The 72089-nt window shown below is 40.9% G+C and overlaps 4 non-coding genes across 4 annotated transcripts; 3 read left to right on the plus strand and 1 right to left on the minus strand.

Annotated features, from left to right (window-relative positions):
• The first annotated feature begins 17566 nt into the window (after positions 1–17566).
• Positions 17567–17670, plus strand: LOC130959618 (small nucleolar RNA R71). Its single transcript, XR_009078690.1, has one exon. It is a non-coding gene; the product is annotated as a small nucleolar RNA R71 (small nucleolar RNA).
• Positions 17671–21662: 3992 nt separating this feature from the next.
• On the minus strand, positions 21663–21766 carry LOC130958889 (small nucleolar RNA R71). Its single transcript, XR_009077992.1, has one exon. It is a non-coding gene; the product is annotated as a small nucleolar RNA R71 (small nucleolar RNA).
• A 22864-nt stretch (positions 21767–44630) lies between these two features.
• On the plus strand, positions 44631–44738 carry LOC130959076 (small nucleolar RNA R71). Its single transcript, XR_009078171.1, has one exon. It is a non-coding gene; the product is annotated as a small nucleolar RNA R71 (small nucleolar RNA).
• A 5662-nt stretch (positions 44739–50400) lies between these two features.
• Positions 50401–50508, plus strand: LOC130958882 (small nucleolar RNA R71). The gene has a single exon (XR_009077985.1). It is a non-coding gene; the product is annotated as a small nucleolar RNA R71 (small nucleolar RNA).
• The last annotated feature ends 21581 nt before the right edge of the window (positions 50509–72089 follow it).

Raw genomic sequence — 72089 nt, forward strand, 5'->3', positions numbered from 1 at the left:
ATTACAATTGAACTCTTGAGTATTCCAACTCAAGGTTCTCCTTTTAATCAACTCCCAATCAAGTTGGGCAACTACTCCATTATCATAAATATAGACTTCACAAAATTAAGAGGGAAAATAAAAAGAGACATTATAAATAACAATTAAAGAGATCAATTAAAAATAAAAATAGTCTTGTATTAATGAACTCTAAAAATAATCCAATGTCAACTCTGGACAAATTAAGAATATGGAAGAGTAAATGAAAAGTAGGTAAACAAACTAGAATGACCAGTTCCGGAGGTAGATCTAAAAACTAGAAATTATGCGGAATGAATGTTCTCCCCTGTCTCTGCATGTTCCCTAGATCTAATCAATGTTTCTGGGCTTAAAACTAGGTTAAAACGCGGCCCAGAATCTATGCTAGCGACTTCTGTAATTCTGCAGATCGCGTACGTCACGCGACCGCGTCATCCATGCGTTCGCGTCACTCAGCATTTTTCGTGCCACGCATTCGTGTCACTCGTGCAGCTTCCAATCCACGCGTTCGGATCGCTGTGAATTTTTCCATTTCGCGCGGACGCGTGAGCCATGCGCCTGCGTCACTTCTCGCTGGTCATCTCCTCAATTTCTTATGTTCTTTCCATTCTTGCAAGCTTCCTCTCCATTTTCTAAGACATTCCTGCCCTATGAACCCTGAAACACTCAACACACAGATCATGGCATCAAATGGTATAAAGGAGAATAAAAATATACAATTAAAAGATCTTTAGGAAGCAAGTTTTCAATCATAGAACATTTTCAGGAAGGAATTGTAAATACATGCAAATCATATGAATAAGTGGGTAAAGACTTGATAAAGCCACACAATTAAACACAATATAAATCATAAAATAATGGTTTATCATTATTATATTAGTTTTACTTTAGTTATTTCAAATTAAATAAATTGCAAGTGTTTGCTTGATGTTGATAGGGTTGCTTGAATCTCATCAGTGCACTTATACTTTGCCTTAATTTACTACCCCCTAGTGGGTTTGAATACTCATATTTTGATTGTACCACTATGACAAATTATGTAAGTGCATTGAATTGAGTGAATTGAGTTGAAATTACTTGTTCATCATGATTTTTGAAGTTAAATTCATCACATGACCGATACTTGCTCCTTGTTAATGCTTTGCATTTGTTTGAGTGACTTACCTTGATTTTTATCAAGCTTGTCACTCTTTGTAACAAGTATTTTTATCATGTGACCTTTTTCTTTATGTTTTATGATGAATAAGGAGTTCTCTTTTCATTAATATATACCAATTTTACGTTTTTACTTGCACAATTTCAATATCCAAGATTATCTAAATTCAATTCACTCTTGTTGTAGTTGCCTAAGTTTGCTTGTACTTAATTGATGATCATTCAGTACTTGCATCTTAGGCCATTTAATTGAGGAACACATGCTTACTTTTTGATTGTGTGGATGCCATTTTAACCGGTCATTGTACGTATCCTAACCGCGCGCATAATTGGAATACACACACGGCTCATTTTTTCATCATACCACACCACTATACAAACTTCCTCAATTAAATGTTTATTTGTTTTCTTTTATCTCCAAGTATACAATGTATTTGCTCCCTCATTTACCTTTTTATGCTACTTGCCCAATGATCCCTAATTATACCTTATTCAGTCTTTTTAAGGAATGAGACATGAAGGCAATGAGCCGGTAGAGGAGAAAGACACCCAGGATGGAGATGTCGAGAATGCTTTGGACTTGGCAATTCCAGAGAACCCAAGCCCCCGCATCTGCCAATCGAAGGTGGAGGAACTTAGAGACATTCTCCCTGGATCATGTTCGTGCACGAAGGATCGTGCAACGCTTAAGTGTGGGGGAGGATTCGTCATTTTGGGGCGTAAACTTTTTTTTCCGAACACTTTACACTTTATTTTTGTTTTCTTTCATTATGTTTATTGTAGATATTTGGAGTACTCTTGATTGTTGCATTGCAAGTTCTTCTAGTATATATGTACATCTTAGTTCATCCATAGTTATTGCATTATGCATTTTTTTTGCATGGTATATATTTTATAGATAGAAATTGTGATTGGATGATGTAGATAGCATATGCCTAGTTCATTTTTTATCCTAATTGTTCATGTTACTTTACGCTTGTTGAAAATTAGGAAAAGAACTAGGAAATTTTTGAAAATTTGCATCCATCGCAACATACATACATACATATAGGAAATAATTTTGGTGAAAAACAACAAAGATTTCTAAGAATGAATTTGGAAAACTACTGAATCGATTTGGAAAACTATTTTTACACTTGCTTGAATAAATTTTCTTGGAACATAGAATAGAGAAAGAACAAAATACCTTGTGAGTCTTTGAGCTTTAATGAGTGGTTACACATTTTAACCACTAATTTTGTTCATTGTGCGTTATATCTCCTTCTATGATTATGATCTTGGTTTTGCTTGATTCTTTATTTCCAATATTTGATGTTGTGATTGCATTTACCATGATTGAGGCCATCTTCGAATTAAACTCACTCACCCATATAGCCTTACCCTTGCATCTACCTTTGTTAACCCCTTTTGAGCTTTTTAATCCCCTTTGTTCTAATTGTTAGCACATCACAACCTTAAGCGAAAAACCATGAATAACCTTGAATTGCTTCTTTGATTAGCTTAGGTTGAGGAGTGTGTGTCATTTAAGTGTGGGGAAAATTTTGGGAAGCATTTGTGGAGAAAAATTATGTTTTGGGTACTTATTGAAAAATTTTGAAAAATGGGTGCACATTCATGTATCAATTTGCGTTAACCATATACATTTGTCCTAAAATAATAATAATAATAATAATAATAATAATAATAATAATAATAATAATAATAATAATAATAATAATAATAATAATAATAATAATAATAATAATAATAATAATAATAATAATTGTTCATGCCCTGGGTCAAGCTATACAACCCGGGCTGATTAAAGGACAAGTCGACCAACCTCTTCAGGTTCGGAAGTTCCCGACCTCTTCTCAAAGAGCTCGGCCAAATCGCCAGAGAAGCCCAAAGAAGGCCCTAACAAAGGAACCTAGCCCAAATCTAAAGGCAGCTAAAGCCTAGAAAGATAAAGGCGGTTCCCCTTAAAGAAAAGATGACTTTAGTCAAAGATAAGATAAGATAACTATCTTATCTCCAGAAAGGTCACTCCACACTATTATAATTACACTGGAGCACCCAGGAATAACTCATACTTTGATTATACTAAAAACCTGCCTAAAGCACGTGCTAACTTAAGCATCGGAGTCTCTTGCAGGTACCACCACCCTCCGGTGACGAAGGATCAGCAACACCGCCAAGTCCAATAGATCGGACACGACGGCCACCAGATCCAACAAGTCGAACACGACAGCTCTGGCCGCCAGATCCAACAAAGTCGAACACGACAACTCCGACCAGCATAGAAGAACTCATCCGAGATCGACCTTCAGTTTCAGGTAACCCTCGAAACATTGGAACCATTGCCGGGGAACCTGGAAGTCATCCCATCATCATGGCGGACAACCTTGACAACGACCATGACTCTGATCTAGATAACAGGATGCCGCATAAGAACACAGACACCACACTAAAAGATGCATCTCAACCAAATAAAGACAAAAATTTGCCAAGTACAGAAATCATGGAGGCACTACAAGCTCAACAAAACCGTCGTCAACAACTCGAAAAAGAAGTCAAGCATCAACGAGAAGCCGAGAGGGACCTTCGAAGAGAAACCAGGCGACACCAAGAACTAGAGGATAAGCTCGTAAAGCTCGAGGCAGATCTAAAAACAAAAACCACTCAAATCGGTCACGGTGATAACCCCCGCAAAGATCAAGATCCCTTCACCAAAGAAATCATGAAAGCTAAAGTTCCAAAGGATTTCAAAGCTCCCGACATGACCCCATACGACGGTACCTCCGATCCAAGCCATCATCTCAGCAATTTCAGAAGTAGAATGTATCTCACCGATGCCTCAGACGTTATTCGATGCAAAGCCTTCCCAACTACTTTGACAAAGACAGCGATTAAGTGGTTCGACGGCTTGCCTCCTAGGTCTATCACAAGTTTTGATGACTTATCCAAGAAATTTCTCGCCAGATTCTCTATCCAGAGGGACAAAGCCAAACACGCCCCGATCCTATTAGGGATCAAGCAAGGAGATCGGGAGAAACACCCAAAGCATGCCTGGAGATACAAAGCCTACCAACAGAAGCAGCCATCATGGGTCTCATCAATGGCCTACGACAAGGGCCCTTCAGTCACTCTATATCAAAGAAATACCCAACATCTTTAAATGAAGTGCAAGAATGGGCAGAAAAGTATATCAACATGGAAGAAAATTCTCGGCCTGCAGAGACCTCAAAACCCAGATTCTCTTACTCCTCTTGGGATAAGGATAAATAGACTAAGAAAAAAGAAGATCAACACAGAGAGAAGCCTAAGAAATACCATAATTACACCCCTCTACGGGTGTCTCTTGTGGATGTTTACCAATAAGTGTGCCACACCGAGATGATTCTCCCACCTCGTACAATCAAAAGCAAAAAAGGAGGGAGAAATCGAACAGAATATTGTGAATACCACCAAATCTATGGACATCCTACCAATGAGTGCTTCGACTTAAAAAATGTCATAGAGAAATCGATAAGAGAGGGACGACTAGATCGATATTTAGCCAACAAATTGGATGAGCCCAGAAAAAGAAGAAGGGACGAGGAGGTCGGACGAGCTGAACGACCACCTCACACCCCGGAGAGGCATGTTCATATAATCAACGGAGGATTCGTAGGAGGGGGATCTCAAAGTCATCTCGCAAAAGGCACCTTGAAGAAGTATACCATGTCGAAGTAGGAGAAGGATCACCCGACCTCCCTACTATTACTTTCACCCAAGAAGACGCGGCAGGCATCATCCCGGGACATGACGATCCCATGGTCATTACTATCATATTGGCAAACGCTAATCTCTACCGCACATTGGTGGACCAAGGAAGCTCGGCGGATATCTTGTTTAAATTTGCCTTCGATAAACTCGGTCTACCGGAAAAAGAGCTTAGAGCATATCCGAACAACTTGTTTGGACTATGAGACACTCCAGTCCAACCACTTGGATACATTTCACTACACACAACTTTCGAAAAGGGAACCCGATCAAGGACCCTCAATGTAGACTACATCGTAGTCAATGTAAGCTCAGCCTACAATGCCCTGATAGGTTGGACAACACTGAATTAGCTTGCCATAATAGTTTCAACTCCACATCTATGCATGAAGTTTCCAACTCCAGAAGGAATAGCCACGATAAAAGGAGACCAAAAAATTGCGCGACACTTTTACAACGAAAGTCTGAACCTTAGAGGAAAAGGAGAAGAAATCAACGCTATTGAACTCGGGGGAGTTCGAGGTTGAGAAAAACATCATCCAAAACCTGAGGGCGAGATAGAAAAAGTCCAGATCGGAGATGCCCTAGACAAACAACAAATATTGGGGCAACCCTAAAGAAAGATGTAAAGGAGCCCCTGATCCAGTTCTTAAGGGATAATATCGACCTCTTCGCATGGAAGGCGGTAGACATGCCGGGCATAGACCCCAAGCTAATGTGCCTTAAACTGGCAGTATACCCAGGATCTCGGCCAGTACAGCAGAAGCGTAGGAAGCTCGGACCAGAAAGATCCCAAGCTTTGGAAGAACAGGTACAAGCTCTACTAGAGGCAGGATTCATAAGAGAAGTCAAGTACCCACTATGGCTGGCCAACATTTTCTTGGTAAAAAAGTCAAATGAGAAATGGCACATGTCCACTGATTACACCGACCTCAATAAAGCATGCCCAAAGGATCCCTATCTACTCCCAAGCATAGCACTCTAGTGGATGCCTCCTCTGGATATAAATACCTCTCTTTCATGGATGCTTATTTGAGATATAATCAAATCCCAATATATCTACCTGATCAAGAAAAGAACTCATTCCTAACCCCAAAAGCAAACTACTGTTATGTGGTCATGCCATTCGGACTAAAAAACACAGGAGCTACCTACCAAGGATTAATGAACAAGGTCTTCGCAGACCATATCGGGAAATTCATGGAGGTATATGTGGATGACATGTTGGTAAAAACACAAAGTGAGGAGTCATTACTGTCCGACCTCGCCCATAAGAAAGCATGGCATGCGACTTAACCCTGCAAAGTGCACCTTTGCAGTAGAAGCTAGGAAATTCCTGGGTTTCATATTAATACAACGAGGAATGGAGGCGAATCCGGATAAATGCCGGGCTATACTCAACATGAAAAGTCCGACCTGCGTCAAAGAAGTACAACTGCTCAACGGAAGATTGGCTGCCTTGTCCAGGTTTCTAGCCGGATCGGCCATAAGATCTCTCCCCTTTTACGCCACACTAAGAAAGGAAAGAGGTTTGAATGGACACCAGAGTGCGAGCAAGCCTTCCAAGATTTCAAAAGGTTCTTGGGACAACCACCCATTCTTACCCGGCCACAGGAAGGAGAAGCACTCATATTATACCTTGCAGTGGGAAGTCGGGCGATAGCCTCAGCACTAGTCAGAGAAGATGGGAGTGGGCAACACCCCATCTACTTCAACAACAAAGCCCTCCAAGGGGTCGAACTAAACTATCAAAAGATAGAAAAGTTCGCCTACGCTCTCATACTAACATCTCGATGACTTCACCCGTATTTTCAAGCTCACACCATCAAGGTCCAGACCAACCAACCCATAAAAGGCATTCTACATAAGACAGACTTAACTGGAAGAATTCTGCAGTGGGCAATCGAGCTATCTGAGTTTGATCTTCAATATGAAGCTTGGACCGCCATCAAGTCTCAATATTTAGCCGATTTCATTGTTGAGTACAATGACACCCCGAGAACTCTTACAAAATGGAATCTCTACATAGACGGCTCTTCAAACAAAACTGGGAGTGGCGCAGGTGTAATAATAAAAAGCAGTAAGGGAACTCAAATCGAACTTTCCTTAAAATTTGAATTCCTTGCTTCGAACAATCAGGCTAAATACGAGGCATTACTAGCCGGTTTGAGGCTGGCTAAGGAGGTTGGAGTTCAAAAGCTTATCATCTTCAGCAATTTACAAGTAGTCTGAAGAACTGAAGATTGATGGTTTAGAGGTTATAGTAAACTCTCGTTGTAAGTATAGTTACTAAACCAAGCAATCAACCTTTCTTACAAACGTTTTGGTTGTCACAAATAACAAACCCCTAAATAAATTAATAACCGAAGTATTTAAACCTCGGGTCGTCTTTTCAAGGAATTGCAGGGAGGTATGTTCTTATTATTGGTTATGAAGATTATAAATCAGGGTTTTTAAAGATGAGGAACAAGTAATTTAAATGGCAGGTAAAATAAATAAATAACTGTAAAATAAACTTTTGGCAAGGTATGAGAAATTGGAAGTCCAGTCTTAGTTATCCTTATCAATGATAATGAAAATTGAATATTAATTCCACTTTGTTAACCCTTACTAAGGCAAGGGAAGGTCAAGGGATTAATTAGTCTGATCTTCGAATCCTATTTATTTTCTATAAAAAGATTGGGATTATTGAAGTTCAATTCAATTAGCAAAGATAACAATTGTCAATTGTGTTGAATTGGATAACTCCTGAGTTACTGATTTCTTAACCAAGACCAAAAGGGGAAAAGTAACTCTACTAGAATAAAAATGCCTTCAGATGGGTGATGAGCGGATAATTTATACGCTTTTTGGCATTGTTTTTAGGTAGTTTTTAGTAAGTTCAAGCTACTTTTAGGGATGTTTTCATTAGTTTTTATGTTAAATTCACATTTTTGGACTTTACTATGAGTTTGTGTGTTTTTCTGTAATTTCAGGTAATTTCTAGCTGAAATTGAGGGACTTGAGCAAAACTCTGAAAAAGGCTGACAAAAGGACTGCTGATGCTGTTGGAATCTGACCTCCCTGCACTCGAAATGGATTTACTGGAGCTACAGAACCCCAAATGGCGCGTTCTCAACGGCGTTGGAAAGTAGACATCCAGAGCTTTCCAGAAATATATAATAGTCCATAATTTATTCGGAAATTGACGACGTAAATTGGCGTTGAACGCCAAGTACATGCTGCTGTCTAGAGTTAAACGCCAGAAACACGTCATGATCCGGAGTTGAACGCCCAAAACAGGTTATAACTTGGAGTTCAACTCCAAGAGAAGTCTCAGCTCATGGATAGATCAAGCTCAGCCCAAGCATACACCAAGTGGGCCCCGGAAGTGGATTTATGCATCAATCACTTACTCATGTAAACCCTAGTAGCTAGTCTAGTATAAATAGGATAATTTACTATTGTATTAAACATCTTTTGACAGTTTAATCTTGGACTATTTTAGTTTTTGATCATTCGGTCTTTTGATCATTCAGGGGGCTGGCCATTCGGCCATGCCTGAACCTTTCCCTTATGTATTTTCAATTGTGGAGTTTCTGCACACCATAGATTAAGGGTGTGGAGCTCTGCTGTACCTCAAGTTTCAATACAATCACTATTATTTTCTATTCAATTCTCTTTTATTCTTATTCCAAGATATACGTTGCACTTCAACTTGATGAATGTGATGATCCGTGACACTCATCATCATTCTCACCTATGAACGCACGTGACTGACAACCACTTCAGTTCTACTTTAGGCCGGGCGCATATCTCTTAGATTCCCCAACAGAATCTTCGTGGTATAAGCTAGATAGATGGCGGCATTCATGGGGATCCGGAAAGTCTAACCTTGTCTGTGGTATTCTAAGTAGGATCCCGGGAATCCGGAAAGTCTAACCTTGTCTGTGGTATTCCGAGTAGGATTCCGGTATTGAATGACTGTGACGAGCTTCAAACTCCTGAAGGCTGGGCGTGATGACAAACGCAAAAGAATCAAGGGATTCTACTCCAACCTGATTGAAAATCGATAGATGATTAGCCGTGCTGTGACAGAGCATTTGGACCATTTTCACTGAGAGGATGGGAGGTAGCTATCAACAAGGGTGATGCCTCCAGACGATTAGCCGTGCAATGACAGCGCACAGGACCATTTTTCCGAGAGGATTAAAAGTAGCCATTGATGATGGTGATGCCCTACATACAGCTTGCCATGGAAAGGAGTAAGAAGGATTGGATGAATGTAATAAGAAAGTAGAGATTCGAAAGGATTCTAGCATCTCCACACGCCTATCTGAAATTCCCACTATTGATTTACATAAGTATTTCTATCCTATTTTATTTTCTATTTATTATTAATTTTCGAACTCATCATAAACCAATTTAATTTGCCTAACTGACAAATACAAGGTGACCATAGCTTGCTTCATACCAACAATCTCTGTGGGATCGACCCTTACTCACGTAAGGTATTACTTGGATGACCTAGTACACTTGCTGGTTAAGTTGAACGGAGTTGTGTCCACACATAGCCAAGGGCCATAATAATGATTCCATACAATAACAAAGAGTACTACATTCATGTGATCACAATTCCGTCCACCAAGTTTTTGGCGCCATTGTCGGGGATTGTTTGAGTATGGACAACTAACGGTTCTTCTTGTTACTCAGATTAGGTAATTTTCTTTTCAAAAACTTTTTCAAAATTTTTCTTTTCTTTTTCATTTTTCCAAAAATATTTTCGAGAAAAAAATTAATAAAAATAAAAAAAATCATAAAATCATAAAAAACCAAAAATATTTTGTGTTTCTTATTTGAGTCTTGAGTCAATTTTTAAGTTTGGTGTCAATTGCATGCTTTAAAAATTTTCTAGCATATTTTCGAAAATTCCATGCATTCAAAGTGTTCTTCATGATCTTCAAGTTGCTCTTGGTAAATCCTCTTGTTTGATCTTGATGATTTCTTGTTTTGTGTTGTTTGTTGTTTTTCATATGCATTTTTCGTTTGTTAGAGTCCATGCATTAAAGATTTCCAAGTTTGGTGTCTTGCATGTTTTCTTTGCATCAAAAATTTTTCAAAATTATGTTCTTGATGTTCATCATGATCTTCAAAGTGTTCTTGGTGTTCATCTTGACATTCATAGTGTTCTTGCATGCATCTTGTGTTTTGATCCAAAATTTGCATGTTTTGGGTCATGTTTGTGTTTTTCTCTCTCATAATTAAAAATTCAAAAATCAAAAAAATATCTTTTCCTTATTTTTCTCCAAATTTTCGAAAATTTGAGTTGACTTAGTCAAAAATTTTCAAAATTAGTTGTTTCTTACACGTCAAGTCAAATTTTCAATTTTAAAAATCTTATCTTTTCAAAATCTTTTTCAAAAATTATATCTTTTTCATTTTTTTCTATTTTTCGAAAATTTCAAAAATCTTTTTCAAAATATTTTCAAAATCTTTTTCTTATCTTTTTCGAAAATTCACTAATAATTAATGTGATTGATTCAAAAATTTGAAGTTTGTTACTTTCTTGTTAAGAAAGGTTCAATCTTTAAGTTCTAGAATCTTATCTTGTAGTTTCTTGTTAGTGAAGTAAGTAATTTCAAATTTTTGAATTAAATATTTTTATTTTTTATCTTATCTTTTTCAAAAATTTTATCTTTTTCAAAATTTGATTTCAAAATATCTTATCTAACTTCTTATCTTCTAATCTTTTCAAATTTGATTTTAATATCTTTTTCGACTAACTATTTGACTTTTTGTTTGTTTCTTATCTTTTTCAAAATCACCTAACTACTTTTCCCTCTCTAATTTTCGAAAATATCTCATCTCTTTTTCAAAAACTCTTTTTGTTTTAAATTTTAATTTTAATTTTATCTTATCTTTAATTTTCGAAAATACTAACCTCTTTTTCAAAATTATTTTCGAAATTTTCTATCTCTTCTCTCTTATTCTATTTAATTATTTATTTACTAACACTTCTCTTCACCTCTCTTCATCTAAATATCCGAACCCACTCTTCTTCACTCTTCTCCCCTTTCTTTTTCTACTAACATAAAGGAATCTCTATACTGTGACATAGAGGATTCCTCTTCTTTTCTTGTTTTCTTCTCTTTCATATGAGCAGGAACAAGGACAAAAGCACTCTTGTTGAAACTGATCCTGAACCTAAAAGGACTCTGAAGAGGAAACTAAGAGAAGCTAAATTACAACAATCTAAAGGTAACCTTTCAGAAACATTAGAACAAGAGAAGGAGATGGCAGCCGAACCCAACAACAATAATGCAAGGAGAGTGCTTGGTGACTTCACAAAACCAACGTCCAAATTTGATGGAAGAAGCATTGGTGCACGAAGTTGTGATCACTACAACTCAAATAATCCCTAGTAATGGCTCCAAAGACTTGGTGCTCAATACCATGGCATAAACACAACTTCGCACAACTAACCAGCAAGTGCACTGGGTCGTCCAAGTAATAAACCTTACGCGAGTAAGGGTCGATCCCACGGAGATTGTTGGTATGAAGCAAGCTATGTTCACCTTGTAAATCTCAGTCAGGCAGACTCAAATGGGTATAGTGATAAGCGAATAAAGCATAAAGATAAAGATAGAGATACTTATGTATATCATTGGTGAGAGCTTCAGATAAGCGTATGAAGATGCCTTCCCTTCCGTCTCTCTGCTTTCCTACAGTCTTCATCCAATCCTTCTTACTCCTTTCCATGGCAAGCTCATGTAGGGTTTCACCGTTGTCAGTGGCTACCTCCCATCCTCTCAGTGAAAACGTTGCCTATGCTCTGTCACAGCATGGGTAATCAGCTGTCGGTTCTCGGTCAGGCCGGAATAAAATCCATCGATTCTTTTGCGTCTGTCACTAACGCCCCGCCTGCTAGGAGTTTGAAGCACGTCACAGTCATTCAATCATTGAATCCTACTCAGAATACCACAGACAAGGTTAGACCTTCCGGATTCTCTTGAATGCTGCCATCAGTTCTCGCCTATACCACGAAGACTCTGATCTCACGGAATGGCTGGCTCGTTTGTCAGGCGAGCACTCGGTTGTCAGGCGATCAACCATGCATTGTGTATCAGGAATCCAAGAGATATTCACTACGCCTCGTATGCTTGTAGAACAAGAGTGGTTGTCAGTCACTTTGTTCATAACTGAGAATGATGATGAGTGTCACGGATCATCACATTCATCAAGTTGAAGAACAGGTGATATCTTGGAACAAGAACAAGCGGAATTGAATAGAAGAACAATAGTAATTGCATTAATACTCGAGGTACAGCAGAGCTCCACACCTTAATCTATGGTGTGTAGAAACTCCACCGTTGAAAATACATAAGAACAAGGTCTAGGCATGGCCGTGAGGCCAGCCTCCCAGTGATCAAAAGATTCAAAGATCTCCCGATGATCAAAGGATCTAAAATAATCCAAAGATGAAAAATACAATAGTAAAAGGTCCTATATATAGAGAACTAGTACATAGATGAGTAAATGACATAAAAATCCACTTCTGGGCCCACTTGGTGTGTGCTTGGGCGGAGCAAATGAAGCATTTTCGTGTAGAGACTCCTCTTGGAGTTAAACGCCAGCTTTGGTGCCAGTTTGGGCGTTTAACTCCCATTTAGGTGCCAGTTCCGGCGTTTAACGCTGGAATTTCTGTAGGTGACTTTGAACGCCAGTTTGGGCCATCAAATCTTGGGCAAAGTATGGACTATCATTTATTGCTGAAAAGCCCAGGATGTCTACTTTCCAACGACGTTGAGAGCTCGCCAATTGGGCTTCTGTAGCTCCAGAAAATCCACTTCGAGTGCAGGGAGGTCAGAATCCAACAGCATCTGCAGTCCTTTTGAGTCTCTGGATCAGATTTTTGCTCAGATCCCTCAATTTCAGCCAGAAAATACCTGAAATCACAGAAAAACACACAAACTCATAGTGAAGTCCAGAAAAGTGAATTTTAACTAAAAACTAATAAAAATATACTAAAAACTAACTAAAAGATACTAAAAACATACTAAAAACAATGCCAAAAAGCGTACAAATTATCCGCTCATCACAACACCAAACTTAAATTGTTGCTTGTCCCCAAGCAACTGAAAATCAAATAGGATAAAGAGAAGAGAATATGCAATGAATTCCAAAAACATCTATGAAGATCAGTATTAATTAGATGAGCGGGGCTTTTAGCTTTTTGCCTCTGAATAGTTTTGGCATCTCACTTTATCCTTTGGAATTCAGAATGATTGGCTTCTTTAGGAACTTAGAATCCAGATAGTGTTATTGATTCTCCTAGTTAAGTATGATGATTCTTGAACACAGCTACTTCATGAGTCTTGGCCGTGGCCCGAAGCACTCTGTCTTCCAGTATTACCACCGGATACATACATGCCACAGACAAATAATTGGGTGAACCTTTTTCAGATTGTGACTCAGCTTTGCTAAAGTCCCCAATTAGAGGTGTCCAGGGTTCTTAAGCACACTCTTATTGCCTTGGATCACAACTTTATTTCTTTCTTTTTCTTCCTTTTTCTCTTTCTTTTTCGTTTTTTTTTTCGCTTGCTTTCTTCTTCTTTTTTTTCGTATTCACTGCTTTTTCTTGCTTCAAGAATCATTTTTATGATTTTTCAGATCCTCAGTAACATGTCTCCTTTTTCATCATTCTTTCAAGAGCCAACATTCATGAACCACAAATTCAAAAGACATATGCACTGTTCAAGCATACATTCAGAGAACAAAAGTGTTGCCACCACATCAAAATAATTAAACTGCTATAAAATTCAAAATTCATGCAATTCTATTCTTTTTCAATTAAGAACAATCTCTAAGAAAGGTGATGGATTCATAGGACATTCATAACTTTAAGGCATAGACACTAAGACACTAATGATCACAAGACACAAACATAGATAAACATAAAGCATAATTTTTGAAAAACAGAAAATTAAAGAACGGGTCCACCTTAGTGATGGCGGCTTGTTCTTCCTCTTGAAGGTCTTATGGAGTGCTTGAGCTCCTCAATGTCTCTTCCTTGTCTTTGTTGCTCCTCTCTCATGATTCTTTGATCTTCTCTAATTTCATGGAGGAGAATGGAGTGTTCTTGGTGCTCCACCCTTAGTTGTCCCATGTTGGAACTCAATTCTCCTAGGGAGGTGTTTAGTTGCTCCCAATAGTCTTGTGGAGGAAAGTGCATCCCTTGAGGCATCTCAGGGATCTCATGATGAGAGGGGTCTCTTGTGTGCTCCATCCTCTTCTTAGTGATGGGCTTGTCCTCATCAATAGGGGTGTCCCCCTCTATGTCAACTCCAACTGAATAGCAGAGGTGACAAATGAGATGAGGGAAGGCTAACCTTGCCAAGGTGGAAGACTTGTCCGCCACCTTGTAGAGTTCTTTGAGCTATGACCTCATGAACTTCCACTTCTTCTCCAATCATGATGCTATGAATCATGATGGCTCGGTCTAGAGTAACTTCGGACCGGTTGCTAGTGGGAATGATTGAGCGTTTGAATAAACTCCAACCATCCTCTAGCCATGGGCTTGAGGTCATGCCTTCTCAATTGAACCGGCTTCCCTCTTGAATCTCTCTTCCATTGTGCGCCCTCTTCACATATGACTGTGAGGACTTGGTCCAACCTTTGATCAAAGTTGACCCTTCTAGTGTAAGGATGTTCATCTCCCTGCATCATGGGCAAGTTGAATGCTAACCTTACACTTTCCGGACTAAAATCCAAGTATTTCCCCCGAACCATAGTAAGATAATTCTTTGGATCCGGGTTCACACTTTGATCATGGTTCTTGGTGATCCATGCATTGGCATAGAACTCTTAAACCATCAAGATTCTGACTTGTTGAATGGGGTTGGTAAGGACTTCCCAACCTCTTCTTCGGATCTCATGGCGGATCTCCGGATATTCACCCTTTTTGAGTGAAAAGGGGACCTCGGGGATCACCTTCCTCAAGGCCACAACTTCATAGAAGTGGTCTTGATGCATCCTTGAGATGAATCTATCTATCTCCCATGACTCGGAGGTGGAAGCTTTTACCTTCCCTTTCCTCTTTCTAGAGGTTTCTCCGGCCTTGGATGCCATAAATGGTTATGGAAAAGCGAAAAAGAAACGCTTTTACCACACCAAACTTAAAAGGTTTGCTCGTCCTCGAGCAAAAGAAGAAAGAAGAGAGTAGAAGAAGAAGAAATGAGGAAGAAGGGAGTGGCTTATGTATTCGGCCAAAGAGGGGGAGAAGTGATGTTTAGGTTGTGTGAAAATGAAGGAGTGAAGAAGGGTATTTATAGGAGAGAGGGGGGGATGGGGTTCGGCCATTATGGGTGGGTTTGGGAGGGAAAGTGGTTTGAATTTGAAGGGTGAGGTAGGTGGGGTTTTATGAAGGATGGATGTGAGTGGTGAAGAGAAAGATAGAAGTTGATAGGTGAAGGGTTTTTTGGGGAAGAGGTATTGAGGTGATTGGTGAATGGGTGAAGAAGAAGAGAGAGAGTGGTGGGTTGGTGGGGATCCTGTGGGGTCCACAGATCCTGTGGTGTCAAGGAAAAGTCATCCCTGCACCAAATGGCATTCAAAATCACGTTTTGAGCCATTTCTGGCATTAAACGCCGGGCTGATGCCCATTCCTGGCGTTTAACGCCAGGTTCTTGCCCTTTTCTGGCGTTAAACGCCTAGAATGGTGCCAGACTGGGCGTTAAACGCCCAACTGCTAGCCTCACTGGCGTTTAAACGCCAGTGGGTTCTTCCTCCAGGGTGTGCTGTTTTTCTTCCTGTTTTTCATTCTGTTTTTGTTTTTTCAATTGATTTTGTGTCTTCTTATGATCATCAACCTACAAAATAAAATAAAATAACAAAGGAAAATATATAAAATATAACATTGGGTTGCCTCCCAACAAGCACTTCTTTAATGTCAGTAGCTTGACAGAGGGCTCTCATGGAGCCTCACAGATACTCAGAGCAATGTTGGAACCTCCCAACACCAAACTTAGAGTTTGAATGTGGGGGTTCAACACCAAACTTAGAGTTTGGTTGTGGCCTCCCAACACCAAACTTAGAGTTTGACTGTGGGGGCTCTGTTTGACTCTGATTTGAGAGAAGCTCTTCATGCTTCTTCTCCATGGTGACAGAGGGATATCCTTGAGCCTTAAACACAAAGGATTCTTCATTCACTTGAATGATCAGTTCACCTCCATCAACATCAATCACAGCTTTTGCTGTGGCTAGGAAGGGTCTGCCAAGGATGATAGATTCATCCATGCACTTCCCAGTCTCTAGGACTATGAAATCAGTAGGGATGTAATGGTCTTCAATCTTCACCAATACATCCTCTACAAGTCCATGAGCTTGTTTTCTTGAGTTGTCTGCCATCTCTAGTGAGATTCTTGCAGCTTGTACCTCAGAGATCCTTAGCTTCTCCATTACAGAGAGAGGCATGAGGTTTACACTTGACCCTAAGTCACACAGAGCCTTCTTGAAGGTCATGGTGCCTATGGTACAAGGTATTGAAAACTTCCCAGGATCTTGTTTCTTTTGAGGTAATTTTTGCCTAGACAAGTCATCCAGTTCTTTGGTGAGCAAAGGAGGTTCATCCTCCCAAGTCTCATTTCCAAATAACTTGTCATTTAGCTTCATGATTGCTCCAAGGTATTTAGCAACTTGCTCTTCAGTGACATACTCATCCTCTTCAGAGGAAGAATACTCATCAGAGCTCATGAAAGGCAGAAGTAAGTCCAATGGAATCTCTATGGTCTCTTTTTGAGCCTCAGATTCCCATGGTTCCTCATTAGGGAACTCTGTGGAGGCTAGTGCACGCCCATTGAGGCCTTCCTCAGTGGCGTCCACTTCCTCTCTTTCCTCTCCAGATTCGGCCATGTTTATGGCTTTGCACTCTCCTTTTGGATTTTCTTCTGTATTGCTTGGAAGAGTACTTGGAGGGAGTTCAGTAATTTTCTTGCTCAGCTGTCCCACTTGTGCCTCCAAATTCCTAATGGAGGACCTTGTTTCAGTCATGAAACTTTGAGTGGTTTTGATTAGATCAGAGACCATGGTTGCTAAGTCAGAGGGGTTCTGCTTAGAATTCTCTGTCTGTTGCTGAGAAGATGATGGAAAAGGCTTGCCATTGTTAAACCTGTTTCTTCCACCATTATTGTTGAAACCTTGTTGAGGTCTCTCTTGATTCTTCCATGAGAAATTTGGGTGATTTCTCCATGAAGAATTATAGGTGTTTCCATAGGGTTCTCCTAGGTAATTCACCTCTTCCATTGAAGGGTTCTCAGGATCATAAGCTTCTTCTTCAGATGAAGCATCCTTAGTACTGCTTGGTGCATTTTGCATTCCAGACTGACTTTGAGAAATCAAATTGGCTTGTTGAGTCAATATCTTGTTCTGAGCCAAAATGGCATTCAGAGTATCAATCTCAAGAACTCCTTTCTTCTGACTTGTCCCATTGTTCACAGGATTTCTTTCAGAAGTGTACATAAATTGGTTATTTGCAACCATTTCAATGAGCTCTTGAGCCTCTGTAGGCGTCTTCTTTAGATGAAGAGATCCTCCAGTAGAGCTATCCAAAGACATCTTGGATAGTTCAGAGAGACCATCATAGAAAATACCTATGATGCTCCATTCAGAAAGCATGTCAGATGGACATTTTCTGATCAATTGTTTGTATCTTTCCCAAGCTTCATAGAGGGATTCACCATCCTTCTGTCTGAAGGTTTGGACTTCCACTCTAAGCTTACTCAATTTTTGAGGTGGAAAGAACTTTGCCAAGAAGGCATTGACTAGCTTTTCCCAAGAGTCCAGGCTTTCTTTAGGTTGAGAGTCCAACCATATTCTAGCTCTGTCTCTTACAGCAAAAGGGAATAGCATCAGTCTGTAGACCTCAGGGTCAACCCCATTAGTCTTGACTGTGTCACAGATTTGCAAGAACTCAGCTAAAAACTGATGAGGATCTTCCAATGGAAGTCCATGAAACTTGCAATTCTGTTGCATTAGAGAAACTAATTGAGGCTTAAGCTCAAAGTTGTTTGCTCCAATGGCAGGGATAGAGATGCTTCTCCCATAGAAGTCAGGAGTAGGTGCAGTAAAGTCACCCAGCACCTTCCTTGCATTGTTGGCATTGTTGTTGTTTTCGGCTGCCATAGGTTCTTCTTCCTTGAAGAATTCGGTCAGGTCCTCAACAGAGAGTTGTGCCTTAGCTTCTCTTAGCTTTCGCTTCAAGGTCCTTTCAGGTTCAGGGTCAGCTTCAACAAGAATGCCTTTGTCTCTGCTCCTGCTCATATGAAAGAGAAGAGAACAAGAAAATGTGGAATCCTCTATGTCACAGTATAGAGATTCCTTGAGGTGTCAGAGGAAAAGAAAAGTAGAAGACAGAAGTAGAAAATTCGAATTTATCAAAGAAGATGGGGTTCGAATTTTGCATTAAGGAATAGTGTTAGTCCATAAATAGAAGGATGTGAAAAGAAGGGAAGTAATATTCGAAAATTAAGTAAAAAAATTTTGAAAACATTTTTGAAAAACACTACTTGATTTTCGAAAATAAGAGTGGGAAAGAAATCAAATGATTTTTGAAAAAGATTTTGAAATTAGAAGTTAAAAAGATTTGATTGAAAACTATTTTGAAAAAGATGTGATTAAAAAGATATGATTGGTTTTAAAAAATGATGTGATTGAGAAGATATGATTTGAAAAACATTTTAAAAAAGATTTGATTTTAAAATTAATGACTTGCCTAACAAGAAAAGATATGATTCAAACATTAAACCTTTCTCAACAGAAAAGGTAACAAACTTGAGATGTTCAATCAAATCATTAATTGTTAGTAAGTATCTTTGAAAAAGGAAAGAAATTGATTTTGAAAACATTTGATTGAAAAGATTTGATTTGAAAAAGATTTGATTTTGAAAAACTTTGAAAACTTGAAAAAAAAATTGATTTGAAAACAAAATCTTCCCCCTTGTGCTATCTTGGCGTTAAACGCCCAGAATGGTATCCATTCTGGCGTTTAACGCCCAAAATGCTACCTTTTTGGGCGTTAAACGCCCAACCAGGTACCCTGGCTGGCGTTTAAACGCCAGTCTATCCTTCTTCATTGGGCGTTTTGAACGCCCAGCTTTTTCTGTGTAATTCCTCTGCTGCATGTTCTGAATCTTCAGTCCCCTGTACTATTTACTTGAAAATAGAACCAAGATCAAATAAACAAGGCATGCAAGACACCAAACTTAAGATTAGACACTAGACTCAAACAAGAAACATAAAATATTTTTGGTTTTTATGATTTTAAAAATTTTTTTGTGCTTTTTTCGAAAATTATATGGAAATAGAAAATAAAGGTTTCAGAATTCTCAATTTGAATTTCCAGGAATCATTGCAATGCTAGTCTAAGACTCCGGTCCAGGAATTAGACATGGCTTCACAGCCAGCCAAGCTTTCAAAGAAAGCTTCGGTCCAAAACACTAGACATGGCCAATGGCCAACCAAGCCTTAGCAGATCATTGCTCCAATAGCAAGATTGATAGAGATCAACAAGCTATTGTGATGATCAGTTGAAACCTCGGTCCAATAAGATTAGACATGGCTTCACAGCCAGCCAGATTTCAGCAGATCACCATGAAACACTAGAATTCATTCTTAAGAACTCTGAAAAAAATACCTAATCTAAGCAACAAGATGAACCGTCAGTTGTCCATACACAAGAACAATCCCCGGCAACGGCGCCAAAAACTTGGTGCACGAAGTTGTGATCACTACAACTCAAATAATCCCTAGTAATGGCTCCAAAGACTTGGTGCTCAATACCATGGCATAAACACAACTTCGCACAACTTACCAGCAAGTGCACTGGGTCGTCCAAGTAATAAACCTTACGCGAGTAAGGGTCGATCCCACGGAGATTGTTGGTATGAAGCAAGCTATGGTCACCTTGTAAATCTCAGTCAGGCAGACTCAAATGGGTATAGTGATAAACGAATAAAGCATAAAGATAAAGATAGAGATACTTATGTATATCATTGGTGAGAGCTTCAGATAAGCGTATGAAGATGCCTTCCCTTCCATCTCTCTGCTTTCCTACAGTCTTCATCCAATCCTTCTTACTCCTTTCCATGGCAAGCTCATGTAGGGTTTCACCGTTGTCAGTGGCTACCTCCCATCCTCAGTGAAAACGTTGCCTATGCTCTGTCACAGCATGGGTAATCAGCTGTCGGTTCTCGGTCAGGCCGGAATAAAATCCATTGATTCTTTTGCGTCTGTCACTAACGCCCCGCCTGCTAGGAGTTTGAAGCACGTCACAGTCATTCAATCATTGAATCCTACTCAGAATACCACAGACAAGGTTAGACCTTCCGGATTCTCTTGAATGCTGCCATCAGTTCTTGCCTATACCACGAAGACTCTGATCTCACGGAATGGCTGGCTCGTTTGTCAGGCGAGCACTCGGTTGTCAGGCGATCAACCATGCATCGTGTATCAGGAATCCAAGAGATATTCACTACGCCTCGTATGCTTGTAGAACAAGAGTGGTTGTTAGTCACTTTGTTCATAAGTGAGAATGATGATGAGTGTCACGGATCATCACATTCATCAAGTTGAAGAACAGGTGATATCTTGGAACAAGAACAAGCGGAATTGAATAGAAGAACAATAGTAATTGCATTAATACTCGAGGTACAGCAGAGCTCCACACCTTAATCTATGGTGTGTAGAAACTCCACCGTTGAAAATACATAAGAACAAGGTCTAGGCATGGCCGTGAGGCCAGCCTCCCAGTGATCAAAAGATTCAAAGATCTCCCGATGATCAAAGGATCTAAAATAATCCAAAGATGAAAAATACAATAGTAAAAGGTCCTATATATAGAGAACTAGTACATAGATGAGTAAATGACATAAAAATCCACTTCTGGGCCCACTTGGTGTGTGCTTGGGCTGAGCAAATGAAGCATTTTCGTGTAGAGACTCGTCTTGGAGTTAAACGCCAGCTTTGGTGCCAGTTTGGGCGTTTAACGCTGGAATTTCTGTAGGTGACTTTGAACGCCGGTTTGGGCCATCAAATCTTGGGCAAAGTATGGACTATCATATATTGCTGAAAAGCCCAGGATGTCTACTTTCCAACGCCGTTGAGAGCGCGCCAATTGGGCTTCTGTAGCTCCAGAAAATCCAGTTCGAGTGCAGGGAGGTCAGAATCCAACAGCATCTGCAGTCCTTTTGAGTCTCTGGATCAGATTTTTGCTCAGATCCCTCAATTTCAGCCAGAAAATACCTGAAATCGCAGAAAAACACACAAACTCATAGTGAAGTCGAGAAAAGTGAATTTTAACTAAAAACTAATAAAAATATACTAAAAACTAACTAAAAGATACTAAAAACATACTAAAAACAATGCCAAAAAGCGTACAAATTATCCGCTCATCAAGCATCTCCATTCCTGCCATTGGAGCCAACAATTTTGAGCTTAAGCCTCAACTAGTTGCTTTAGTGCAACAGAACTGCAAGTTTTATGGACTTCCATCTGAAGATCCTTACCAGTTTTTAACTGAGTTCTTGCAGATCTGTGAGACTGTAAAGACGAATGGAGTTGATCCTGAAGTCTACAGACTCATGCTTTTCCCTTTTGCTGTAAGAGACAGAGCTAGAATATGGTTGGATTCACAACCTAAGGATAGCCTAGACTCTTGGGATATGCTGGTCACAGCTTTCTTGGATAAATTCTTTCCTCCTCAAAAGCTGAGCAAGCTTAGAGTGGATGTTCAGACCTTCAAACAGAAAGATGGTGAATCCCTCTATGAAGCTTGGGAAAGATACAAGCAACTGACCAAAAGGTGTCCATCTGACATGTTTTCAGAATGGACCATATTAGATATATTCTATTATGGTCTATCTGAGTTTTCAAAAATGTCATTGGACCATTCTGCAGGTGGATCTATTCACCTAAAGAAAACGCCTGAAGAGGCTCAAGAACTCATTGACATGGTTGCAAATAACCAATTCATGTACACCTCTGAGAGGAATTCCGTGAATAATGGGACACCTCAGAGGAAAAGAGTTCTTGAAATTGATGCCCTGAATGCCATATTGGCTCAGAACAAAGTGTTGACTCAGCAAGTCAACATGATCTCTCAAAGTCTGAATGGATGGCAAAATGCATCCAACAGTACTAAAGAGGCAGCTTCTGAAGAAGCTTATGATCCTGAAAACCCTGCCATGGCAGAGGTTAATTACATGGGTGAACCTTATGGAAACGCCTATAACTCATCATGGAGAAATCATCCAAATTTCTCATGGAAGGATCAACAAAAGCCTCAAGGCTTTAACAATGGTGGACGCAACAGGCTGAGCAATAGCAAGCCTTTTCCATCATCTTCTCAGCAACAGCCAGAGAATTCTGAACAAAACACTTCTAATTTAGCCAATCTAGTCTCTGATCTGTCAAAGGCCACTTTCAGTTTCATGAGTGAAACAAGATCCTCCATCAGAAATCTAGAGGCACAAGTGGGCCAGCTGAGTAAGAAAGTCATTGAATCTCCTCCCAGTATTCTCCCAAGCAATACAGAAGAGAATCCAAAAGGAGAGTGCAAGGCCATTGATATAATCAATATTGCCGAATGCACAAGGGAGGAGGAGGACGAAAATCCTAGTGAGGAAGACCTCCTGGGACGTCCTTCAAGCAAGAGGAAGTTTCCTATTAAGAATCCAAAGGAATCTGAGGCTCATATAGAGACCATAGAGATTCCAGTAAATCTCCTTCTGCCATTCATGAGCTCTGAAGACTATTCTTCCTCTGATGAGGATGAAGATGTGACTGGAGAGCAAGTTGCTCAATATTTAGGAGCTATTATAAAGCTGAATGCCAAGTTGTTTGGTAATGAGACTTGGGAAAGTGAACATCCCTTGCTCATTAATGAACTAGATACCTGGATTTAGCAAACTCTACCTCAAAAGAAACAAGATCTTGGCAAGTTTTTGATACCTTGTACCATAGGCACCATGACCTTTGAAAAAGCTCTATGTGATCTAGGGTCAGGGATAAATCTTATGCCACTCTCTGTAATGGAGAAGCTGGGGATCATTGAGGTACAACCTGCCTTGTTCTCATTACAATTGGCAGACAAGTCATTGAGACAAGCTTATGGAATAGTAGAGGACGTGTTAGTAAAGGTTGAAGGCCTTTACATCCCTGCTGATTTCATAATCTTAGACACTAGGAAGGAAGAGGATGAATACATCATCCTTGGAAGACCTTTCCTAGCTACAGCAGGAGCTGTGATAGATGTCAACAGAGGTGAATTAGTCCTTCAATTGAATGGGGACTACCTTGTGTTTAAGGCATATGGCCATCCCTCTGTGACAAAAGAGAGTAAGCATGAAGAGCTTCTCTCAGTTCAGAGTCAAGAAGAGCCCCCACAGTCAAACTCTAAGTTTGGTGTTGGGAGGCCACAACCAAACTCTAAGTTTGGTGTTAAGACCCCATATCCAAACTCTAAGTTTGGTGTTGGGACTATACAACATTGACCTGATCACCTTGTGGCTCCATGAGAGCCCACTGTCAAGTTATTGACATTAAAGAAGCGCTTGTTGGGAGGCAACCCAATTTTATTTATCTAATTTTTATTTTATTTTATTCTATTGTTATTTTGTGTTTTATTAGGTCCATGAGAGCCCACTTTCAAGCTATTGACATTAAAGAAGCGCTTATTGGGAGGTAACCCAATTTTATTTATCTAATTTTTATTTTATTTTATTTTATTTTTATTTTGTGTTTTATTAGGTACATGATCATGTGGAGTCACGAAAAAAAATATAAAAATTAAAAACAGAATCAAAAATAGCAGAAGAAAAATCACACCCTGGAGGAAGGACAGACTGGCGTTCAATGCCAGAACAGAGCATGAATCTGGCGCTGAACGCCAGAAACAAGCAACATTCTGGCGTTTGAATGCCAGGAATGTGCCTTGAGAAAAGCTGGCGCTGAACGCCAGTAACAAGCATAGAACTGGCGTTCAACACCAGAAACATGCTATATAATGGCGTTGAACGCCCAGAACATGCTTTACATGGGCGTTGAACGCCCAGAACGTGCATCACCTCGGCGTTTAAACGCCAGAATGGTATGCAAAGGCATTTTACATGCCTATTTGGTGCAGGGATGGAATTCCTTGACACCTCAGGATCTGTGGACCCCACAGGATCACCTCAGGATCTGTGGACCCCACAGGATCCCCACCTAACATATTCCCACCTTACCTCCTAATCCTATTTTACTCTTCCCAATAAACACTCCTTCCCAAAACCCTTCACCAATCACCTCAATCTCTCTTCCCAATTACCCTCTTCACCATTCACATCCATCCACTCTTCCCCATAAACCCCACCTACCTTCCAAATTCAAATTTTCTTTCCCACCCAATCCCACCCTATATGGCCGAACCTATCCCCTCCCCTTTCCCTATATAAACCCCTCCATTCTACTTAATTTTCACACAACACAAATCCCCTTTTCTTCACCTTGGCCGAAACACCATCTCTCCATCTCCTCCATATTTTCTTCTTCTTCTTCTTCTCTTCTTTCTTCTCTTGCTCGAGGGCGAGCAATATTTTAAGTTTGGTGTGGTAAAAGCATAAGATTTTTGTTTTTCCATTACCATCAATGGCACCTAAGGCCGGAGAATCCTCTAGAAAAGGAAAAGGGAAGACAAAAGCTTCCACCTCCGAGTCATGGGAGATGGAAAGATTCATCTCCAAGAGCCATCAAGACCACTTCTATGATGTGGTGTCAAAGAAGAAGGTGATCCCTGAGGTCCCTTTCAAGCTCAAGAAAAATGAGTATCCGGAGATCCGACATGAGATCCGAAGAAGAGGTTGGGAAGTCCTAACCAACCCCATGCAACAAGTCAGAATCTTAATGGTTCAAGAGTTCTATGCCAATGCATGGATCACTAGGAACCATGATCAAAGTATGAACCCGAGTCCAAAGAATTATCTCACAATGGTTCGGGGGAAATACTTAGATTTTAGTCCGGAAAATGTGAGGTTGGCGTTCCACTTGCCCATGATGCAAGAAGATGTACGCCCCTACACTAGAAGGGTCAACTTTAATCAAAGGTTGGACCATGTCCTTATGGACATATGTGTGGAAGGAGCTCAATGGAAGAGAGACTCCAAAGGCAAGCCAGTCCAACTAAGAAGACTGGACCTCAAGCCTGTAGCTAGAGGATGGTTGGAGTTCATTCAACGCTCCATCATTCCCACTAGCAACTGATCTGAAGTTACTGTTGATCGGGCCATCATGATTCATAGCATCATGATTGGAGAGGAAGTAGAAGTTCATGAAGTCATCTCCAAAGAATTCTACAAAATAGCCGAAAAGCCCTCCACCATGGCAAGGCTAGCTTTTCCTCACCTTATTTGCCATCTATGTTACTCAGCTGGAGTTATCATAGAAGGAGATATCTCCATTGAAGAGGATAAGCCCATCACCAAGAAGAGGATGGAGCAAGCAAGAGAGACCCTCCACGGTTCTCAAGAGATGCATGAGGAAGCTCATCATCAAGAAATCCCTGAGATGCCTCAAGGGATGCACTTTCCTCCCAACAACTATTGGGAACAACTCAACACTTCCTTAGAAGATTTGAGCTACAATGTGGAACAATTAAGGGTGGAACATCATGAGCACTCCATCATTCTCCATGAAATAAGAGAAGATCAAAGAGCAATGAGGGAGGAGCAACAAAGGCAAGGAAGGGACATAGAAGAGCTTAAGAACATTGTTGGTCCTTCAAGAAGAAGACGCCACTAAATGTGGATTCATTCCTTGTTCTTATTTCTTTTTGCTTTTCAGTTTTTATGTTGTGTTTATCTATGTTTTGTGTCTCTACTTCATGATCATTAGTAGTTAGTAACTATGTCTTGAAGTTATGAATAATTCCATTAATCCTTCACCTCTCTTAAATGAAAAATGTTTTAATTCAAAAGAACAAGAAGTACATGAATTTCGAATTCATCCTTGAATTTAGTTTAATTAAATTGATGTGGTGACAATACTTTTTGTTTTCTGAATGAATGCTTAAACAGTGCATATTTTTTATCTTGTTGTTTATGAATGTTAAAACTGTTGGATCTTAAAAGAATAATGAATAAAGAGAAATGTTATTGAGGATCTGAAAGATCATGGAATTGATTCTTGAAGCAAGAAAAAGCAGTGAAAAGTAAAAAGCTTGCGAAAAAAAAAATATTTGGCAAAAAAAAAAATTTAGAAAGAAAAAGAAAAAGCAAGCAGAAAAATCCAATAGCCCTTAAAACCAAAAGGAAAGGGTAAAGAAAGATCCAAGGCTTTGAGCATCAAAGGATAGGAGGGCCCGAGGAAATAAAATCCAGGCCTAAGCGGCTAAATCAAGCTGTCCCTAACCATGTGCTTGTGTCATGCAGGTCCAAGTGAAAAGCTTGAAACTGAGTGGTTAAATTCGTGATCCAAAGCAAAAGAGTGTGCCTAAGAGCTCTGGACACCACTAACTGGGGACTCTAGCAAAGCTGAGTCACAATCTGAAAAGGTTCACCCAGTCATGTGTCTGTGGCATTTATGTATCCGGTGGTAATACTGGAAAACAAAGTGCTTAGGGCCACGGCCAAGACTCATAAGTAGCTGTGTTCAAGAATCAACATGCTTAACTAGGAAAGTCAATAACACTATCTGAACTCTGAGTTCCTAGAGACGCCAATCACTCTAAACTTCAAAGGAAAAAGTTAGATGCCAAAACTATTCAGAAGCAAAAAGCTACAAGTCCCGCTCATCTAATTAAAATTAATATTCATTGATATTTTGGAGTTTATAGTATATTCTCTTCTTTTTATCCTAATTGATTTTCAGTTGCTTGGGGACAAGCAACAATTTAAGTTTGGTGTTGTGATGAGCGGATAATTTATACGCTTTTTGGCATTGTTTTTAGGTAGTTTTTAGTAAGTTCAAGCTACTATTAGGGATGTTTTCATTAGTTTTTATGTTAAATTCACATTTCTGGACTTTACTATGAGTTTGTGTGTTTTTCTGTAATTTCAGGTAATTTCTGGCTGAAATTGAGGGACTTGAGCAAAACTCTGAAAAAGGCTGACAAAAGGATTGCTGATGCTGTTGGAATCTGACCTCCCTGCACTCAAAATGAATTTTCTGGAGCTACAAAACTCCAAATGGTGCGCACTCAATGGCGTTGGAAAGCAGACATCCAGAGCTTTCCAGCAATATATAATAGTCCATACTTTATTCGGAAATTGATGACGTAAATTGGCGTTGAACGCCAAGTACATGCTACTGTCTAGAGTTAAACGCCAGAAACACGTCATGATCCGGAGTTGAACGCCCAAAACATGTTATAACTTGGAGTTCAACTCCAAGAGAAGCCTCAGCTCGTGGATAGATCAAGCTCAGCCCAAGCATACACCAAGTGGGCCCCGGAAGTGGATTTATGCATCAATCACTTACTCATGTAAACCCTAGTAGCTAGTCTAGTATAAATAGGATAATTTACTATTGTATTAGACATCTTTTGACAGTTTAATCTTGGACTGTTTTAGTATTTGATCATTCGGTCTTTTGATCATTCAAGGAGCTGGCCATTCGGCCATGCCTGAACCTTTTCCTTATGTATTTTCAACGGTGGAGTTTCTGCACACTATAGATTAAGGGTGTGGAGCTCTGTTGTACCTCAAGTTTCAATACAATCACTATTATTTTCTATTCAATTCTCTTTTATTCTTATTCCAAGATATACGTTGCACTTCAACTTGATGAATGTGATGATCCGTGACACTCATCATCATTCTCACCTATGAACGCACGTGACTGACAACCACTTCAGTTCTACTTTAGGCCGGGCGCATATCTCTTAGATTCCCCAATAGAATCTTCGTGGTATAAGCTAGATAGATGGTGGCATTCATGGGGATCCAGAAAGTCTAACCTTGTCTGTGGTATTCCGAGTAGGATCCCGGGAATCCGGAAAGTCTAACCTTGTCTGTGGTATTCCGAGTAGGATTCCGGTATTGAATGACTGTGACGAGCTTCAAACTCCTGAAGGCTGGGCGTGATGACAAATGCAAAAGAATCAAGGGATTCTACTCCAACCTGATTGAGAACCGACAGATGATTAGCCATGCTGTGACAGAGCATTTGGACCAATTTCACTGAGAGGATGGGAGGTAGCTATCAACAAGGGTGATGCCTCCAGACGATTAGCCGTGCAGTGACAGCGCATAGGACCATTTTCCCGAGAGGATTAAAAGTAACCATTGATGATGGTGATGCCCTACATACAGCTTGCCATGGAAAGGAGTAAGAAGGATTGGATGAATGTAATAAGAAAGTAGAGATTCGAAAGGATTCTAACATCTCCACACGCCTATCTGAAATCCCCACTATTGATTTACGTAAGTATTTCTATCCTATTTTATTTTCTGTTTATTATTAATTTTCGAACTCATCATAAACCAATTTAATCTGCCTAACTAACAAATACAAGGTGACCATAGCTTGCTTCATACCAACAATCTATGTGGGATCGACCCTTACTCACGTAAGGTATTACTTGGATGACCCAGTACACTTGCTGGTTAAGTTGAACGGAGTTGTGTCCACACATAGCCAAGAGCCATAATAATGATTCCATACAATAACAAAGAGTACTACATTGATGTGATCACAATTTCGTCCACCAATGGAAAGCAATAATCATGTAAATAAAAGAAAGCAATAATAACTGAAATACCTCAAATAATATTAATTCAAAGAAAATCATAACATGAATGTAGCATAAGCCAAATAGGCAACATAACTAATATAAGCATTAAAGTATCTGAAAATAATAGATAAATATAAAGTAAAAGAACATTGAATCTGGGATTGAGAGTCACTCCTAAAACCTAAGAGAAATCCTAAATCCTAATCCTAAGAGAGAGAGGAGAGAACCTCCCTCTCTAAAAACTACATCTAAAACTAAAATTGTGAATTATGAAAAGCATCTTGAGTCTCTGCAAGTTCCCTTGACTTTAATCTGTGTTTCTGGGCCGAAAATTGGGTTGAAATGCGGCCCAAAATCTCTGCCAGTGACTTTTGTAATTCTGCAGATCGCGCACGTCACACGTCCCGTCATCCACGCGTTCATGTCACATAGTATTTCTCGTACCACGCGTGCGCGTCGTCCACGCTTTCGCGTCGTTCGTGCAGCTTCCAATCCACGCGGTCGCGTCAGGCACACGAACGCGTCACTCTGATTTCTTCCATTTTGCGCGGTCGCGTGAGCCATGCGACCGCGTGACTTCTCACTGGTCATCTCCTCAATTCCTTGTGTTCCTTCCATTTTTGCACACTTCCTCTTTATTCTCTAAGCCATTCCTGCCCTATGAAGCCTGAAACACTTAACACACAGATCAAGGCATCGAATGGTAATAAGAGAGGATTAAGATTAGCTAAATTAAGACTAAAAAAGCATGTTTTCAATCATGTAATAAATTTTAACTCTTTATTTGTTTGCTTCCTTATTATTGAAAAACCCCTTTTGATCTTCACAACCAATTTTGTATGCACTTGTTGTCACTAGTTCCTAAGGAGAACGACCCGGGAGTCTAAATACTCTCTGTTAATTGTGGTTTGATTGTGACTATCCTTTTGAATTAAATTTGATTGAGAGGATTCATTACCGGTTCGGACTATACTTACAATGGAAATCTATTTAATTCCGAATTTGTATAATTCTCTCTTATCAAGCCTCGTTAAAAAACCTTTTTTAGGAACAAGAGTGTGCCTTGACCTAAGATCTTTACCATTTTCTAGCTATAGTACCTTCTTAGGTTACAGGAATGCCATGTGATGAGCGGATAATTTATACGCTTTTTGACATTATTTTTACATAGTTTTTAGTATGTTTTAGTTACTTTTTATTATATTTTTATTAGTTTTTATGCAAAAATCACATTTCTTGACTTTACTATGAGTTTGTGTGTTTTTCTATAATTTCAGGTATTTTCTAGCTGAAATTGAGGGACCTAAGCAAAAGTCTGATTCAGAGGCTGAGAAAGGACTGCAGATGCTTTTGGATTCTGACCCTCCTGCACTCGAAGTGGGCTTTCTGGAGATACAGAAGCCCAATTTGCGCGCTCGCAAATGAGTTGGAAAGTAGACATCTTGGGCTTTCCAGCAATGTATAATTGTCCATACTTTGCCCAAGATTTGATGGCCCAAACTGGCGTTCAAACACCAGCCAGAGACACTTTTCTGGCATAAATCGCCGGAACTGGCACCAGAGCTGGAGTTAAACGCCCAAACTGGCATCCAAGCTGGTGTTTAACTCCAGAAATAGCCTATGCACGTGTAAAGCTCAATGATCAGCCCAAGCACACACCAAGTGGGCCCCGGAAGTGGATTTCTGCATTATCTGCACTTAGTTACTTATTTTCTATAAACCCTAGTAACTAGTTTAGTATAAATAGCATCTTTTACTATTGTATTGGGAGCTTTTTGATAACTTTAGATCATTTTGCACATTTGGGAGGCTAGCCATTCGGTCATGCCAAGATCTTTTTCTCTTATGTATTTTCCAACGGTAGAGTTTCTACAACTCATAGATTAAGGTACAGAGCTCTGCTTTTCTTCATGAATTAATGCATGTACTATTGTTTCTCTTTCAATTCACGCTTACTTCTTCTCCAAGATATACTCTCGTACTTAATTTAGTTAAGTCAGAATGAAGGGGGTGACTCATGACAATCACCCACTATCTTCGTTACTCGCTTAGCCAAGATCCGCGTGCCTGACAAGCACAAGCGGTCTACATGATGTTCAACGAAGTCATTGGACGACAGCCGGAGTATAGTTTCTTGGGTCTCTGATCCACAAACCGAGTCCGTGAGGTTAGAACCTTCGTGGTATAGGCTAGAACCAGTTGGCAGCATTCTTGAGATCCGAAAAGTCTAAGCCTTGTCTGTGGTATTCCGAGTAGGATCTGGGATGGGATGACTGTGACGAGCTTCAAACTCACAAATGTTTGGCGCAGTGACAGTGTGCAAAAGGATAGAAAGATCCTATTCCGACACAAGTGAGAACTGACAGATGATTAGCCGTGCAGTAGCTGTGCCTGGTATTTTTCATCCGAGATGAGAAATCCGACAGTTGATTAGCCGTATAGAAACCGTAGCTGGGCCATTTTCACTGAGAGGATCATACAGCTTGCCATGGAAGGGAACACGCATGATTGGATGAAGACAATAGGAAAGCAAAGGTTCAAAAGCAACAAAGCATCTCCAAACGCTTATCTGAAATTCCCACCAATGAATTACATAAGTATCTTTATTTTAATTTACGTTTTATTTATCTTTCAATTATCAAAACTCATAACCAATTGAATCTGCCTGACTAAGATTTACAGGATGACCATAGTTTGCTTCAAGCCGTCAATCTCTGTGGGATCGATGATAAACCCCATTTGTAGGGCTTATCTTATGCTTGATTTAGAGGATTTTATAACCTTTTACCCACATTTATGCAATGAAATAGCATGGTTTTGTATATTCTCCTTTAATTGTGCTTAAGAGTGAAAACATACTTTTTAGGTCTTAAAATAAATAAATTTAATTCACCTTGATTCAATTAGATGCCTTGATATGTTTGTTAAGTGATTTAAGGTTTAGGAGGCAAAGATTGGATCAAGGGAATGAAGAAAGAAAGCATGAAAAGTTGGAGAACTCATGAAGAAATGAAAGAACCGGAAAGCTGTCAAGCCGACCTCTTCGCACTTAAATGACCATAACTTGAGCTACAGAGGTCCAAATGATGCGGTTCTAGTTGGGTTGGAAAGTTAACATCCGAGGCTTCAAAACGATATAAGATTTCCCATAGTTACATCGCGCATAGGGGCACGCACGCGCAGGGTACGCGGACGCACCGATGGTGGCACATGACCCACTTAATGCAACACGTGGCCAGCGATTTTAGAAGCCTTGTGGGCCCAATCCAACTCATTTTTGATGCTATTTAAGCCAAGGATTAAAGGGAGAATCAACATACTTTTCATACTTTTTGACCACTGGTTATAGTTTAGTTTTAAGAAGTAGTTAGAATTAGTTTCTAGAGAGAGAAGCTCTCACTTCTCTCTAGGATTAGGATTAGGTTTAGTTCTTAGATCTAGATTTTAATTCATCTTCTTCTACTTCTATCTTCTCAATTCCTTGTTGTTACATTCATTCTTCTTCCATTCTTTTGTTGTAATTTCCTTTATGTTGTTATTGTGTTTTGTTATAGATCTACTTTTGTTCCTTCCTTTCTTTTTCAATTCAATTCAAGGTAAATCATAATAATTGTGTTTCTTTTGATTGTTGTTGTTAATTCCTTTCAATAATTGTTGTTTGATTTTGTTCTTGTTGTTGATTTACTATGTTTTCCTTTTGTTCCTTCTAAGTATTTGATGAAATGCTTGGTTGGATTTTAGAGTAGAGTTTTATGTTCTTGGCTTGGAAATGTAACTTAGGAACTCTTGAGTTACTAATGTCCAAGTGATTGATGATTGGGATCCATTGACTCTAGTTCTCACTAATTGGGTTAGTGGAGAGTTAGGACTTATGGACTAGGATTGATATAGCTCATTTGACTTTCCTTTACTACTACTTAGAGGATGACTTAGTGAGATTAATCCTTGCCAATTCTCATATTGTGGTTAGTAATTAGGATAGAGATTCTTGACCACCAACCCTTGCCAAGACCTTTTTAGCCATTAGTTTACTTTTTAGCATTTAACTTCCATGTTTCTTACCAAAACCCCAAAAGTAACTCGTAACCAATAACAAGACACTTTATTGTAAATCCTAGGGAGAACGACCCGAGGTTTAAATACTTCGGTTTATAGATTTTAGGGGTTTGTACTTGTGACAAACAAATTTTTGCATGAAAGGATTATTGTTGGTTTAGAGACTATACTTCAACGAGATTTCATTTGTGAAATTCTAAATCGTCAAAAAAACCGTTCATCAAAATGGCGCCGTTGCCTGGGATTTGCAATGGTGTTATGTTATTAGTTATTGTACATATGTGAATATTATGAATAGGTTTATCTTTTGTTTGTTTCTTAATTTTTGTTAGTTTTATTTTGTTCTCTCACTATGAATTTTCACTTTGGCTTTGAGTTTGGTTCTAATTGTGTTGTAGGAAATGTGCACCTCAATGATGACACTCATTATGGATGGAGCCAACAAAGATGGGAGGAGCCTCAAGGAATTGATCACTCCTATTGGCAACAACCTCTGGACACTTATAGGTATAATTCCCATCCTAATGCATGCCAATTTAACGGCTATGATGACTCTTTTTGTGACACTCAACAACCACCATCATATGCCTATGAATCTCATCCTCAACATGAACCTCAACCATTCTCACAAGCCTTTCATTACCAAACACCGCCCTATGATCCATATCCATCATATGACCAAACCCCCATACCATACTCTTATGACCATTTTGAGCAAGAACCCTTAGAACCACCACAACCTTATCAAGATTACTACCATGAACCACCTCAACACTCACCATCTCCATACCCTTACCAAGAAGAACCACCTTCCTACTATGAACCCTCTCTCCAAAATAACGAACCTTCTTACTCACCCCAAGCCCAAGTAGCCGATCCTCTCACTTTGTTACTCCAAGGACAAGAAGCCATGAAGCTGGATACACTTGAGTTTGTGACCAATTTGACCAAGGTGGTGCACACTTTAGCCCACCAATGCTTGAATACTCAAGGTACTTCCGTAGCCACATGCGAAAAACCTAAAGAAGAACAAAGTATGAAGGATAAATTGGACAATCCGGTGGAGAAGGAGGAGTCGAATTTTGTGTTGGAACAATTAGAGGAGCCTATGATCATTGAAGAAAAGGAAGAGGTGGTTGAAGATTTAGGAGATGTTGAAAGTCCAAGGGAATGTAGCATCATGGAGCACTCTCCCAAGAAGCTTGATATTGATGTTGAGGAGGTGGTGCACGAAATTGTGATCAATACTTTTTTAATACACGAAATAATCCCTAGTAATGGCTCCAAAGACTTGGTGCTCAATACCATGGCATAAACACAACTTCGCACAACTAACCAGCAAGTGCACTGGGTCATCCAAGTAATAAACCTTACGCGAGTAAGGGTCGATCCCACGGAGATTGTTGCTATGAAGCAAGCTATGGTCACCTTGTAAATCTCAGTCAGGCAGACTCAAATGGGTATAGATGATGAATAAAGCATAAAGATAAAGATAGAGATACTTATGTATATCATTGGTGAGAGCTTCAGATAAGCGTATGAAGATGCCTTCCCTTCCGTCTCTCTGCTTTCCTACAGTCTTCATCCAATCCTTCTTACTCCTTTCCATGGCAAGCTCATGTAGGGTTTCACCGTTGTCAGTGGCTACCTCCCATCCTCTCAGTGAAAATGTTCCCATGCTCTGTCACAGCATATGGCTAATCAGCTGTCGGTTCTCGGTCAGGCCGGAATAAAATCCATTGATCCTTTTGCGTCTGTCACTAACGCCCCGCCTGCTAGGAGTTTGAAGCACGTCACAGTCATTCAATCATTGAATCCTACTCAGAATACCACAGACAAGGTTAGACCTTCCGGATTCTCTTGAATGCCGCCATCAGTTCTCGCCTATACCACGAAGACTCTGATCTCACGGAATGGCTGGCTCGTTTGTCAGGCGAGCACTCGGTTGTCAGGCGATCAACCATGCATCGTGTATCAGGAATCCAAGAGATATTCACTAAGCCTCATATGCTTGTAGAACAAGAGTGGTTGTCAGTCACCTTGTTCATGAGTGAGAATGATGATGAGTGTCACGGATCATCACCTTCATCAAGTTGAAGAACAAGTGATATCTTGGACAAAGAACAAGCGGAATTGAATAGAAGAACAATAGTAATTGCATTAATACTCGAGGTACAGCAGAGCTCCACGCCTTAATCTATGGTGTGTAGAAACTCCACCGTTGAAAATACATAAGAACAAGGTCTAGGCATGGCCGTGAGGCCAGCCTCCCAGTGATCTAAGATAGCATAAAACTCAAAGATAGCTACCCAGATGTCAAATACAATCGTAAAAGGTCCTACTTATAGAAAACTAGTAGCCTAAGGTGTACAAAGATGAGTAAATGACATAAAAATCCACTTCCGGGCCCACTTGGTGTGTGCTTGGGCTGAGCAATGAAGTATTTTCGTGTAGAGACTCCTCTTGGAGTTAAACGCCAGCTTTTATGCCAGTTTGGGCGTTTAACTCCCATTTAGGTACCAGTTCCGGCGTTTAACGCTGGAATTTTTTGAGGTGACTTTGAACGCCGGTTTGGGCCATCAAATCTTGGACAAAGTATGGACTATCATATATTGCTGGAAAGCCCAGGATGTCTACTTTCCAACGCCGTTGAGAGCGCGCCAATTGGGCTTCTGTAGCTCCAGAAAATCCACTTCGAGTGCAGGGAGGTCAGAATCCAACAGCATCTGCAGTCCTTTTGAGTCTCTGGATCAGATTTTTGCTCAGATCCCTCAATTTCAGCCAGAAAATACCTGAAATCACAGAAAAGCACACAAACTCAGAGTAAAGTCCAGAAAAGTGAATTTTAATTAAAAACTAATAAAAATATACTAGAAACTAACTAGATCACACTAAAAACATACTAAAAACAATGCCAAAAAGCGTACAAATTATCCGCTCATCACAACACCAAACTTAAATTGTTGCTTGTCCCCAAGCAACTGAAGATCAAATAGGATAAAAAGAAGAGAATATGCAATGAACTCCAAAAACATCTATGAAGATCAGTATTAATTAGATGAGCGGGGCTTTTAGCTTTTTGCCTCTGAACAGTTTTGGCATCTCACTTTATCCTTTGGAATTCAGAATGATTGGCTTCTTTAGGAACTCAGAATCCAGATAGTGTTATTGATTCTCCTAGTTAAGTATGATGATTCTTGAACACAGCTACTTATTGAGTCTTGGCTGTGGCCCAAAGCACTCTGTCTTCCAGTATTACCACCGGATACATACATGCCACAGACACATAATTGGGTGAACCTTTTCAGATTGTGACTCAGCTTTGCTAAAGTGCCCAATTAGAGGTGTCCAGGGTTCTTAAGCACACTCTTATTGCCTTGGATCACAACTTTATTTCATTCTTTTTCTTTCTTTTTTTTTCTTTTTTTTCGGTTTTTTTTTTCGCCTCTTCTCTCTTTTTTTTTTTTTTGTATTCACTGCTTTTTCTTGCTTCAAGAATCATTTTTATGATTTTTCAGATCCTCAGTAACATGTCTCCTTTTTCATCATTCTTTTAAGAGCCAACATCCATGAACCACAAATTCAAAAGACATATGCACTGTTCAAGCATACATTCAGAGAACCAAAGTGTTACCACCACATCAAGATAATTAAACTGTTATAAAATTCAAAATTCATGCAATTCTTTTCTTTTTCAATTAAGAACAATCTCTAAGAAAAGGTGATGGATTCATAGGACATTCATAACTTTAAGGCATAGACACTAAGACACTAATGATCATAAGACACAAACATGGATAATATAAAGCACTAAAATTCGAAAAACAGAAAATTAAAGAACAAGGAGATTAAAGAACGGGTCCACCTTAGTGATGGCGGCTTGTTCTTCCTCTTGAAGGTCTTATGGAGTGCTTGAGCTCCTCAATGTCTCTTCCTTGTCTTTGTTGCTCCTCTCTCATAATTCTTTGATCTTTTCTAATTTCATGGAGGAGGATGGAATGTTCTTGGTGCTCCACCCTTAGTTGTCCCATGTTGGAACTCAATTCTCCTAGGGAGGTATTTACTTGCTCCCAATAGTCTTGTGGAGGAAAGTGCATCCCTTGAGGTATCTCAGGGATCTCATGATGAGAGGGGTCTCTTGTTTGCTCCATCCTTTTCTTGGTGATGGGCTTGTCCTCATCAATGGGGATATCTCCTTCTATGTCAACTCCAACTGAATAACAGAGGTGACAAATGAGATGAGGAAAGGCTAGCCTTGCCAAGGTGGAAGACTTGTCCGCCACTTTATAGAGTTCTTGGGCTATAACCTCATGAACTTCCACTTCTTCTCTAATCATGATGCTATGAATCATGATGGCCCGGTCTAGAGTAACTTCGGACCAGTTGCTAGTGGGAATGATTGAGCGTTGGATAAACTCCAACCATCCTCTAGCCATGGGCTTGAGGTCATGCCTTCTCAATTGAACCGGCTTGCCTCTTGAATCTCTCTTCCATTGTGCGCCCTCTTCACATATGACTGTGAGGACTTGGTCCAACCTTTGATCAAAGTTGACCCTTCTAGTGTAAGGATGTTCATCTCCTTGCATCATGGGCAAGTTGAATGCTAACCTTACATTTTCCGGACTAAAATCCAAGTATTTCCCCCGAACCATTGTAAGATAATTCTTTGGATCCGGGTTCATACTTTGATCATGGTTCTTGGTGATCCATGCATTGGCATAGAACTCTTGAACCATCAAGATTCCGACTTGTTGAATGGGGTTGGTAAGCACTTCCCAACCTCTTCTTCGGATCTCATGGCGGATCTCCGGATATTCACCCTTTTTGAGTGAAAAGGGGACCTTGGGGATCACCTTCTTCAAGGCCACAACTTCATAGAAGTGGTCTTGATGCACCCTTGAGATGAATCTATCCATCTCCCATGACTCGGAAGTGGAAGCTTTTGCCTTCCCTTTCCTCTTTCTAGAGGTTTCTCCGGCCTTGGATGCCATAAATGGTTATGGAAAAACGAAAAAGCAACGCTTTTACCACACCAAACTTAAAAGGTTTGCTCGTCCTCGAGCAAAAGAAGAAAGAAGAGAGTAGAAGAAGAAGAAATGAGGAAGAAGGAGATGGCTTATGTGTTCGGCCAAAGAGGGGGAGAAGTGGTGTTTAGGTTGTGTGAAAATGAAGGGGTGAAGAAGGGTTTATATAGGAGAGGGGAGATGGGGTTCGGCCATTATGGGTGGGTTTGGGAGGGAAAGTGGTTTGAATTTGAAGGGTGAGGTTGGTGGGGTAGGTGGGGATCCTGTGGGGTCCACAGATCCTGTGGTGTCAAGGAAAAGTCATCCATGCACCAAATGTTGCTCAAAATCACGTTTTGAGCCATTTCTGGCGTTAAACGCCGGGCTGGTGCCCATTCCTGGCGTTTAACGCCAGGTTCTTGCCCTTTTCTGGCGTTTAACGCCAGTCTGGTGCCCCTTTCTGGCGTTAAACGCCCAGAATGGTGCCAGACTGGGCGTTAAACGCCCAACTGCTAGCCTCACTGGCGTTTAAACGCCAGTGAATTCTTCCTCCAGGGTGTGCTATTTTTCTACCTGTTTTTCATTCTGTTTTTGCTTTTTCAATGGATTTTGTGACTTCTTATGATCATCAACCTACAAAAATCATAAAATAACAAAGAGAAATATATAAAATATAATCATTGGGTTGCCTCCTGGTGCGCGAAATTGTGAACAATACTTTTTCACAACTCAAATAATCCCCGGTAATGGCTCCAAGAACTTGGTGGCTCAATACCATGGCATTACACAACTTCGCACAACTAACCAGCAAGTGCACTGGGTCGTCCAAGTAATAAACCTTACGTGAGTAAGGGTCGATCCCATGGAGATTGTTAGTATTGAAGCAAGCTATGGTCATCTTGTAAATCTTAGTCAGGCAAACTCAGATGTATATGGTGATGAACGAAAATAACATAAAAGATAAGGATAGTGATACTTATGTATATCATTGGTGTAAGAGCTTCAGACAAGTGTATGAAGATGCCTTCCCTTCCGTCTCTCTGCTTTCCTAATGCCTTCATCCAATCCTTTCTTACTCCTTTCCATGGCAAGCTCGTGTAAGGTTTCACTGTTGTCAGCAGCTACCTCCCATCCGCGCAGTGAAAGCTAATGCACACACTCTGTCACAGTGCTGCCAATCACCGGTTTGGTTCCCTCCCCTACCGGAATAGAATAACTCTTTTGCGTCTGTCACTAACGCCCAGTAGGTTACAGGTTTGAAGCACGTCACAGTCATTCAATCATTGAATCCTACTCAGAATACCACAGACAAGGTTTAGACCTTCCGGATTCTCTTGAATGCCGCCATCAGGTCCTGCCTATACCACGAAGATTCCGAAGAATCCAAAAGATATTCACTAAGCCTCAGATGCTTGTAGAACAAGAATGGTTGTCAGTCACCTTGTTCATGGGTGAGAATGGTGATGGGCGTCAATCATCACCTTCATCATGTTGAAGAACAAGTGATATCTTGGATAAAGAACAAGCGGAATTGAATGGAAGAACAGTAGTAATTGCATTAATACTCGAGGTACAGCAGAGCTCCACACCTTAATCTATGGTGTGTAGAAACTCCACCGTTGAAAATACATAAGCATAAGGTCTGGGCATGGCCGAATGGCCAGCCTCCCAATGATCTAAGATAGCATAAAACTCAAAGATAGCTACCAAGATGTTCTAATACAATAGTAAAAGGTCCTACTTATAGAAAACTAGTACATAGATGAGTAAATGACATAAAAATCCACTTCCGGGCCCACTTGGTGTGTGCTTGGGCTGAGCAATGAATAAATTTCGTGTAGAGACTCTCCTTGGAGTTAAACGCCAGCTTTAGTGCCAGTTTGGGCGTTTAACTCCCAATTAGGTGCCAGTTCCAGCGTTTAACGCTGGGATTTCTTGAGGTGACTTTGAACGCCGGTTTGGGCCATCAAATCTTGGGCAAAGTATGGACTATCATATATTGCTGGAAAGCCCAGGATGTCTACTTTCCAACGCCGTTGAGAGCGCGCCAATTGGGCTTCTGTAGCTCCAGAAAATCCGCTTCGAGTGCAGGGAGGTCAGAATCCAACAGCATCTGCAGTCCTTTTTGGTCTCTGGATCAGATTCTTGCTCAGGTCCCTCAATTTCAGCCAGAAAATACCTGAAATCACAGAAAAACACACAAACTCATAGTAAAGTCCAGAAAAGTGAATTTTAACTAAAAACTAATAAAAATACTAAAAACTAACTAGATCATATCAAAAACATACTAAAAACAATGCCAAAAGTATACAAATCATCCGCTCATCACAACACCAAACTTAAATTGTTGCTTGTCCCCAAGCAACTGAAAATCAAAATAGGATAAAAGGAAGAGAATATGCAATGAATTCCAAAAACATCTATGAAGATCAGTATTAATTAGATGAGCGGGGCTTTTAACTTTTTGCCTCTGAACAGTTTTGGCATCTCAATCTATCCTTTGAAATTCAGAATGGTTGGCTTCTTTAGGAACTTAGAATCCAGATAGTGTTAATGATTCTCCTAGTAAAGTATGATGATTCTTGAACATAGCTATTTATTGAGTCTTGGCTGTGGCCCAAAGCACTCTGTCTTTCCAGTATTACCACCGGATACATACATGCCACAGACACATAATTGGGTGAACCTTTTCAGATTGTGACTTAGCTTTGCTAAAGTCCCCAATTAGAGGTGTCCAGGGTTCTTAAGCACACTCTTATTTGCCTTGGATCACAACTCTCTCTTTTTTTTTTCGTTTTCTCTTTTTTTTTTTTCGGTTTTTTTTTTTTTTTTTTTTTGAATAGCAATGCTTTTTCTTGCTTCAAGAATCATTTTATTGATTTTTCAGATCCTCAATAACATGTCTCCTTTTTCATCATTCTTTCAAGAGCCAACATTCATGAATCACAAATTCAAGATACATATGCACTGTTTAAGCATACATTCAGAGAACAAAAATATTGCCACCACATCAAAATAATTAAACTATTATAAAATTCAAAATTCATGCAATTCTTCCTTTTTCAATTAAGCACATTTTTATTCAAGAAAGGTGATGGATTCATAGGACATTCATAACTTTAAGGCATAGACACTAAGACACTAATGATCATAAGACACAAGCATGGATAACAGAAAGCATAAAAATCGAAAAACATAAGAATAAAGAACAAGGAAATCAAGGAATGGGTCCACCTCAGTGATGGCGGCTCTTCCTTGCTTTTGAAGGTCCTATGGAGTGCTTGAGCTCCTCAATGTCTCTTCCTTGCCTTTGTTGCTCCTCTCTCATGATTCTTTGTTCTTCTCTAATTTCATGGAGGAGAATGGAGTGTTCTTGGTGCTCCACCCTTAGTTGTCCCATATTGGAACTCAACTCTCCTAGGGAGGTGTTTAGTTGCCCCCAATAGTCTTGTGGAGGAAAATTCATCCCTTGAGGAATCTCAGGGATCTCATGATGAGTGGGATCTCTTGTGTACTCCATCCTTTTCTTAGTGATGGGCTTGTCCTCATCAATGGTGATGTCTCCCTCTATGTCAACTCCCACTGAATAACAGAGGTGACAAATGAGGTGAGGAAAGGCTAACCTTGCCAAGGTAGAGGTCTTGTCCGCCACCCTATAGAGTTCTTGGGCTATAACCTCATGAACCTCTATTTCTTCTCCAATCATGATGCTATGGATCATGATAGCCCGGTCTATGGTAACTTCGGACCGGTTGCTAGTGGGAATGATTGAGCGTTGTATGAACTCTAACCATCCTCTAGCCACGGGTTTGAGGTCATGCCTTCTCAATTGGACCGGCTTTCCTCTTGAATCTTGCTTCCATTGTGCGCCCTCTTCACATATGACTGTGAGGACTTGGTCCAACCTTTGATCAAAGTTGACCCTTCTAGTGTAAGGATGCTCATCTCCTTGCATCATAGGCAAGTTGAACGCCACCCTCACACTTTCCGGACTAAAATCCAAGTATTTCCCCCGAACCATAGTAAGATAATTCTTTGGATCCGGGTTCACACTTTGGTCATGGTTCTTGGTGATCCATGCATTGGCATAGAACTCTTGAACCATCAAGATTCCGACTTGTTGAATGGGGTTGGTGAGTACTTCCCAACCTCTTCTTCGGATCTCATGGCGGATCTCCGGATATTCACCCTTTTTGAGTGAAAAGGGGACTTCGGGATCACCTTCTTCAAGGCCACAACTTCATAGAAGTGGTCTTGATGCACCCTTGAGAGGAATCTATCCATCTCCCATGACTCGGAGGTGGAAGCCTTTGCCTTCCCTTTCCTCTTTCTAGAGGTTTCTCCGGCCTTGGATGCCATAAATGGTTATGGAAAAACGAAAAAGCAACGCTTTCACCACACCAAACTTAAAATGTTTGCTCGTCCTCGAGCAAAAGAAGAAAGAAGAGAGTAGAAGAAGAAGAAATGAGGAAGAGGGAGATGGTGGTGTATTCGGCCAAGGAGGGGGAGAAGTGGTGTTTAGGTAGTGGAAAATGAAGGGGTAAAGAGGGGTTTATATAGGAAAGAGGGGGATGAGGGTTCGGCCATTTGAGGGTGGGTTTGGGAGGGAAAGTGGTTTGAATTTGAAGGGTGAGGTTGGTGGGGTTTTATGAAGGATGGATGTGAATGGTGAAGAGAAGATGGGATTTGATAGGTGAGGGTTTTTGGGGAAGAGGTGTTGAGGTGATTGGTGAATGGGGGAAGAAGAGAGAGAGTGATGGTAGGGTCCTGTGGGGTCCACAGATCCTGTAGTGTCAAGGAAAAGGCATCCTTGCACCAAATGGCATCAAAATCCATGTTTTGAGCCATTTCTGGCGTTAAACGCCGGGCTGGTGCCCATTCCTGGCGTTTAACGCCAGGTTTTTGCCCTTTACTGGCGTTTAACGCCAGTCTAGTGCCCCTTTCTGGCGTTAAACGCCCAGAATGGTGCCAGACTGGGCGTTAAACGCCCAACAGCTAGGCTGACTGGCGTTTAAACGCTAGCAGCATCTTCCTCCAGGGTGTGCTGTTTCTCTTCCTGTTTTTCATTCTGTTTTTGCTTTTTTCATTGTTTTTGTGACTTCTTATGATCATCAACCTACAAAAAAGATAAAATAACAAAAGAAAATAATTAATTATAAAACATTGGGTTGCCTCCCAACAAGCGCTTCTTTACTGTCATTAGCTTGACAGAGGACTCTCATGGAGCCTCAGAGATGCTCAGAACCGTGTTGGAACTTCCCAACACCAAACTTAAAGTTTGAATGTGGGGGTTCAACACCAAACTTAGAGTTTGATTGTGGCCTCCCAACACCAAACTTAGAGTCTGACTGTGGGGGCTCTGTTTGGCTCTGTTTTGAGAGAAGCTCTTCATGCTTCTTCTCCATGATGACAGAGGGATATCCTTGGGCCTTAAACACCAAGGATTCTTTATTCACTTGAATGATCAACTCTCCTCTATCAACATCAATCACAGCCTTTGCTGTGGCTAGGAAGGGTCTGCCAAGGATGATTGATTCATCCATGCACTTCCCAGTCTCTAGGACTATGAAATCAGTAGGAATGTAATGGTCTTCAACCTTAACCAGAACATCCTCTACTAGTCCATAGGCTTGTTTTCTTGAGTTGTCTGCCATCTCTAGTGAGATTTTTGCAGCTTGCACCTCAAAGATCCCTAATTTCTCCATTACAGAGAGGGGCATGAGGTTTACACTTGACCCCAAGTCACACAAGGCCTTCTTGAAGGTCATGGTGCCTATGGTACAAGGTATAGAAAACTTTCCAAGATCTTGCCTCTTTTGAGGCAATTGCTGCCTAGACAAGTTATCCAGTTCTTTGGTGAGCAAAGGGGGTTCATCCTCCCAAGTCTGATTTCCAAATAACCTGTCATTCAGCTTCATGATTGCTCCAAGGTATTTAGCAACTTGCTCTTCAGTGACATACTCCTCCTCTTCAGAGGAAGAATACTCATCAGAGCTCATGAAAGGCAGTAGTAAGTCCAAGGGAATCTCTATGGTCTCAATTTGAGCCTCAGATTCCCAAGGTTCCTCATTGGGGAACTCATTGGAGGCCAGTGGACGTCCAGTGAGGCCTTCCTCAGTGGCGTTCACTGCCTCTTCTTCCTCCCAGAATTTGGCCATATTTATGGCTTTGCACTCTCCTTTTGGATTTTCTTCAGTGTTACTTGGGAGAGTGCTTGGGGGAAGTTCAGTAATTTTCTTGCTCAGCTGACCCACTTGTCCTTCCAAATTCCTAATGGAGGATCTAGTTTCAGTCATGAAACTTTGAGTGGTTTTGATTAGATCAGAGACCATGGTTGCTAAGTCAGAGGTATTCTGCTTAGAGCTCTCTGTCTGTTGCTGAGAAGATGATGGAAAAGGTTTACCATTGTTAAACCTGTTTCTTCCACCATTATTATTGAAACCTTGTTGAGGTCTCTCTTGATTCTTCCATGAGAGATTTGGGTGATTTCTCCATGAAGAATTATAGGTGTTTCCATAGGGTTCTCCTAGGTAATTCACCTCTTCCATGGAAGAGTTCTCAGGATCATAAGCTTCTTCCTCAGATGAAGCATCCTTAGTACTGTTTGGTGCATTTTGCATTCCAGACAGACTTTGAGAAATCAAATTGACTTGTTGAGTCAATATCTTGTTCTGAGCCAATATGGCATTCAGAGTGTCAATCTCAAGAACTCCTTTCTTCTGACTAGTCCCATTGTTCACAGGATTCCTTTCAGAAGTGTACATGAATTGGTTATTTGCAACCATTTCAATCAATTCTTGAGCTTCTGCAGGCGTCTTCTTCAGATGAAGAGATCCTCCAGCAGAGCTATCCAAAGACAACTTGGATAGTTCAGAGAGACCATCATAGAAAATACCTATGATGCTCCATTCAGAAAGCATGTCTGAGGGACATCTTCTGATTAATTGTTTGTATCTTTCCCAAGCTTCATAGAGGGATTCTCCATCCTTCTGTCTGAAGGTTTGGACTTCCACTCTAAGCTTACTCCATCTTTGTGGTGGAAAGAACTTTGCCAAGAAGGCATTGACTAGCTTTTCCCAGGAGTCCAGGCTTTCTTTAGGTTGAGAATCCAACCATATTCTAGCTCTGTCTCTTACAGTAAAAGGGAATAGCATCAGTCTGTAGACCTCAGGGTTAACCCCATTAGTCTTGACTGTGTCACAGATTTGCAAGAATTCAGCTAAAAACTGATGAGGATCTTCCATTGGAAGTCCATGAAACTTGCAATTCTGTTGCATTAGAGAAACTAATTGAGGCTTAAGCTCAAAATTGTTTGCTCCAATGGCAGGGATAGAGATGCTTCTCCCATAAAAATCAGGAGTAGGTGCAGTGAAGTCACCCAGCACCTTCCTTGCATTGTTTGCATTGTTGTTGTTTTCGGCTGCCATGTCTTCTTCTTCTTTGAAGAATTCGGTCAGGTCCTCCAAAGAGAGTTGTGCTTTGGCTTCTCTTAGTTTTCTCTTCAAGGTCCTTTCGGGTTCAGGGTCAGCTTCAACAAGAATGCCTTTGTCTCTGCTCCTGCTCATATGAAAGAGAAGAGAAGAAGAAAATGTGGAATCCTCTATGTCAAAGTATAGAGATTCCTTGAGGTGTCAGAGGAAAAGAGAAATAGAAAGAAGAAGGAGAAGAGGAATTCGAACTTTAGTTAGATAAGGTTCGAATTGTGCATTCAGAAGGAGTGGTACTCCATAAATAGAAGGATGTGGGAAGGAGGGAAGAGAATTTTCGAAAATTCATCTAAAAGATTTTGAAAACATTTTGAAAATTTGATTGATAATTTTCGAAAATTAAAAGTGAAAAAGAAATCAAGTGATTTTTGAAAAAGATTTTGAAACTAGAAATGAAAAAGATTTGATTGAAAACTATTTTGAAAAAGATGTGGTTAAAAAGATTTAATTGAAAAGTTATGGTTTTAAAAAGATGTGATTGAGAAGATATGATTTGAAAACAATTTTAAAAGATATGATTTGAAAACATTTTGAAAAGATATGACTTTAAAAATTTAATGACTTGCCTAACAAGAAAAGATATGATTCAAACATAAAACCTTTCTCAACAGAAAAGGCAACAATTTTTGAGATGTTCAATCAAATCATTAATTGTTAGTAAGTATCTTTTAAAAAGGAAAGAAATTGATTTTGAAAACATTTGATTGAAAAGATTTGATTTGAAAAAGATTTGATTTTGAAAAACTAAGAAAAAATTGATTTGAAAACAAAATCTTCCCCCTAGCACCATCCTGGTGTTAAACGCCCAGAATGGTATACATTCTGGCGTTTAACGCCCAAAATGCACCCTTTTTGGGCGTTAAACGCCCAACCAGGTACCCTGGCTGGCGTTTAAACGCCAGTCTGCCTTCTTCACTGGGCATTTTTGAATGCTCAGCTTTTTCTGTATAATTCCTCTGCAGTATGTTCTGAATCTTCAATTCTTTGTATCATTGACTTGAAAAGACACAAATTAAAAATATTTTTGGATTTTTAATAATCAAAATGCAAAATGAATCAATTAACCATGCATGCAAGACACCAAACTTAGCAGTTTGTATACTACTGACACTAACAACATGAAAATGCATATGAGACACACAAAATACTTCAAGTCAATAGAATTCAAAGATCAAAACAAAGAAATATATGCATGGATTCGAAAATTATAACAAAAACATGCATTTGACACCAAACTTAGGATGAGACACTGAACTTAAGCAAGAAACATCAAATATTTTTGGTCTTTTTGATTTTGTAATTTTTTTGTGTTTTTTCGAAAATTAAGTAGGAAAAGGTATCAAAATTCTTAATGAGAATTCCAGGAATCAGTGCAATGCTAGTCTAAGACTCCGGTCCAGGAATTAGACATGGCTTCACAGCCAGCCAAGCTTTCAAAGAAAGCTTCGGTCCAAACACTAGACATGGCCAGAGGCCAGCCAAGCCTTAGCAAACCACTGCTCCAAAAGCAAGATTGATAAGAAATCAACAAGTTCTTGTGGTGATAAGTTGAAACCTCGGTCCAATGAGATTAGACATGGCTTCTCAGCCAGCCAGATTTCAACAAATCATCATGAAACTCTAGAATTCATCTTCAAGAATTTCGAAAAAAAATAATACCTAATCTAAGCAACAAGATGAACCGTCAGTTGTCCAGCCTAAACAATCCCGGGCAATAACACCAAAAACTTGATGTTGTTGCCGGATCTTGGCACTGATGTTACCAAAAGCTTGCTCAAAACTTGAACAATCCCCGGCAACGGCGCCAAAAACTTGGTGCGCGAAATTGTGAACAATACTTTTTCACAACTCAAATAATCCCCGGTAATGGCTCCAAGAACTTGGTGGCTCAATACCATGGCATTACACAACTTCGCACAACTAACCAGCAAGTGCACTGGGTCGTCCAAGTAATAAACCTTACGTGAGTAAGGGTCGATCCCACGGAGATTGTTAGTATTGAAGCAAGCTATGGTCATCTTGTAAATCTTAGTCAGGCAAACTCAGATGTATATGGTGATGAACGAAAATAACATAAAAGATAAGGATAGTGATACTTATGTATATCATTGGTGTAAGAGCTTCAGACAAGTGTATGAAGATGCCTTCCCTTCCGTCTCTCTGCTTTCCTAATGCCTTCATCCAATCCTTTCTTACTCCTTTCCATGGCAAGCTCGTGTAAGGTTTCACTGTTGTCAGCAGCTACCTCCCATCCGCGCAGTGAAAGCTAATGCACACACTCTGTCACAGTGCTGCCAATCACCGGTTTGGTTCCCTCCCCTACCGGAATAGAATAACTCTTTTGCGTCTGTCACTAACGCCCAGTAGGTTACAGGTTTGAAGCACGTCACAGTCATTCAATCATTGAATCCTACTCAGAATACCACAGACAAGGTTTAGACCTTCTGGATTCTCTTGAATGCCGCCATCAGGTCCTGCCTATACCACGAAGATTCCGAAGAATCCAAGAGATATTCACTAAGCCTCAGATGCTTGTAGAACAAGAATGGTTGTCAGTCACCTTGTTCATGGGTGAGAATGGTGATGGGCGTCAATCATCACCTTCATCATGTTGAAGAACAAGTGATATCTTGGATAAAGAACAAGCGGAATTGAATGGAAGAACAATAGTAATTGCATTAATACTCGAGGTACAGCAGAGCTCCACACCTTAATCTATGGTGTGTAGAAACTCCACCGTTGAAAATACATAAGCATAAGGTCTGGGCATGGCCGAATGGCCAGCCTCCCAATGATCTAAGATAGCATAAAACTCAAAGATAGCTACCAAGATGTTCTAATACAATAGTAAAAGGTCCTACTTATAGAAAACTAGTACATAGATGAGTAAATGACATAAAAATCCACTTCCGGGCCCACTTGGTGTGTGCTTGGGCTGAGCAATGAAGAAATTTCGTGTAGAGACTCTCCTTGGAGTTAAACGCCAGCTTTAGTGCCAGTTTGGGCGTTTAACTCCCAATTAGGTGCCAGTTCCAGCGTTTAACGCTGGGATTTCTTGAGGTGACTTTGAACGCCGGTTTGGGCCATCAAATCTTGGGCAAAGTATGGACTATCATATATTGATGGAAAGCCCAGGATGTCTACTTTCCAACGCCGTTGAGAGCGCGCCAATTGGGCTTCTGTAGCTCCAGAAAATCCGCTTCGAGTGCAGGGAGGTCAGAATCCAACAGCATCTGCAGTCCTTTTTGGTCTCTGGATCAGATTCTTGCTCAGGTCCCTCAATTTCAGCCAGAAAATACCTGAAATCACAGAAAAACACACAAACTCATAGTAAAGTCCAGAAAAGTGAATTTTAACTAAAAACTAATAAAAATATACTAAAAACTAACTAGATCATATCAAAAACATACTAAAAACAATGCCAAAAAGTATACAAATCATCCGCTCATCACCTCCCAACAAGCGCTTCTTTAATGTCAGTAGCTTGATAGAGGGCTCTCATGGAGCCTTACAGATACTCAGAGCAATGTTGGAACCTCCCAACACCAAACTTAGAGTTTGAATGTGGGGGTTCAACACCAAACTTAGAGTTTGGTTGTGGCCTCCCAACACCAAACTTAGAGTTTGACTGTGGGGGCTCTGTTTGACTCTGATTTGAGAGAGGCTCTTCATGCTTCCTCTCCATGGTGACAGAGGGATATCCTTGAGCCTTAAACACAAAGGATTTTTCATTCACTTGAATGATCAGTTCACCTCCATCAACATCAATCACAGCCTTTGTTGTGGCTAGGAAGGGTCTGCCAAGGATGATGGATTCATCCATGCATTTCCCAGTCTCTAGGACTATGAAATCAGTAGGGATGTAATGGTCTTCAACTTTTACCAAAACATTCTCTACAAGTCCATGAGCTTGTTTTCTTGAGTTGTCTGCCATCTCTAGTGAGATTCTTGCAGCTTGTACCTCAAAGATCCCTAGCTTCTCCATTACAGAGAGAGGCATGAGGTTCACACTTGACCCTAAGTCACACAGAGCCTTCTTGAAGGTCATGGTGCATATGGTACAAGGTATTGAAAACTTCCTAGGATCTTGTCTCTTTTGAGGTAATTTCTGCCTAGACAAGTCATCCAGTTCTTTGGTGAGCAAAGGAGGTTCATCTTCCCAAGTCTCATTTCCAAATAACTTGTCATTTAGCTTCATGATTGCTCCAAGGTATTTAGCAACTTGCTCTTCAGTGACATACTCATCCTCTTCAGAGGAAGAATACTCATCAGAGCTCATGAAGGGCAGAAGTAAGTCCAATGGAATCTCTATGGTCTCATTTTGAGCCTCAGATTCCCATGGTTCCTCACTAGGGAACTCATTGGAGGTCAGTGCACGCCCATTGAGGTCTTCCTCAGTGGCGTTCACTTCCTCTCCCTCCCCTCCAGATTCGGCCATGGTTATGGCTTTGCACTCTCCTTTTGGATTTTCTTCTGTATTACTTGGGAGAGTACTAGGAGGGAGTTCAGTAACTTTCTTGCTCAGCTGTCCCACTTGTGCCTCCAAATTCCTAATGGAGGACCTTGTTTCAGTCATGAAACTTTGAGTGGTTTTGATTAGATCAGAGACCATGGTTGCTAAGTCAGAGGGGTTCTGCTTAGAATTCTCTGTCTGTTGCTGAGAAGATGATGGAAAAGGCTTGCCATTGCTAAACCTGTTTCTTCCACCATTGTTGTTGTTGAAACCTTGTTGAGGTTTCTCTTGATTCTTCCATGAGAAATTTGGATGATTTCTCCATGAAAAATTATAGGTGTTTCCATAGGGTTCTCCTAGGTAATTCACCTCTTCCATTGAAGGGTTTTCAGGATCATAAGCTTCTTCCTCAGATGAAGCATCCTTAGTACTGCCAGGTGCATTTTGCATTCCAGACAGACTTTGAGAAATCAAATTGACTTGTTGAGTCAATATCTTGTTCTGAGCCAAAATGGCATTCAGAGCATCAATCTCAAGAACTCCTTTCTTCTGACTTGTCCCATTATTCACAGGATTCCTTTCAGAAGTGTACATGAATTGGTTATTTGCAACCATCTCAATTAGTTCCTGAGCCTCTGTAGGCGTCTTCTTCAGATGAAGAGATCCTCCAGCAGAGCTATCCAAAGACATCTTGGATAGTTCAGAGAGACCATCCTAGAAAATACCTATGATGCTCCATTCAGAAAGCATGTCTAAGGGACATTTTCTGATTAATTGTTTGTATCTTTCCCAAGCTTCATAGAGGGATTCTCCATCCTTCTGTCTGAAGGTTTGGACTTCCACTCTAAGCTTACTCCATTTTTGAGGTGGAAAGAACTTTGCCAAGAAGGCATTGACTAGCTTTTCCCAAGAGTCCAGGCTATCTTTAGGTTGTGAGTCCAACCATATTCTAGCTCTGTCTCTTACAGCAAAAGGGAATAGCATCAGTCTGTAGACCTCAGGGTCAACCCCATTAGTCTTGACTGTGTCACAGATTTGCAAGAACTCAGCTAAAAACTGATGAGGATCTTCCATTGGAAGTCCATGGAACTTGCAATTCTGTTGCATTAGAGAAACTAATTGAGGCTTAAGCTCGAAGTTGTTTGCTCCAATGGCAGGGATAGAGATGCTTCTCCCATAGAAATTAGGAGTAGGTGCAGTAAAGTCACCCAGCACCTTTCTTGCATTGTTGGCATTGTTGTTGTTTTCGGCTGCCATGGGTTCTTCTTCTTTGAAGAATTCGGTCAGGTCCTCAACAGAGAGTTGTGCCTTAGCTTCTCTTAGCTTTCGCTTCAAGGTCCTTTCAGGTTCAGGGTCAGCTTCAACAAGAATGCCTTTGTCTTTGTTCCTGCTCATATGAAAGAGAAGAGAACAAGAAAATATGGAATCCTCTATGTCACAGTATAGAGATTCCTTGAGGTGTCAGAGGAAAAGAAAAATAGAAGAAAGAAGGTAGAAGAATTCGAACTTGATTAGATAGAGTTCGAATTGTGCATTTAGAAGGAGTAGTACTCCATAAATAAAAGGATGTGGGAGGAAGGGAAGAGAATTTTCGAAAATTAATTAAAAAGATGTCAAAAACATTTTGAAAAATTGATTGATAATTTTCGAAAATTCAAAGTGGAAAAGAAATCAAGTGATTTTTTAAAAAGATTTTGAAATTAGAAGTTAAAAAGATTTGATTGAAAACTTATTTTGAAAAAGATGTGATTAAAAAGATATGATTGAAAAGATTTGATTTGAAAACAATTTTAAAAGATATGTTTTGAAAAAAATTTTAAAAAAATTTGATTTTAAAAATTAATGACTTGCCTAACAAGAAAAGATATGATTCAAACATTAAACCTTTCTCAACAGAAAAGGTAACAAATTTGAGATGTTCAATCAAATCATTAATTGTTAGTAAGTATCTTTGAAAAAAAGAAAGAAATTGATTTTGAAAACATTTGATTGAAAAGATATGAATTGAAAAAGATTTGATTTTGAAAAACTTTGAAAACTTGAAAAAAAATTGATTTGAAAAACAAAATCTTCCCCCTTGTGCCATCCTGGCGTTAAACGCCCAGAATGGTATCCATTCTGGCGTTTAACGCCCAAAATGCACCCTTTTTGGGCGTTAAACGCCCGACCAGGTACCCTGGCTGGCGTTTAAACGCCAGTCTGTCCTTCTTCACTGGGCGTTTTGTACGCCCAGCTTTTTCTGTATAATTCCTCTGCAGTATGTTCTGAATCTTCAATTCTTTGTATTATTGACTTGAAAAGACACAAATTAAAAATATTTTTGGATTTTTAATAATCAAAATGCAACAAGAATCAAATAACAATGCATGCAAGACACCAAACTTAGCTGTTTGTATACTACTGACACTATATGAGACACATAAACACTCAAGTCAAAAGAATTCAAAGATCAGAGTAAGAAATCATCAAGAATTACTTGAAGATCCTTAAGACACATGAATGAATGTATGCAATTGATACCAAACTTAAGATGAGACACTAGACTCAAGCAAGAAACATCAAATATTTTTGGTTTTTATGATTTTGTGGATTTTTTTTTGTGATTTTCGAAAATTAAGTGGAAAAAGATATCAAAATTCTTAATGAGAATTCCAGGAATCAGTGCAATGCTAGTCTAAGACTCCGGTCCAGGAATTAGACATGGCTTCACAGCCAGCCAAGCTTTCAAAGAAAGCTTCGGTCCAAAACACTAGACATGGCCAAAGGCCAGCCAAGCCTTAGCAGATCACTGCTCCAAAAGCAAGATTGATAAAAAATCAACAAGCTTCTGTGATGATAAGTTGAAACCTCGGTCCAATGAGATTAGACATGGCTTCTCAGCCAGCCAGATTTCAACAAATCAACATGAAACTCTAGAATTCATCTTCAAGAATTTCGAAAAAAATAAATACCTAATCTAAGCAACAAGATGAACCGTCAGTTGTCCATACACAAACAATCCCCGGCAACGGCGCCAAAAACTTGGTGTACGAAATTGTGATCAATACTTTTTTAATACACGAAATAATCCCTAGTAATGGCTCCAAAAACTTGGTGCTCAATACCATGGCATAAACACAACTTCGCACAACTAACCAGCAAGTGCACTGGGTCGTCCAAGTAATAAACCTTACGCGAGTAAGGGTCGATCCCACGGAGATTGTTGCTATGAAGCAAGCTATGGTCACCTTGTAAATCTCAGTCAGGCAGACTCAAATGGGTATAGATGATGAATAAAGCATAAAGATAAAGATAGAGATACTTATGTATATCATTGGTGAGAGCTTCAGATAAGCGTATGAAGATGCCTTCCCTTCCGTCTCTCTGCTTTCCTACAGTCTTCATCCAATCCTTCTTACTCCTTTCCATGGCAAGCTCATGTAGGGTTTCACCGTTGTCAGTGGCTACCTCCCATCCTCTCAGTGAAAATGTTCCCATGCTCTGTCACAGCATATGGCTAATCAGCTGTCGGTTCTCGGTCAGGACGAAATAAAATCCATCGATCCTTTTGCGTCTGTCACTAACGCCCCGCCTGCTAGGAGTTTGAAGCACGTCACAGTCATTCAATCATTGAATCCTACTCAGAATACCACAGACAAGGTTAGACCTTCCGGATTCTCTTGAATGCCGCCATCAGTTCTCGCCTATACCACGAAGACTCTGATCTCACGGAATGGCTGGCTCGTTTGTCAGGCGAGCACTCGGTTGTCAGGCGATTAACCATGCATCGTGTATCAGGAATCCAAGAGATATTCACTAAGCCTCATATGCTTGTAGAACAAGAGTGGTTGTCAGTCACCTTGTTCATGAGTGAGAATGATGATGAGTGTCACGGATCATCACCTTCATCAAGTTGAAGAACAAGTGATATCTTGGACAAAGAACAAGCGGAATTGAATAGAAGAACAATAGTAATTGCATTAATACTCGAGGTACAGCAGAGCTCCACACCTTAATCTATGGTGTGTAGAAACTCCACCGTTGAAAATACATAAGAACAAGGTCTAGGCATGGCCGTGAGGCCAGCCTCCCAGTGATCTAAGATAGCATAAAACTCAAAGATAGCTACCCAGATGTCAAATACAATCGTAAAAGGTCCTACTTATAGAAAACTAGTAGCCTAAGGTGTACAAAGATGAGTAAATGACATAAAAATCCACTTCCGGGCCCACTTGGTGTGTGCTTGGGCTGAGCAATGAAGCATTTTCGTGTAGAGACTCCTCTTGGAGTTAAACGCCAGCTTTTATGCCAGTTTGGGCGTTTAACTCCCATTTAGGTGCCAGTTCCGGCGTTTAACGCTGGAATTTTTTGAGGTGACTTTGAACGCCGATTTGGGCCATCAAATCTTGGGCAAAGTATGGACTATCATATATTGCTGGAAAGCCCAGGATGTCTACTTTCCAACGCCGTTGAGAGCGCGCCAATTGGGCTTCTCTAGCTCCAGAAAATCCACTTCGAGTGCAGGGAGGTCAGAATCCAACAGCATCTGCAGTCCTTTTGAGTCTCTGGATCAGATTTTTGCTCAGATCCCTCAATTTCAGCCAGAAAATACCTGAAATCACAGAAAAGCACACAAACTCATAGTAAAGTCCAGAAAAGTGAATTTTAATTAAAAACTAATAAAAATATACTAGAAACTAACTAGATCACACTAAAAACATACTAAAAACAATGCCAAAAAGCGTACAAATTATCCGCTCATCAGGAGGGTGCGCAACCTCCAAGGAATATCATCGTTGGAGACTTGGAAGAGGTTTATCAAGAGATGGATTTGATCATGGATGAATGTCTCTCTACAATGGAATCCTCTCCCATTGGACATGAAGTTGAAATTATAAAATAGTGTGCACAACCTCCCGTACCCTTGGTGAGTGATAAACCCCATTTTGAGGGTTTATCTTGTGTTGATTTCAGGGGTTTTATCAATGATTCCACACACTTTCTATATGAAAATACAAGATTTTGTGTTCTTTTCCTAGTTTTGCCCCATGGATAAAAACATGCTTATTTTGCACTAAAATAGATACATTTCTAATCTTCTCTTGATGCCATTCGATACCGTGACATGTGTGTTAAGTGGTTTCAGAATATAGGGCATGGATGGACCGGAAGAGAGAAGGAGGACGGGTGCAAAGGAAGAGAGCATGAGAATTGAGTCTTGGAAATCTCAGCATGGACGCGTGCGCGCACTTGACGCGTCCGCGTGGATAGAGCAACTAGAAGTCGAAGCTGAGAGCCAAGCCGCGAGCTGACTTGTGTAGCGGCTAAGCCATGATCTTCATGGGCGCGCACGCGTACATCACGCCTCCGCGCACATGACAAGATGGTGGCGCGCGCGCGTACCTTGCGCTTGCACGCCGATGTTCGAACATGATTTTTTTTAAGAAGTCACGTGACTTAGGCGTGGAGGCAGTTGGGAATCCCACTTTGGGGAAATGCCTTGGCGGAAAAAGCTTAAGAAGACCAAAGGAGCAAGGGTTAAGGACTTTTAGTTCATTTTTCTAGATTTTAGATATTTTGGAAGGTTAGTTAGTTACATTCTTGGAGAAGGAGAGAGAGATTCCAAGCTTTCACTAGGGTTCATCTTCATCCAATTTCTGAATTTTCAATCACTTTTTGGTGAGATCCATTACAATTCTCACTTCACCTTGTTCATGTCATAGATTTTCTTCTCCAATTTCAAGTAGTAGTTGTAATTACTCAATTCTCATAGATCTAGAATTCAACTTTGTAATTTTGGATTTCATCAATACTTTGAGAATTTGATTTTCATTGTTGCTCTTTGATACTTGTTATTAGTTCCTTGTGTTGCAATACTTTTAACTCTACTTTTCTTCTCATTTTACTATGACTTTCTTTCTTGCTCATCATATGTTTGATAAAATGTCAACACTAGTTATGGAGTAGAAATTTCTCACTTGGCATAGGGTTGGGCCATTATAAGAAGTTGAATAGTTGTGTCAATTGTTGATATTGAAATTAGGGATTGCTAATTGACTTGGAGTGCATTAAAGCTAGATTCCCATGAGGTGAAGCTAGAACTTGTGACTCAAGTTGATTATCTTCATTTGACTTTCCTCTATACCTAGGGGATAACTAAATGAGGCAAGGCCTAATTATTGTCATCATTAAATGAACTATAAGGATAGAAATTCTAATGTCAACCCTAAGCCAAGTCTTTTAATGATTGATTGTTTGTTTCCTATTACTTTGCTAAAACCTTCAAAGAATCCCAACAAGGCTTTCTAATCAATAAGATGCACACTTTGGCAATTCCAAGGGAGGACGACTCGGGAGACTTGTACTCTCGGATATAGATTGTAGGATTGTTTGGTACAAAATTTAAGTGTCGATTAGACTATACTCACGATCATATTCATCTTTGAATTCTAATTCGGCATGCTAAATTTCGTTTATCAGTGAGCAACGAAAAAGAGAGTGAATTGGAGGAGAGCTACCAAGAGGGAAAAGTTGGCATGGTGTATATCGAAATTGAAGAATATGAAGAGGTTGATCAAGAGATGAATTTATTCATCAATGAATTTCTATCCAAAACTGACTCACCTCCCATTGGGCTAGATGAAGTTCTTGAAGACAACACCAAGCCAAGTGAAAAAGGGAAAAAGGTTGAAATTGAAGAAGCTTGTGAAGAGGTGGAAACAACTAAAGAAGAGTCTAAAGAAGTAGACCTTGCACTATCTAAGTGTGGGGAGGTCTCCCTCCCCAAGTCACCATCCAACACAACATTCAAGTGGGTAAAACTCTTATCACTAAGCCTTACTTTCTCACTTGAATATGGTTTAATTGAAAATGATGGTCAACTTAGAGCTCTTTGTGGAGTTAAGAGTAGGAAAGAGTTGTGTAGTGGTTGGAAACATCATCCTAAGCTCATGATGGTTGTAAGCTCAAAATTCAAGAGCAATAGTCGGTGTAAAACCAAATTGCATGGGTCTAGGAAGTTGTTTGGAAGCTTCTTTGAGAATTCTAAGGTCATGCCACCCACATGGACTAATAACGATCAACCTAAAGATGGGTGTAGAAACAAGATATGGGATCCCGGTATACATGAGGATCAACTTTGGGAGCCCCAAGCTTGTGAAGAACTCCATCAACACTGGGTGCAACAAATAAGAAGTCTTGGGGCACAATGGAGAACCAAGCATTGGTGGGAGTTCCAAGATGAGCACAAACACAAGCCACTTTGAGAGGAGCTCCCCATAAGTCCAACTTAAGGACAATAAACAAAAGTGCTAGGTGGGAGACACCCCACCATGGTAACATCTTTTCATTTTCTTTCTTTGTAAATATTGGTAGAATTAGTTTAATTTCTTGTTTTTATTGTTTTATTGAGTCTAGTTAGTAGTATAGTATGTTGAATAAGGTTTTAGGGTGTTTTGGTAGCTGTTTGGAGGATTGAAAGGCTTGGATTGGTGCAAGAACTTAAAAAAAAAATTTGAAAAAATAGAACACCATCCACGCGTGTGCGCACCTAACGCGTACGCGCACCTGAGCATTTTTTCGACCATCCACGCGGACGCGCACTGTACGCGTACGCGTCGATGCAAAAAAATTCGACCCCAGCCAGAAACCCGAGAGTTAGGCCTGCACTGTGCGAACATTGGGCCTAAGTCACAAGTCTATGCACGCGTGTGCGCACCTGGCGCGTACGCGCACATGATCTTAAATTCGCAATGCACGCGCACGCACACTGTGCGCGCGCGCGTCGATTGCACAATCTGCACCCCCGATACTTTTACCCGAGAGTTGTGCTGGACTTGGGCCGACACTATGCCTCCGGCCTAACTCGATGCACGCGTGCGCGCACCTGGCGCGTACACGTCCTTCAACCAATTTGCCCATTGACGCGTAAGCACACATGACGCGTACGCGTCGGTAAAAAAAAGAAGAGTTTTTTTTTCTCCCCTTCCATTTTCTTTTGCTTATCACATTCGCATACTTCTACTCTTCCCATTTTCATTTGTTTTTGTAGCATGTTTTCGTTTTTTTAAGTCATTTTAATAATGGTGTTGCATCTTCCTACTCAATTGTTGACGATTCCTTGCATTACTTTGGTGCCTCTTGACTTGTTTCATATTGTGGGGTGATATTTCTCTTCAAATCAATGCTCAATCTTTTATGCACTTGTGTTCTTTGTGCATTGATACGACCTTATATTGTCTTTCATGGCCCACTCTCTCTTGTTCGAACTTGTTGCTCATCATGCTCTTCATGCTTTGACCTTACTCTTGCATCAAGTATCATTGATATGCCATTAGCTTATATTGTTTTCTCTTTTACATGCTTTGCTACCATGTAGTAGAGAACCATACCTTTATTTGGCATTAGCCCCCGCCTATGTTCTATTTGCTTTGATATCTTTGTTATAGGCTTAACTTTCTTTCTTTTTCTTTCCTTTTAGGTTGGCTACCAAGAAGGGAGAAAGGAAAAGCTGTTAAATGGGGCAACAAACAAGTCATTCGCACAACCATTTGAGGAGCTCATCAATTGTAACAACCTGTCCACCCTGCTCTTCTTTGCATGCACCGAGGACGGTGCAATCTTCAAGTGTGGGGAGGTCGTCGACCGATCTCCGTGGGTAACAATTTCCTTGTCCAACACCAATTCTTAGTTTTCTTTGTTAGATTAGCTATTGCATTGCATGATAGGTTGCATGTTAGTTAGAATTTATACATATTTTTACCACTTCTTTCTTATTAGGACTACTTGGTTAGGGTGATGATTTCCTTTCCAAGAAACCGTTTTAGGGCAACCTACCAATTTGAAAAATTTTTGTTGAACTTGCTTGAAAGAATGTATTTTGGAACATGGTTTTCGAGCTAAGAACACAAGCTTGCGAGATTCGAGCCTAATGGTGTGGTTACATCTTATAACCACTTATTTTTCCTTCTTGTGTGCATTATTCTCTTCCTATGATTGTTGTTCCGAGGGTTACCTGAAACGTGTAGCTCGGTCGTCTGGCAAGACCCGAGGTGGGGGTTCCGTGGCCCGAGCTTGATGTACTGAGCGGCTGGGGGTTGTACCTGCAATGACACTCCGATGCTTAAGTTAGCATGGGTCCAAGCAGATATGTGTAGAATATAGAATGTGTTATACCTGGGTGCTTCCAGTGTATTTATAGTAGTTGGCTGTGGTCTTCCCTGGATAAGATATTCTTATCTTATCTTATCTTTTTGGGAGTTTTATCCCTATCTTTGTGGAACCGCCTCTTCTAGGCCTTTTCGGCCTTTAGGTTTTGGGCTGCGTTCCTTTTGATGGGCCTCTCTAGCCTTATTTGTCCGAGGTCCGACCTCAGGCGTGGGCTTTGGGACGAGGTCGGACTTTCTGTGATCTTGCCGAGTTTGGGGAGCTCGGTCAGGGTATGAACAGTGCCCCTGCCCGAGTTCGTCCTTTTTGAGAGGTCGAGCTCGGGCATAGTAGGTTTTTTCAAATTTCAAAAAATGGCCGTTTCTGCATTTATTGCATTTTACCGTTTCTCCTCGATTTCCGTTCGGGCTTTTGTGGAAGCATTATTTATTTGCCCCTTTCCTCCTTTTCTTCGTTTATTCTGTTCCTTTCTGCTTTTCTAAGTTTTCGCCATCTCTCCTTCGAGCACCGCTTCCTTCTTTCTCTTTGTTCTTCTCCTAAAAAATCTTTCTGTGCGTTTTTTCCGAGGTTTCCTCTGTGCCGCCGTTTCGTTCTCCTTGCTGTCGGAGCTCGTCGTTTTCTTTCTTTCCAGGTTTGTTCTCATCTCTTTTCTTTTGTGCGCATATGCTTCTGTTCTTTTGTGTGGCTCTTTGTCTGTTTCTTTTTCTCTATGCCTGGGTTGCCCCGAAAAAGAGGCGCCGCCATTGCATGGGGGGGCTCTTTTTGTTTTCTGGTATTTTGCTCCGGGTTGCTGTATTTTCTTCTAAAAGATCTTTGTTTCTTGCTTTGCTGAATGGGTTTTTGCTGTCTGCTTTTATGTGATTTTTGTTTGCTGTTGTATTCTTCTTTGTAGGCAAGATTTTTATGTCTCGAAAGGTACTTCAAGCGATGTCGACCAAGATTCCAAGTGGTCTTGGTTGGGTAGATCCTGTTCCTCTAAAAGTCCCTTCTGTAGTAGATTCTGAGTATTTAGCTAGGTTTCGTAGGCAATGTAGCATATGTGAAGATAGAGAGTCTGAGAGAGATTATGAACTAGTAGCCCCGGATTCCGAGGAGAGAGTGTGTTTCCCGCCCTTAGATAGCTCCGAGAAGCTCTTCTTTTATGCTTATGATTGCTTTTTCTCTAAGCTGAGTGTCCGACTTCCTTTTACCGACCTGGAGTCCGAGGTGTTGTGGTCTTGTAACCTTGCCCCTACGCAGCTCCATCCAAATTCTTGGGCATTTTTAAAGCTGTTCCAACTTTTGTGTCAGTTTTTGGGTGTCCCTCCTTCTATTTCTCTTTTTTCCTATTTGTTTGTGTTGACGAAGCCGGGGTCGGGTGGAGGGAAGGTGTCCTGGGTCTCTTTTAGGGCTAACCAGGGAAGAAAGTTTTGTACCCTGTACGATGAGTCCTTTCACGATTTTAAGAACTTTTATTTCAAGGTCCGGGCTACTGGGGACGTCCGACCTTTCTTTCTAGATGAGAGTGGGGAGCCTTCTTTTCCTCTTTGTTGGCAGGAGAATGTAGTGTCTGTTAAGTATACCTTTGAGAGTCTAGATGAGGTGGAGCAGGCTTTTGTGGGTGTGGTGAGCAGTTTATGGGGTCGGGCACCTCACTTGGACACGAAGAAAATGTTGGGAGATCCAAGCCTTCTCCGTTCCGAGTTAGGTAGTTCCCGACCTCTTCCGAAATTAGTATTTTGGTTTTGCTTGTTTTTGGTAGAATTTCTGTTGTGGTAATCCTTTTTCTTTATTTCTTGCAGAGATGTCTTCTCAGGCGGATTCCATGAAATTTCTTCGTCGGACGAAGAAGTCTGTGGCTGCTCGGAATATCGAGGCCGGGGAGGCTTCTGCCCGAGCTTCTCCGCAAAAAACTACCGTGGGTGTTCAGACTCGGTCGAAGACTATTCCGACTCCCCAGTTCCGAGCTATAAGTCAGGATCCTCCGACCTCTGGGCCTACTACTTCTTCTCCTCCTTTCTCGGGTCCTCCTCCCAAGAAGTAGAAGACCTCTCAAGAGCTTGCCGGCTTCAATGATAAGGACTTTGATGCTCTTGGTTGGATTGAGCAGCACATCCTCCCTCAGACCTTTATTTCTACTGATGATGTGTCTATGGAGCATCATTTTCAGTATATGGCGCGGAGCTGTGTCCGGATGGCTAGTCTTCATGCCGCTATTGCCCGGGAGTTCAAGAAATCCCCCATTGGTGCGACCAGCTCCCGACTTGAGAAGGCTCAGTCTGAGCTTGATAAGATTAGTCAACTGAAGGCTGCCAGGATTACTGAGCTGGAGGCCTCTTTGGAGAAAGAGAAAACCAAAGCTACCGCGGCTGTGGCGGCAGCGAAGACATCTGAGGAGATGGCGAAGGTGGCGATGGAGAATTATACTAAGCTGTATGCCGAGCTTGTGGAGACAAAGGAGAAGTTGTAATCTGCTCGGGATGATTTTTACGAGCTGGAAGGTCATGTGGCCAAGGGTATGGATGCCATGTTTGTGAATTTGAGGGATCAGGTCCGGGTTCTTGCTCCCGACCTGGATCTGAGCTTATTCAGTACGGATAACATTGTTGTGGAGGGAAAGATTGTTCCTGCTCCTACCGAGGATGAGGTCCCGGTGTCCGATCCCCAGGCTCCGGTGTCCGACCTCAAGGTTCCGGTTGTGGACCCGACTTCACCTTTGGCAGGGGATGGATCTGGCGTGGAGGTTTTAAACCGGGATGACGGTGTTGTTGATGCAGTCCCTGTTTCCATTTTTCCTCCGCAGCCTTCTGTTGACGTGGAGTCCGGAAAGGGCCTTGATCCTCTGTAATCTTTTATTTTTGGTTCTTTGCCCGACCTGTGGGCTCTTTTGTTTTTGGATGCTTTCTGTGAACACTTTGGATGCCTTTTCTGCTATTTAGCTACTTGTAGTAACTTTTTAGCTTATTTATGCGGTGCTTTGCGCTTTTGGCCTTTTGTTCCGCTTTTATGCTTTTTAGTTGTTTTTTGGATAACAACTTTTTAGCTAGCGCTGGAAACTTTTTGCCTTTATTCGCGTTTTGGCCTTTTGTTCCGCTTTTATGCTTTTTAGTTGTTTTTTGGATAACAACTTTTTAGCTAGCGCTGGAAACCTTTTGCCTTTGTTCGCGTTTTGACTTTTTGTTTCGCTTTTATGCTTTTTAGTTGTTTTTGGATAACAACTTTTTAGCAAGCGTTTTCGAAACTTCCTTTGATTTCGTTCTTTCGCTTGAACTTTTTAGTTGTTTTTGTAAAGCAACTTTTTAGTAAGCATTTTTCGAAATCTTGGTTCTCGCTGTTTCAAGGCTTCTTTCTTGGATCCGAGTTTTTTCTCGGACCTCGGGCGCTTAAGTACCTCCTCTTTGTCGGGTCCGACTTTGTCGTTTGGTCGGCCCTTTTTAAGTTATTTTTGTAATCTCTTTTTGGCTTTTTGAGCCTTTTCAGAGTTACTTTATAACTTCTCACATTAATTTGAACCTCGTCGCTTTATCTTTGCCGACCTTGTGTGGCCTTTTGGCAAATGATTTTTTGCGTTTTGTCGAGCGTAAATTAATGCGCCTTGGCGGGGTACTTTCTAGGATTTGTTTCATCATGAGGAAAATATAGAAAAAATTTGATTAGTATTAAAAAAGAAAGAATATTTACAGAGTGTTTACCCTTGACTAGGTCGGGTGTCTTACTTAACCGGGTGTCTCATTAAAAAACCCTTGTAGGGAAAAAGAGTACACCTCGGGTTAAGTTTTTCTAGCTGTAGTACCGTCTTAGATTACAGGCGTGCCAGGCCCTGGGCAGCTCATTGCCTTCTAGGTCGGATACTTTGTAATAGCCTGTTCCTAAGACTTCTGTTACCTTGTAGGGCCCTTTCCAATTTGCGGCTAGCTTTCCTTCTCCCGACTTTTGTGTTCCGATGTCATTTCGGATTAGAATTAGGTCGTGAATGGAGAAGCTTCGCTTTATTACTTTTTGGTTGTATCTGAGGGCCGTTCGCCGTTTTAAGGCTTCTTCTCGAATCCGAGCTCTTTCTCGGACCTCGGGGAGGAGGTCGAGTTCTTCCCTTTGTGCCTGCGGGTTATCTTTTTCGTTGTAGAAGATGGTTCTAGGTGACCCTTCCTCTATTTCAATAGGAATCATTGCCTCCATCCCATAAGCTAGTCGGAATGGCGATTCTCCCGTTGTAGAGTGTGGGGTTGTCCGATATGCCCATAGCACCTGGGGGAGCTCTTCGGCCCATGCCCCTTTGGCCTCTTGGAGTCTTCGTTTTAACCCGGCCAAGATGACTTTGTTTGCAGCTTCTGCTTGCCCATTGGCTTGTGGGTGTTCGACTGATGTGAATTGCTGTTTGATTTTTAGATCGGCCACCAATTTCTGGAAACTTGTGTCCGTGAATTGTGTTCCATTGTCTGTTGTGATGGAGTAGGGGACTCCGAACCTTGTGACAATGTTCTTGTATAGGAATTTGCGGCTTTTCTGAGCCGTAATGGTGGCTAAGGGTTCAGCTTCGATCCACTTTGTGAAGTAGTCGACCCCTACTATGAGGTATTTGACTTGCCCCGGTCCTTGTGGGAACGGGCCGAGTAGGTCGAGTCCCCATTTTGCGAAGGGCCATGGTGCAGTGATGCTGATAAGGTCTTCGGGTGGCGCCTTGTGAAAATTGGCGTGTTTTTGGCAGGGGGGGCATATTTTCACAAACTCTGTTGCGTCTCTTTGTAAGGTCGGCCAGTAGAACCCGGCCCTGACTACTTTTTTGGATAGTGCCCGGGCTCCGAGATGGTTCCCACACATGCCTTCGTGGACTTCTTCGAGGACGCCTTTTGTTTCTGAGGTCGGAACGCACCTAAGGAGGGGGTTTGAGAATCCTCTCTTGTATAATACGTCGTGAATTAGTGTATAATTCTGGGCGTCCCTTGTGAGCCTCTTAGCTTCTTTTCTTTCGGCGGGGAGAGTTCCCGACTTCAGGTAGTTGAGTATGGGGGTCATCCATCCTTGCTTTTGGCTGGATATATTTAGTGCTTCTTCCTCCCTTAGCACGGAGGGCGATTGTAAGGTTTCCTGGAGGAGACTTCTGTTGTTGCCTCCGGGCTTGGTGCTGGCGAGCTTTGAGAGGGCATCTGCCCGGGCGTTTTGTTCCCGGGGTATGTGCTGGATCTGTATTTCTGGAAAGTGGCGTAATTGTGCCTGTGTTTGGTCCAGGTATTTCTTCATAGTTGGGTCTTTGGCCTGGTAGTTTCCATTTACTTGTGATGTGACGACCTGGGAGTCACTGAAGATTGTGATTCTCTGGGCTCCGACCTCTTCGGCTAGCTTTAGACCTGCTAGCAGGGCCACGTATTCGGCCTGGTTGTTCGAAGCCTGGAACTCGAATTTTAGGGATAGTTCTATCCGCGTTCCTTGGTCGCTTTCAAGTATAACCCCGGCTCCGCTTCCTGTTTTGTTTGAGGACCCGTCGACATACAGGTTCCATGAGAGTGGGGTTCCAGGGGTCTCAGTGTATTCTGCGATGAAGTCGGCTAGATACTGGGATTTTATGGCAGTCCGGGCTTCATAGTGGAGGTCGAACTCGGACAGTTCCACCGCCCATTGTAGTATCCGTCCTGCCAGGTCTGTTTTTTGCAGGATGTGTCTCATGGGTTGGTTTGTCCGGACTTTGATGGTGTGGGCTTGAAAGTAGGGACGGAGCCTCCGAGCTGTGAACACTAGGGCGTAGGCGAATCTTTCTATCTTTTGATAGTTTAATTCGGCCCCTTGTAGTGCTTTGCTTACAAAGTATATGGGGTGTTGTCCTTGGTCATTTTCTCGTATTAACGCTGAAGCGACTGCTCGATTTCCAACCGAGAGGTATAGTACGAGTTCTTCCCCTTTTAGAGGTCGGGTTAGGACTGGTGGCTGCCCGAGGAATTCCTTGAATTCTTGAAAGGCTTTTTCGCACTCCGGGGTCCACGAGAAGGGTTTCCCTTTCTTTAGGAGTGAGTAGAGAGGTAGTGATTTTATTGCTGATCCTGCCAAGAATCTTGATAGGGCGGCCAGTCTTCCGTTCAGTTGTTGTACTTCTTTGACACACGTCGGGCTTTTCATATTGAGTATTGCTTGGCATTTGTCCGGGTTTGCTTCGATGCCCCTTTGAGTCAGCATGAAGCCTAGGAACTTTCCGGCTTCTGCGGCGAAGGTGCACTTCGCCGGGTTAAGTCTCATGTTGTGTTTTCTGAGGGTGCCGAAGACACTGGTGAGGTCGGTCAGCAAGTCTCTGTCTTCTTGTGTCTTTACCAGCATGTCGTCGACGTACACCTCCAGTTGTAGTCCGATGTGCTCTGAGAACACTTTGTTCATTAGCCTCTGGTAGGTTGCCCCTGCGTTCTTCAGCCCGAAGGGCATTACTACGTAGCAGTAGTTTGCCCTTGGGGTTATGAACGAGGTCTTTTCTTGGTCAGGTCCATACATCGGGATTTGGTTGTATCCCGAGTATGCGTCCATGAAGGAGAGATATCTATAGCCTGAGGCTGCGTCTACTAAGGCGTCGATGTTTGGTAGCGGATATGGATCTTTGGGGCAGGCTTTGTTGAGATCTGTGTAGTCGACGCACATCCTCCATTTTCCATTGGGCTGTTTTACCAGGACCACGTTTGCGAGCCATAGGGGGTATTTTACTTCCCTAATGAACCCTGCATCTAGTAGTGCTTGTATTTGTTCTTCTATTGCTTGCATGCGTTCGGGCCCGAGCTTCCTGCGTCTTTGTTGGACAGGTCGGGATCCCGGGTATACTGATAGCTTATGGCACATCAGGTCGGGGCTTATGCCTGGCATGTCGGAGGCTTTCCAGGCGAAGAGGTCGGAATTCTTCCTTAAGAGGTTTTTGAGTTCCTCTTTTAGGCCTGCCTCGAGGTTTGCCCCTATGTTTGTTATTTTTTCAGGTGTGCTCCCAATCTGGACTTTTACGGTTTCTCCCTCTGGTTGTGGCCGAAGATCTTCTCGGGCTTGAACTCGTCCGAGTTCTATCGTGTTGATCTCTTTCCCTTTTAGGTTTAGGCTTTCGTTGTAGCATCGCCGTGCTAGTTTTTGGTCGCCCTTTAGGGTAGCGATTCCTTTTGTGGTAGGGAACTTCATACAGAGGTGTGGGGTCGAGACTATAGCTGCCAGTCTGTTCAAGGTTGGTCGTCCGATGAGGGCATTGTATGCTGAAGTGACGTCGACTACGATGTAGTCGATGCTTAACGTTTTAGATTGCTCGCCTCTTCCAAAGGTAGTGTGTAGCGAGATGTATCCTAAGGGATGGATCGGGGTGTCCCCTAGCCCAAATAGGTCGGTGGGATAGGCTTTTAGCTCTTTTTCTTCAAGTCCGAGCTTGTCGAAGGCCGTTTTGAACAGGATATCTGCTGAGCTTCCCTGGTCAATCAGGGTTCGATGTAAGTTGGTGTTTGCTAGAATAATGGTGATCACCATTGGATCGTCGTGCCCGGGTATTATCCCTTGAGCATCTTCTCGGGTGAATGAGATAGTGGGTAACTCGGGCAGGGGACTGTCTTCTCGGACATGATAGACTTCTTTGAGGTGTCTTTTTCGCGAGGATCTGGACGTTCCTCCGCCTGCAAAACCTCCGTTTATCATGTGTACGTGCCTTTCAGGGGTTCGCGGGGTTTGTTCGGTCCGATCTTCGTTATCTCCCCTCCTTCTCTTCTTGGTCTCTTCTCCTTTTTCTGCTATGTACCTGTCGAGTTTTCCTTCTCTGGCTAGTTTTTCTATAACATTCTTTAGGTCGTGGCAGTCGTTGGTAGAATGTCCATAGAGCTTGTGATATTCACAGTATTCGGACCGATCTCTCCCCGCTCTCTTGTGTTTTAGAGGTCGGGGCGGTGGGATCTTTTCGGTGTGGCATACTTCTCTGTAGACGTCTACCAGGGAGACTCGGAGGGGGGTGTAGTTGTGGTACTTCCGCGGCTTGTCCGAGTTGGGTTCTTCTTTCTTCTTCTGTTCCCGATCTCGATCTCGGAGTGGGTAGGTTGATTCCCTCCTAGGAGGGTCTCTAAGCTGGGAGGTTTCCTCCATGTTGATGTATTTTTCTGCCCGCTCCTGCACCTCGTATAGGGAGGTCGGGTATCGTTTGGATAGGGATTGGCTAAACGGTCCCTCTTTTAGGCCGTTTGCCAGTCCCATGATGGCTGCTTCGGTGGGCAGGTGTTGTATGTCCAGGCAGGCTTTGTTGAATCGCTCCATGTATTCTCGGAGAGTTTCCTGGTTACCCTGTTTGATCCCGAGTAGACTGGGGGCATGTTTTGCCTTGTCCTTTTGAATAGAGAACCTTGTTAGGAATTTTTTGGTTAGGTCCTCGAAGCTGGAGATTGATCCTGGCGGCAGGTTGTCGAACCACTTCATGGCCGACTTGGTGAGAGTGGTAGGGAAGGCTTTACATCGAATTGCGTCGGAGGCGTCGACTAGGTACATTCTACTTCTGAAGTTGCTGAGGTGGTGACTTGGATCGGTGGTGCCGTCGTAGAGATCCATGTCGGGTGGTTTGAAGTTTCGTGGTACCTTCTCCTTCATGATCTCTTGCGTGAAGGGATCATGATTGCTTTCGGGGGTGGTGCCGCGTTCCGTCCGGTCCTTCAGGTTGGCCTCTATTTTCCGCAGTTTTTCTTCTAATTCTCTGCGCTTGCGAGCTTCCCTTCTCAGATCTTGTTCAGTTTCTTTCTGCTTCTTTATGTCCTCTTCGAGTTGTTTCAGCCGGTTTTGCTGTGCCCGCACTGCTTCTAGAATTTCCGAGCTCTTTTCTTTTTCGGGATTTTGTGGGTCTTTGTTTGGGAGTGATGTCTTTGGGCGATTCTGTTTGTTTCCTCCTGGAGTGCGCGGTGATAGAGGGCTGTCCGGTCGTTCTCCGGTGTCAACTTCCTCCTCTTGTTCTGATGTAGCGTGGTTGTTGTTGGGAGGGTCGTCCGCCATGGTAAAGGGATGACTTCCAGGTCCCCGGCAACGGCGCCAATGTTCCGAGGGTTACCTGAAACGTGTAGCTCGGTCGTCTGGCAAGACCCGAGGTGGGGGTTCCGTGGCCCGAGCTTGATGTACTGAGCGGCTGGAGGTTGTACCTGCAATGACACTCCGATGCTTAAGTTAGCATGGGTCCAAGCAGATATGTGTAGAATATAGAATGTGTTATACCTGGGTGCTTCCAGTGTATTTATAGTAGTTGGCTGTGGTCTTCCCTGGATAAGATATTCTTATCTTATCTTATCTTTTTGGGAGTTTTATCCCTATCTTTGTGGAACCGCCTCTTCTAGGCCTTTTCGGCCTTTAGGTTTTGGGCTGCGTTCCTTTTGATGGGCCTCTCTAGCCTTATTTGTCCGAGGTCCGACCTCAGGCGTGGGCTTTGGGACGAGGTCGGACTTTCTGTGATCTTGCCGAGTTTGGGGAGCTCGGTCAGGGTATGAACAATTGTAATCTTTGATTTGTTTGATTCTTTATGTCCATTATTTTGTGTATTCATGCAATTATATGATTGAGGCCATCATTTCATTAGCTCACTTACCCAAATGGCCTTACCGTTTATCTTCCTTTGTTAGCCAAATTTGAGCCTACGATTGACCCACTTTGTTCTTAATTTAGCACATTACAAGCCTTAAAGCAGAAAACAATAAAAGTCCTTATTTGGATCTTTGATTAGCTTAAGCTAGTGTATGTGAGTATCATTCAAGTGTGGGAACCTTGGGACATTGGGTGAATAAAAGGGTAGTTTTGTATTATTAATGTAAATATTGGGAATTTGGTACATACTCATGTATTGATCGAATGTAAAACCTTATGCATTGATGCTCTTGTATATAAAAAAAATGAGAAAAAGAAAAGAAAAAAAGAAAAAAAACAATATGGAAAAGAAAAAAAAATATATATATAGAAAAAGAAAGAAAATGAAGAAAAAAGAAAGAAATAAAAAAAGGGGACAAAATGGCCCAAAGTAAAGCTCAAATAAAAGTCAATGCATAAGTGTTGTGAAATGAAAAGGAATACATGAGTATGTGAAAAAGTGAGAAATGAGTAGTTAGGTTACAACTTAATTGTATAAGATGTCATAGGTTAGGTGGGAAAGTTTAAGTTAATCAAAGATTCAAATCCTAAGTCCACTTGACCAAATATGATCCTACCTTGACCCTAGCCCCATTACAACCTAAAGAAAAGACCTCATGATAATTGTATGCATGCATGAAATAATTGTTGATTGTTAGATGAAAAACAAATTTTGGAAAGCATGATTAGGGGAGAATTGAGAGAATCAACCCTATACACTTGAGCGACTAGAGTGCAAACACTTCCGGTGAGGGTTCGATGCTCAATTCTGTGATTCCCAGCTTTCATAAGCTTTCTTGTTGCAAGTCTATTTGAACTTCAATTTTTATATTTGAATTGGTAGGATTCATGAATCGTTATATGATCTTGACCCTACTTGTGCATGTATGACTTGGAGGATTGATTTATTTTTAACCAAGTAGGTAAAACCATTTTGCATCTAGTTGCATTCATGTAGATAGGATGCATATAGATAGGTTACATTGAATAAATGTTGATGCCCTTTGCTTTCTCTTGGCTTAAGCATGAGGACATGCTTGGTTTAAGTGTGGGGAGGTTGATAAACCCCATTTGTAGGGCTTATCTTATTCTTGATTTAGGGGATTTTATAACCTTTTACCCACATTTATGCAATGAAATAGCATGGTTTTGTATATTCTCCTTTAATTGTGCTTAAGAGTGAAAACATGCTTTTTAGGTCTTAAAATAAATAAATTTAATTCACCTTGATTCCATTAGATGCCTTGATATGTTTGTTAAGTGATTTAAGGTTTAGGAGGCAAAGATTGGATCAAAGGAATGAAGAAAGAAAGCATGAAAAGTTGGAGAACTCATGAAGAAATGAAAGAACCGGAAAGCGGTCAAGCCGACCTCTTCGCACTTAAATGACCATAACTTGAGCTACAGAGGTCCAAATGATGCGGTTCTAGTTGGGTTACAAAGCTAACATCTGGGACTTCGAAACGATATAAGATTTGCCATAGTTACATCGCGCATAGGGGCACACACGCGCACGGTACGCGGACGCACCGATGGTGGCACATGACCCACTTAATGCAACACGTGGCCAGCGATTTTAGAATCCTTGTGAGCCCAATCCAACTCATTTCTGATGCTATTTAAGCCAAGGATTGAAGGGGGAATCAACATACTTTTCATACTTTTTGACCACTAGTTATAGTTTAGCTTTAAGAAGTAGTTAGAATTAGTTTCTAGAGAGAGAAGCTCTCACTTCTCTCTAGGATTAGGATTAGGTTTAGTTCTTAGATCTAGATTTTAATTCATCTTCTTCTACTTCTATCTTCTCAATTCCTTATTGTTACATTCATTCTTCTTCCATTCTTTTGTTGTAATTTGCTTTATGTTGTTCTTGTGTTTTGTTATAGATCTACTTTTGTTCCTTCCTTTCTCTTTCAATTCAATTCAAGGTAAATCATAATAATTGTGTTTCTTTTGATTGTTGTTGATAATTCCTTTCAATAATTGTTGTTTGATTTTTTCTTGTTATTGATTTACTATGTTTTCCTTTTGTGCCTTTCAAGTGTTTGATGAAATGCTTGGTTGGATTTTAGAGTAGAGTTTTATGTTCTTGGCTTGGAAAGGTAACTTAGGAACTCTTGAGTTACTAATGTCCAAGTGATTGATGATTGAGATCCATTGACTCTAGTTCTCACTAATTGGATTAGTGGAGAGTTAGGACTTATGGACTAGGATTGATATAGCTCATTTGACTTTCCTTTACTACTAGTTAGAGGATGACTTAGTGAGATTAATCCTTGCCAATTCTCATATTGTGGTTAGTAATTAGGATAGAGATTTTTGACCACCAACCCTTGCCAAGACCTTTTTAGCCATTAGTTTACTTTTTAGCATTTAACTTCCATGTTTCTTACCAAAACCCCAAAAGTAACTCATAACCAATAACAAGACACTTTATTGTAAATCCTAGGGAGAACGACCCAAGGTTTAAATACTTCGGTTTATAGATTTTAGGGGTTTGTACTTGTGACAAACAAATTTTTGCATGAAAGGATTATTGTTGGTTTAGAGACTATACTTCAACGAGATTTCATTTGTGAAATTCTAAACCGTCAAAAAAACCGTTCATCAATCGACCCTTACTCGCATAAGGTTTTATTACTTGGACGACCTAGTGCACTTGCTGGTTAGTTATACCGGTGTTATGAAAAGTGTGAATCACAATTCTGTGCATCAAGTTTTTGGCGCCGTTGCCGGGGATTGTTCGAGTTTGGACAACTGACGGTTCATCTTGTTGCTTAGATTGGGTAATTTTATTTTATGTTTAAGCTTTTTATTTTTATTTTCGAAAAATACAAAAAAAATTTAATAAAATCATAAAAACCAAAAAATTTTTGCTTTTGTTGTTTGAGTCTAGTGTCAAATTTTAAGTTTGGTGTCTTGTATGTCTTTAATCTTTCTTAGATTTTCAAAAATTCATCATGTATTCTTTCTTGATCTTCAAGTTGTTCTTGATGATTTTCTTTGTTTGATATTATGATTTTCTTGTTTTGTGTTTTATGTTGTTTTTCATAAGCATTTTCGAATCCATAGTGTCTAAACATTCAAAATTTCTAAGTTTGGTGTCTTGCATGTCTTTTTTTCTTAAAAATTTTCAAAAATATGTTCTTGATATTCATCATGATCTTAAAAGTGTTCTTGGTGTTCATCTTGACATTCAAAGTGTTCTTGCATGCATTATTTATTTTGATCTTAAAATTTTATGTTTTGTTTCATTTTGTTATTTTTCTCTCTCTTTATTCAAAATTCAAAAGTCAAAAAATATCTTTTCCTTTCTCTTCTCATAATTTTTGAAATTTTGAGTTGACTTGGTTAAAAATTTTTAAAATTTAGTTGTTTCTTGTTAGTCAAGTCAAAATTTCAAATTCTCTAAAAAAAATTATATATCTTTTCAGTAAATAATATAGAGAAATGAAGGATCAGAACATAAAGCAGAGGAATCACAGAGAAAAAGAGCTCAATGGCGTTAAAACGCCAGTAAAGAGGAATTTTGGGCATTAAACGCCAGAATGGGAAGCATTCTTGGCGTTTAACACCAAAAATGGCAGCATTCTGGGCATTTAGAAATATGCCCAGAAAAGAAGGGTTCCTGGCGTTTAACGCCAGTGGTGCACGGAATTGTGATTCACACTTTTCACAACTCCGGTGCCACTAACCAGCAAGTGCAGTGGGTCATCCAAGTAATACTT

This window comes from Arachis stenosperma, chromosome 10 (assembly GCF_014773155.1).
Source record: "Arachis stenosperma cultivar V10309 chromosome 10, arast.V10309.gnm1.PFL2, whole genome shotgun sequence".
Lineage (NCBI taxonomy): Eukaryota > Viridiplantae > Streptophyta > Magnoliopsida > Fabales > Fabaceae > Arachis > Arachis stenosperma.